This window comes from Lissotriton vulgaris, chromosome 6 (genome assembly GCF_964263255.1).
Source record: "Lissotriton vulgaris chromosome 6, aLisVul1.2, whole genome shotgun sequence".
NCBI lineage: Eukaryota > Metazoa > Chordata > Amphibia > Caudata > Salamandridae > Lissotriton > Lissotriton vulgaris.
The window spans coordinates 1,310,020,973-1,310,093,061 of record NC_141694.1 but is presented as its reverse complement, the minus strand read 5'-3'; positions in this window follow the sequence as shown (position 1 = coordinate 1,310,093,061).

Genomic DNA, 72,089 nt, shown 5'->3' with positions numbered 1-72,089 from the left:
CTGCAGGAGGGCGTCAGGTGTAAGGAGGTATGCCACTTTCCTGATCCTGCGCAGTTGGTAAATACAGGACGAGACCACGGTCCCCACCTGCGGCCCTAGGGATAGAGCGGAGTCAATAGTGACCCCCAGGCTCTTCACCGAAGCCACGGGAGTGGGAGAGGGGCCCAGTTCCACCGGCCAGAATTGAGGCCCCCAGAAGGTGGCGCTCCTACCGGGAAGGAGGAGCTCCGTCTTACCGGGGTTCAGCTTTAACTAGTTGTGGCCCATCCACTGGAGAATGTGGGACATGACTGCCTGAAAATTAGGGATAGCAGAGGGGGAATTGAGAGAAAAGATGAGCTGCAGGTCGTCCGCGTAATTGAACACGGTAACGTCCCACTGCCTCAGGGAAAATAGAAGGGGGCGAAGATAAAGATTGAAGAGAAGAGGGGACAAGGAAGAACCCTGGGGGACCCCACAGAGCGAGTGCTCTCTAGGAGCCCTGAAAGCGCCCAGGCTAAGGGTCTGAGACCTGCCAGTCAGAAAGGATCTGACCCAGGCCAGCGCCAGGCCCTGGATGCCAGCCTGCTCGACACGGCGGAGAAGGATGTTATGATCCACCGTGTCGAAGGCGGCTGACAGATCTAGTAATACCAGGGCCTGAGGGGTACCCTTGTCAACACCGTCTCTCAGGGCGTCCAGCACGGCCAAGATCACTGTCTCCGTAGAGTGGCCGGGTCTGAAGCCTGCTTGGTTGGCCTCGAGAAAGTTGGAACTCTCGATAAACTGTGAGAGACAGGTGGTGACGTGGGCTTCCAGGATTTTTGAAAAGAAAGGTAAGAGAGAGATAGGGCGGTAGTTTGCCGGGACGGCGGGGTCAGCCCCCGGCTTCTTCAGAAGGGGCACCAGCACGGCCTCCTTGAAGGAGCCCGGCACCGTACCAGAGGAAAGAGAAGAGTTTAGCAGGGGGAGAATGCAGTCGGGTAAAGAGTGGCAGATGTCCCTGAGTATGGAGGGGGGGCAGCAGTCATCTGGGGATCCCGACTTGATGCGGGTGGCAAGAGTGGCCAGAAAAGTGGAGTCTAGAAGAGGAAATTGTGTGAAAGAGGAAATATTGTGAGGGGGGGAGACAGATCCAGCGCCAGGAGACGTGACGGTGATGGTGTCCTTAATCAATACCATTTTTTCAATGAAAAAAGTGCTGAGGGCATTACATGCTTCCTGTGTAGGGGCCTGAGTAGGGAGCGTCCTGGGGTCGGAGGTAAATTCGTTAAGGACTTTAAAAATTTCCTTAGACTGGCAAGGGGCAGATAAGATTTTACCAGAGGCATAGGTTTTTTTAGCAGCCAAAATGGCAAGTTTGTACCCATTGCGGGCAGCCACGTAGGCGTCTCTGCTTGCAGGGCTGTAGTCTCTCCTCCACTTGCGCTCGAGCTGGCGGAGTTCCAAATGGAAAGCTTTTAGGTGGGGGGTAAACCATTTGTGGGAATTGCTGTGCCGGGATTGGGGGAACTTAGTGAGGGGGGCAAAGATGTCACTGGCTGTAGTGAGCCAGTCTGCCACAAGCCCGTGGAGCTCGTCGGTACCAGTGTCGTTGGGTGGCAGGGGATAAGTTTGGGACAAATGAGTCAAAAGTTTGGAGGGATCGACAGCCTTCCACTTGCGAGCCGTGCCACCCTCCCGTGGGGGGACCTTGATCTGGCCGACCGCCGAGAATGTGGTGTCGATCAGACAGTGGTCCGACCACACACAAGGTGTTATTAATGGGCGAGAAGACGTGACTCCATGGGTCCAAATGTGGTCGAGGATGTGGCCACCCTTATGGGTGGCAGACCTGACTAGTTGGATGAAATTCAGGCTTGAAAGACCCTCGAACAGTTCGGAAGCATGTGGGCCAGCGTCCTCGTGTTGAAACCAGTAATTAAAGTCGCCAATGATGATAATACGGGGGGAGCAGCTAGCAATATTGGTTAGCTGATCGATAAAGGATGAAGGGAAAGACGGCATGGAGTTGGGGGGGCGGTATAGTAGCACAAGAGTGACTGCACCTACCTCGGTCCCCAGGCTAAGGACCAGGGTGTCTACATCCAGTAGAGTCATGGCCGCGGAGGTGATAATCTTAAGATCCTTGCGTATTACCGCCGCCACCCCTCCCCCGGTGCGACCCCCTGATGGGTTGGTGTTCAGCGGAAAGTAGTCAGGGGGTAGCGTGGCCAAGATGTCTGGGAGAGAGTCGTCGGTAAGCCAAGTCTCTGATAACAATAAGACATCGGGGCTTTCAGACATGAGAAGATGCAGGATGTCAACTTGGTGCTTGACCATTGAACGGGTATTTAGGTATAGGACCCGAATAGACGACTCGATAGGAGCCGGAGCGGTAAGTGATAGTGTCGGCGCAAGATTAGGGATTGGAATGCCTGCAATGCCGAGTGAAGTAATGCGGGTCCAGACGTCGGGGGAGAGAGGACTGGCCGAGGCATGTAGGCACTTAAGGGCTGAGGACGTGTAAGATAGAGGAGCGGCAGCACTACTGGCCCCGGGGCCCGTCCGGCCGCGGACAGGCGCAGACGGGCTGGACTTAGGCGCGACTTCGGCGTGCTGACGGCGTGCCCGCTGCGCCCGTCCGCTGCGCTCCCTGTAGGGGGGCGCCATTTTATGGGCTGAGGTCGTGAGTGGCCGAGCGCTGCACCGCTCGCCTCCTCAGCGTCCTCACCCAATATGGCGGCCAAACAGCGCGACCCGGCGGGAATCAATCTCCTGCGAGGGCGGCTGACCAGGATGAAGGTGGTGGCAAACCTGCACAACAAAAGGGAGTTAGTTGGCTGGCGGCGCGATTAAAAATTGGTATTTTAAAATGAAGAATTAAACATGCGCGAGTAGCGCGGAAGGCAGCGCGAGCAGCGCGAGTAAAGCGCGTCCAATGCGAGTCAGGCAAGTGGCTAGGTCCCACTGACCGGCTCGTGGCTTCCAACCAGTCGTGGAGGCAACCCATGGTGTACATCCAATGATCCCTGATGTGTGTCCTGTGATCCGCTTAATTTGTGATGAATGTGGTTTGTGGGATGTTGCTGAACGGTGTGGTGTGATGGGTGTGATTCAGTTTCCTGACCTGTGCTTGTTGTTCTCTCATTATCCCTAGGTCACTCCCACAGATACATGATTCTCAAGAACATTGATACCTGCACCTGGTAATGACAAGTACTAAGACAAACCTGTGATTGAAACATGGAGGTCACACCGCATTGAGTGTTTACGTGGTGTTTATTTACAGGGTGTGGATTACTGTTTGTGCATATTTACAAATAGGTGTTGGTGGGGAAGTGAGAGTTGAAGGTCATGTCAGATGAAAACACTGTGGGGACACCACATTGTGTGATGTACACCTAGTCCAACAGACATGTGCCAATGCTTGGCATTGTGGGGCAAGATAGTTTGCAGAGTGAATGCCAGGCTCAAGGAAGGGTGAAGTCAGTGGCGGCCCCTCTTTGAGCGGGTGGATGGTGCATTGCCACTGCTGTCAGCTGGATCCAGCCTCGGACGGCCCCTCCGTCTTGGAGCCAGAGCGGTGCCAGCTGTGGGGGAAGGTTGTTCTGGGACCACATCCCTGTCAGTGGCCTCAGGTGATGGTGGCAGTGGTGTTGGTGCCCTGTCCCGCTGACCAATTGGGGGAGGGGGAGGTGGTGTGGTGCGGGATAACTTCTCCCTCCAAAGAGCGGTTTGCTGCCCCATGATGTCACCAATCGGGTGTCCACGGACTGCAACAGCTGGCAGGTGTCTAGCGAGTCTTGGTGTGCCCGATCGGCCTGTGCCTGCGACCGCTCGTAGGAGGCTTCCACTCTGGCAAGGGCATCCAGGGTCTCTGTCCCAGGATGGGCTGGGTGTTGTTCCCGACCTCGCCTTGCAGCTGCACTCCTGTTTGTGACCTGTGGCGTCACCTGTGTCCTCACCCGTCCACTCTCCCTGCTAGCCTGAGATGTCGATGGCCCATCATGTGACGATGGGTCAGGCAGGGTGGCACAGGCAGGAGTGGTGGTGGTGGTGGTAGCTGCACAGCTCACAATGGCAGGTGTTGGTGTTGTGACACTGGCCAAGGTGGTGGAAGCAGGGATGTCCTGGGAGTCTGATGGCCCTGGAAGTGTGCTTGGCCCAGCATCGTCCTCTGCACCCGAGGTGTCCATGGATTCTTCTCCTGAGAGTCCTGGCTGTGAGGGGGGCGACTGGTGCTGGCTGTTGCTGGTTTCGCCTGTCAAGTTTCGATCACCTGAGGGACAAGAAATTAACAATCAATGCTGTGGACATGACAGGTTTGTTGTTGTTACATTATACATTACTATACAATCAGGACATGGTTGTTGGTGTCATCATGTTGGTGTGGTAGACAGTAATGGGCATTATGGTGTTGTGGAGGTGGGGAGACAATACTTGTATACGTGTGGTCCGGTCCTGCTATTGAATGGTGCCTGTCACGTCTGAGGCAGGATGACTAACCTTGATATTCAGAAGCAGCAGGAGCGATGACGTTGCCTACTTCCTTCCTCCCTAGGAACAGTCCCCCCGACGAGTCACATATATAAAACTGCTCTAGGGAAACCCCTCCCAGGGAAGGGGAAAAAATGGAGAAAGTAAAGAAAACAGGCTGGCAGCCAGAAACCATCTACAGCTGACGAAGACGTGTGGAAAGTCTGTCTTTGCTTGCTTTGTAAGTATTCTGCAGGGATACACAAAAAGACACGTGTAAATACACACCCCCTCCCTTCTTTAACAAACAATAGAGTTAAGGTTAAAGAGACACCAATTATACTCACTAGTCTAGACTTCCACAATCATCCAAGAAGAGTAATGATGAAAGAAAAGAAAAGAATAAACAAATAGAATCCAGAATGTTTTTTGCTCCAATGAGAAAGCAGAATCCTTAGTCTTAAATTCGTGTTTTCAAAGCTAATGCGCTTTCTCTATGGAAGTCTCAAGTTCAAATAGCCTGTCAATGATCTCCGGGATAAACTACTTGTGCAGGAAGTTCTTGTAGGTCAAATCACCAAAAATGAAAGTCCTGATTTGAATCCACGCTTTCCACAAAATAAGTTGCGTTAAGAAAGTCAATCTCCAACAGTATTAAATAACTTGCGGAAGCGGCCGCTTCCGCGACGGTACCGGTGGACGCTCTAGGCAAAAGCGTTCAAATATTCCTTCTAGCGTTAGAACGCTTTCGCTGCGCTCACATACCCTTGTTCCTTGAAACGCCGACTCGGCTTTCTCTGCCACGGCTTCGATTCTCCAGTGCAGCTCCTCCACACCCTGCAGCGCGGCTCCAGGTCAAAGGGCAGAAACACGCCGTGCAGCGGAACAGACTGCAACACGGCGTCGCTCGATCTTAATTCCTAATAACATCAATAATCCCCAAGGCGAGGCAAGGGGTCTCGGAAGACTTCAGTAATCTTCGGAATACCAAGTAGGCAGGCATCAAAAAGTGATAAGCACCGGAAGTGAGAAGACAGAAAACAGATATAGTAATTCACGCAACACAAACAACAGACTAATCTCCAGGCACTCTGGGAGATGTAGTTCTCAGAATAAGGCTTGAAACGTGACAGAACCCCCTCTCTAAGACCGACGTCTCGGCGGTCCACCAGGCTTTAAAGGGAACTGAGCGTGGAAACGTCTCAAGAGGCCAGGACAGTGGAGGTTGGAACGAGGTTCCCAGGAACGTTCCTCATGCCCATACCCTTTCCAATCAATCAAGTATTGAAGCACACCTCTCCCTTTGCTTGAATCAAGTACAGCTCTCACCTCATACTCCACATCCCCATCGATCTCTACAGGTTGTGGTCTCTTCATTTCTCGAGTGCCTAACACATACGGCTTCAAGAGGGATACATGGAACACCGGGTGTATGTGCCAAGTTGAGGGGAGACGTAATTTCATAGCCACTGGATTGATTACAGCAAGAATGGAATATGGGCCAACATATTTGGGCTGCAATCTTGTATTTCCTTTCAATTTCAGGTACCTTGTACTCAGCCATACCTTGTCCCCTATCGTGTACTCAGGCGCAGGAGATCTTTTTCTATCCGCCTGCTTTTTATCATGGTCCCTGGCTGCCGCCAACTGCTCTCCAGTCTCCTGTGCTATAGCTGTAAGGTGAGCATGGTGCTCCTGTATAGAAGGAAGGGAGGATAGGCCAGGGTGTTCAAAAGGCAGAAAATTGGGATGAAAACCATTAATACAAAAGAAAGGTGAGCATCCAAAAGAAAAATGGGTAGCGCTATTGTAGGCAAACTCTGCCATCCACAACAACGTTCTCCATTCCTCACTGTGCTGCATAGTAAAGCACCTCAGATACTGTTCGAGTATTTGATTTAACCTTTCTGTTTTCCCGTCTGTCTGAGGGTGATAGCTTGTTGACAAACGGGCATCAATATCTAAGATGTCACACAACGCCTTCCAAAACTTAGAGGTGAACTGAGTACCCCTGTCAGTAATAAGAACAGAAGGCACCCCGTGTAACCTAACCACGTTTTGCAGGAAAACTAAGGCCAACTCTGCTGAGGTAGGTAATTTAGTCAATGCTATAAAATGACCCATTTTGGTTAAATGGTCTATGACCACTAAGATGGTGTTGTTGCCGTGACTGAGAGGCATCTCCACAATAAAATCCATAGAGACTGTGTGCCATGGTGCTGGAGGGATCGGTATAGGGCGTACCAGACCACTGCTTCTTTGGTGGAGAGCCTTCGCCTGGGTGCAAACTGGACACTTTGCCACATAGTCTGTAATGTCCTTTTTCATAGATTCCCACCAAAAATACCTAAGGACGGTTTGCAGGGTTTTCTGAACACCCATGTGTCCTCCTAGAGTCGAATCATGAGTCCATTCCAGAACTTGGTTTTGTAATTCTGGTGTAAACACGTACAACAGCTTATCCCTGAAAAGGAGTCCATTTCGAATTGTTCTTTGATGTAGTTCAACATCAATCCATGTTTGCACATCCATTTGTTTGACTTCCTCTTCCACTTGCTTTAGGAAATCCTCGGAACTTGTGATAGCTGAAACAGATGGGGGAAAGAAGACTTCTTGAAGAATCGTAGGGGGTTCCTCAAGAGGAGGAGGTTGATCTCTCACTGCTGATTCAGGTCTTGACAGTGCATCGGCTTTCCCGTTTTGTGGACCAGGACGATATTTGATCACAAAATCAAAATCCGAGAAGAACAACGACCATCTTAATTGGCGTGGTGTTAATGCTCATGCACTTTTCAAGAAAAGGAGGTTCAGATGATCAGTGAATATTTCCACTGTATGTCTAGCCCCCATAAGATGGTGTCTCCATTCCTCACAAGCTCTCTTGATGGCTAGCAACTCTTTATCCGTAATGCTATAGTTTATCTCACAAGGGGATAGCTTACGGGAATAATAAGCCACCGGATGTAGTTGCCCAGTATCCGGATTTCTCTGTGACAAAACACCTCCAATAGCGTAATAGGAGGCATCCGTCTCCATGACAAAGGGTTGACTAGCATCTGGATGTCGGAGGATAGGAGCAGTAACAAAACAGTTCTTTAGAGTCCTGAAGGCTTCTTCCGCTAAATCAGACCACTTGAAGGTAGCTCCTTTTTTCAGCAAATGGGTCAATGGTTGTATGACCCTGGAGAAGTCTTTGATAAACCTTCTGTAAAAGTTTGCAAATCCTAGAAAACTCTGCAAAGCTTTTACATTCGAAGGGGATTCCCACTGGATAATGGCTTGCGTTTTCTTTGTATCCATCTGTATACCATTCGGGCCGATGACATAACCCAGGAACTCCACTTCTCCTGTATGAAAGAAACACTTTTCCAGCTTGGCATACAATTCATGTTGTCGTAGGCGTTCCAATACTTCCATCACATGCTGGACATGTTCTTCTTCCGTGGATGAGTATATCAATATGTCATCTATATAAACAATACATGACACATCCAATAAACCTCGCAAAACATTGTCCATAAAGTATTGGAATGCCGCAGGGGCATTGCAGAGGCCAAACGGCATCACTTGGTATTCGTAAAGCCCATATCTAGTCCGGAAGGCAGTCTTCCACTCATCTCCACTTCGAACACGCACCAAGTGGTAGGCCCCCCTCAAATCCAGCTTGGTGAAGATTCTGGCGTCTTTTAGTTGGTCCAACAAGACTGGTATCAAAGGCAATGGGTATCTGTTCTTCCTGGTCACCCTGATTATAGCTCTATAGTCTATGCAAGTTCTTAAGCCTCCTTCCTTCTTAGGAATAAAGAAGAGAGGCGACGAAGCAGGAGACGTAGATGGACGGATACATCCGGATTCCAACAATTTCTTCAGGTATTGCTGTAGATATATGTTTTCAGCTTCCGTGAGAGCATAAACCCTACTACACGGTATATTAGCGCCAGGTTCTAACTCGATGACGCAATCATAATCCCGATGTGGGGGTAGTTTACTGGCTTCTCTTTCGCTGAAGACTCTTGGTATCTTTGATACACCTCTGGAAGGGTGGTGATGGCGTTAACTCCCAACTCTCTTCCTCCTGAAGCCAACGTCCTAGCAGGGGTTTCCAGTGTAATTTCCTCATGAAAATGCCTTGCCATGCAATGTTCGGCACAATACACAGAATTCAAAGTGATGGAACGAGCCGCCCACTTCACTAGCGGGTCATGTTGGGTTAACCATGGCATACCCAAGATTAATCGAAACTGAGGAGCATCAATTAGATCAAAAGCTATGCGTTCATAATGTTCATGTCCTACTTGCATCAACAATAGACAGGTATGATAACACACTGGTCCTGATGTCAAATCTGATCCGTCAACAGCCTTCACCGCTTCAGGTACTTCTTTTTCGATGCAAGGAACACCCAGCCTTCTAGCATATTGAACATCAATAAAGTTACCCGTTGCTCCGGAATCAAGCATGGCATGTACCATGACTGGTATATTCCCATTCCATGTAAGGGTAACACACAAATTCATATGGGGCACAGCAGGTTGCATGGTATTGGCGATTGCTTGAGAGACCTCTTTAACTCCATCAAAGCTCAAACCAAAGGCCTCTGGTTTGTTTGAGCTTTCTCGTTTCCCGACTCCGAAGTGGGATAGTCAACCCCAGGTATATTCCTGATACTCTTTGTTTTGGCTTTGCAGTCTCTGATGAAATGACCAGGCTTTCCGCAATACATACACAGTTTTTGGTTACGTCGACGCGTTCTTTCTTCGGTACTCAACGGGCCTCTAACTCCCCCAATTTGCATGGGTTCCGTGGTATCCGTTGAAGAAGCTCCCTCCGATGCTGCTCTAGGTTTAGAGACAGGAAACCGCCATTCATAGCGATGCTTATCGCCTTTCCTTTCTTGTAGACGATGTTCCAACTGTATAGTCAAGTCTATCAATTCTTCACAACAGGTGGGCATGGTCACCACCTGAGCCAGCACATCCTACAGTTCCCCTCTCAATCCTTGATAAAACAAGGAAACTCGTTTGGCAGACGGCCAATCAGTCTCAACAACAAGACGATTAAAATGGGTAATGTACGTTAACAAATCCAGTGACCCTTGCTTTAGCGTTATAAGTTCTCTATCCAAGGACAACATATGCGCCTTGCGATCGAACAACTTACGCATTTCTTCACAGAAATCATCAAATCTAGCTAGTACAGGATCGTTTTTCTCTATGAGAGGGAAGGACCAGCTTGCAGCGTTGCCACCTAAATAGGACAACATAAAAGCGGTCTTAGAATGGTCATCCGGAAATACTGTGGGTTTGCACATAAAATGCAACTTACACTGCCCCAGGAAGGTGCTAAATTTCTTAGGATCCCCTAAGAATCTTTCAGGCGGTACCAACGGTAGCTGAACAGGTTGTATAACCTGAATGGTAGAGGGACCCTGCTCTCCAGGAGCTAAGTGAGAAGCTGTTTGAACAGGGGGGGTAAAGTAGCTTCTCTGATATACTGCTTTCCTGCAGTCCTAGCCTGGGCCAATCCTTCAACATCACGTCTGAGAGCCCCCATCTCAGTACGCATATCATGGTTCTCCCCTCTCACTGCGTCTACTTCTACCCGTAAAGCAGTCAGGGATTCTAGCAAGGTTTGTAAGACAGTATTGGTATCCATCGCTCGGGCCGCAAGAAAACGTGGGCTTGTCACTCTGTCACGTCTGAGGCAGGATGACTAACCTTGATATTCAGAAGCAGCAGGAGCGATGACGTTGCCTACTTCCTTCCTCCCTAGGAACAGTCCCCCCGACGAGTCACATATATAAAACTCCTCTAGGGAAACCCCTCCCAGGGAAGGGGAAAAAATGGAGAAAGTAAAGAAAACAGGCTGGCAGCCAGAAACCATCTACAGCTGACGAAGACGTGTGGAAAGTCTGTCTTTGCTTGCTTTGTAAGTATTCTGCAGGGATACACAAAAAGACACGTGTAAATACACACCCCCTCCCTTCTTTAACAAACAATAGAATTAGGGTTAAAGAGACACGAATTATACTCACTAGTCTAGACTGCCACAATCATCCAAGAAGAGTAATGATGAAAGAAAAGAATAAACAAATAGAATCCAGAATGTTTTTTGCTCCAATGAGAAAGCAGAATCCTTAGTCTTAAATTCGTGTTTTCAAAGCTAATGCGCTTTCTCTATGGAAGTCTCAAGTTCAAATAGCCTGTCAATGATCTCCGGGATAAACTACTTGTGCAGGAAGTTCTTGTAGGTCAAATCACCAAAAATGAAAGTCCTGATTTGAATCAACGCTTTCCACAAAATAAGTTGCGTTAAGAAAGTCAATCTCCAACAGTATTAAATAACTCGAGGTAGCGGCCGCTTCCGCGGCGGTACCGGTGGACGCTCTAGGCAAAAGCGTTCAAATATTCCTTCTAGCGTTAGAACGCTTTCGCTGCGCTCACATACCCTTGTTCCTTGAAACGCCGACTCGGCTTTCTCTGCCACGGCTTCGATTCTCCAGCGCAGCTCCTCCACACCCTGCAGCGCGGCTCCAGGTCAAAGGGCAGAAACACGCCGTGCAGCGGAACAGACTGCAACACGGCGTCGCTCGATCTTAATTCCTAAAAACATCAATAATCCGCGAGGCAAGGGGTCTCGGAAGACTTCAGTAATCCTCGGAATACCAAGTAGGCAGGCATCAAAAAGTGACAAGCACCGGAAGTGAGAAGACAGAAAACAGATATAGTAATTCACGCAACACAAACAACAGACTAATCTCCAGGCACTCTGGGAGATGTAGTTCTCAGAATAAGGCTTGAAACGTGACAGTGCCCCTGTGAAGATGGCTACCTACCTGTAGGGTTGAGGGAGGAGATGCACTGGTCAGCAAATGGTGGCCGGACTCCATCTTGCTCTGGGATGGGACATGGGGGCCTGTTGGGAGTTGTAGTGCTGGACCAATCACCCCCCACCCACCCCCACCCTCCCTGTAGACATGGGGGCCTGTTGGGAGTTGTAGTGCTGGACCAACCCCCTCACCCACCCCCACCCTCCCTGTAGACATGGGGGCCTGTTGGGAGTTGTGGTGTTGGTTGCTTTGACAACATGCATGCCTGGGAACGTAGGAGGCAACATTTGTGCTTGGTCAAGGTGGGTGCATTTGAGCCAAGGCCTTCACATTTGTGTGACTGTGTGGTCCACATGCATGGATTGGAGCCTGGGAGATGTGTCTTGGCAGTTGTGCAAGCCAGACCATGACAGTGTGGTAGTGGTCATTGGTTTGTACTTACCAGCCTCTAGTCCCTCTTCTATTCCTTCCAGGCTCTCAGGGTGCAGTATGCCCAGCACCTTCTCCTCCCATTCGGCAAATGGTATCGTCTCCGGGGGAGTGCCGCCGCCAGTGTGGTGTGCCCGCAGGTGGTTCTTGGCCCTGATGCCTTTCACCCTTGCCTTGAGGTTGTGCCACAGTCTCTGGCTGGATCTCGTGTTTGGTGCGTGGCACGGTCCCTGAAGCATTCACTCTGGTCACTATCCTGTTCCACATGTTGGTTTTGGTTGCCAAGGTGGTCTGCGGACTAGGTTGCCAAAGAGATGTGGTTCGACACGGATGATTTCATCCACCATGACCTTCAACTCAGTGTCTGTGAACTTGGGGGTTTTCTTGGGTGCCATGGTGTGTGATGTGCAAGGTATGGGTGCGGTCGGGAGGGGTGTGCAGGTGTGTGGTATGTAGGGATGGTATTGTGGGGGTTTGTGTGGTGGGTATGTTGGTGTGCAGGTTGTATGTGTGTTTGTGTGTGTCTGCTGTTTGTGCTATTCTGACTCTTTCTTCCAGCTGTGCTGTGATGCAAAGGATTGTGGTAATGGGAGGGATTCCTTTTATACTCTGTGTGGTTGTTGTGTCCCAATGGTTGTTGCCAGTCAGGTCTTCTGTGGGTGTGGTGACTTGGGTGCTCTTGTTTGTGCTGGGGGGGACCTTGGGGCGTGTAGTTGTTGGTGGTGGGTGTTTCAGGTGGGTGGGTGTCCTGTTTTGTGTGTTTTCTATTTCCTTCCCTCCGCCATTTTTTAATCGGTTTGACGGCAGGGGTGATGTTCGTTTGGTCCTTCCGCAGTCATGCTCCGTTTTTCGATGATTCCGCGGCGGTCGTGAGAGCTGGTGAGTTCCGTAGGGATTGCGGGGTCATCCTAATCGTGCAGCCGGACCCTCTGCAGGTTGTGCGGCAGTTGGCCCTGTTTCCGCGGTGTATGCATCCGTGGCGGAGGGAATTTATGTGGTACCATCCGCTTGTCCACCGCGGTCGGTGTTTGATGTGATCCGTCCGCCGCGGTCGGTGTTTGCTGTCAGTTATATCCTAATCGCTCCCGCGGATTATCCGCGGAGCGGTCCGGAGTATTTTTCCCGCGACCATGGCGGACGGAACACGTTTCCGTCCGCTATCCTAATCGACCCCTAAGTTTGGAGGTCTTCACCCAAACGTTTCAGTGCGAAATGAAGATGATTCCTGGAAACTTCCATAGAAAGCTATTCCTCTTCTTATCGCATTACATTCATATTCCCTCGCATACCTGTTTCCTACCCTACTGTCCTACCGAGAGTCTGAAAACTGACCTTCAACAATGTTCACAGAAAGGAAGTTGTTTTTTAGGAGATAGTCTATAAAAAATAGAGAACACAGGGGCATATTAGCAAGAACATCGTTAAAATTATCGCAGTATTAGCGGCAGGAAACTGCCGCTAAAACAGCGATAATGGACTTGCTAATATGCATTATAGAATTCCAATAGAAGCCCAGGTTAGATGTCCTGCGCATCTAACCTGGGATTCTATAGGAATTCAATAACGCATATTAGCAAGCCCATTATCGCCGTTTTAGCGGCAGTTTCCTGACGCTAAAACTGCGATTATTTTAATGAGGTTCTTGCTAATATGCCCCACAGAACCTCTAAAGGCCCGACTAACATTTAATAGTAGGCTTTCGATGCAGCATTGCAAATGACACAGGGCCCTCTCCTTTTCAGCTACTGCGTCTGCAGCCACTGTTAATGAGGAAGTTGCAAAGACTGTTCTTCATGGAATGCATCACTTGTCTTTCATCTGACATGTTAATTGCTTCATATATGATGAAAGAGTTGGCTGCTGTGACAGAAACCGGCAAGGTCCATCATATAGTAGGCAAACCGCTGTTTCTCTCTGTGTCATGTCTTACGTATACAAGACATAAAAGAGTCCCAGTCTATACACCGCAAAGAGTCCTCTGTTAACACACCAGCTCTTTCGTGAGGAGGAGCGCAGCCATTGGGCAGCAGTGTGACTTATAATGCGGCAGAATCCCCCCTCCACAGTAAATTCCTAACCTCATTCCTCTCTGAGATGTCCACATCTCTAGAGAACACTAACTGTGATCACTCTCTGGTTTTCCCACTCTTGCTGTGTAAGATCAATTTACAATCCTCAACCAAATATTTACCATCTGAGTTCTCTGTTGTCTGGTCAGTTTGCGTGACAACCTCACCAGTGGTTTCTCTGGTTTCCTCACTCTTGTTGTGTGACAACAATTGACAATCCTACACCAAATCATAGATATCTAAGTTCTCATTGATATGAACAGTCTGCACGACAACCTATCCTGTGGATTCTGTTTTTCAAACATTCAATTAACCGCTGTGGGGCCGATGTCATTGACAGCCCATATCTAGTACATTGCCTGCAAGGTTTTCAGTAGCTGCAACAGAGTAAAACTCAGGAATGAAACACTTTAAACCATGGGGTTGCTACTGCATGTACTTTGTGAAGTCTGAAGTTCCCGAACATTGCGAGGCTGCATAGTCGGAATTTTGCCCACCCACAGAGAGATTTTAGTTACTTAACCCCTTCCAGGCTCATGACGAGCTAGGCTCGTCATGGTGTAGCCTCCTCGCACACTGATGACGAGCCCAGCTCGTCATGAAAGCATTGAATTTAGTAAATCCCAGCATAGAAGGAGAATTCCACTAGCGCGGATGTGGTTAAGAAATGCACTTTTCCCTTGCCTATCGTGCTTGCCTCATTTTTTACCAATCTGCTCCTACCCTTATCAAACAAAATCTAGAAAACTCACTTTGGTTTTGCCACATGTTTTTGCAGAGTGATCAAGGAGGTAAGAAATATAGAAGGTTGGACATCCCAAAATGTTAATTTCCCTAGGAAACCTCAAAAAGGAAATTTCGATTCTGTTGTACTCATTGTTTCTGGGCATGGCTTGGTAGTTCGGGCTGAACTTTTCCTATAAGGAACAGGGTCAAGACTGATTTGCATATGGCTGGGTCCAAAGTGGGGTGGTGTGGTGGGCAAAAGAATGATGGATTAAACCCAGATCCTTGTGACGGGGTGTGAATGTTTGCATCGTTTAGCATTCCGTCCATCAATTGTTTCTTTTCCATATGTTGCCCTAAGTGGGAAGGGTATGCCCAGACGTGGGTCCTGTGCTCACTACACCACTGTATTCAAGCTGATGAAGGGTGATGCCCTGAAACCGGTTCCAGGATGCTTGAGGATGCTTGTTTCCGGTCCAGGGAGGACCTTGCTTGGCAGCTTGGTCTGGACTGTTCCCATAAGGAAAAGGGTCAAGTCTGATATTCATATGGCTGGGTCCAAACTGGGGTGGTGCAGTAAGCAAAAGAATGATGGATTACACCCAGATCCTTGTGACTGGGGGAGAATGTTTGCATTGTCCAGCATTCTGTCCATCAGTTGTTTCTTTTACTCATCAAACAACTCTAGGGTAGTGGGTCATTAGTCAGTGTTTTTTCTCTCTTTACTTTTTTAGTTTGGGAACGTCCAAAAACCTGTTCAAGAACCAACTGATTTGTTTAAAACATGAGCTGGCTTATGACACAATTTCTTTGGCAATGAAACGGATTACCGTTCCTTCTAAGAGGGTCTCTAATTCTCCTGAGGTTGGAAGTTGGGATGTGAGTGTGACCTCCTCACCCGATCTTTGTTAACCGAAAATGTTTTAATAATGTATGTTCAAGAATGGTTTTAAACCTTTTGCACTGCACAATCGTGCCTTGATCTACATTTTCAGTTGAAGAATTGGCTCCCCGCTCAGGAAGCATTCAATTAACTAGAAGAAAAAGGCAGACCCAGGCTATTGCATTTATTTCTCAATCCAAACTTTATTCTTGACTCAAAATGTTCTTAAACTAATCTCAAGCCCACCAGTCAAAATAGTCAAAAGAGTAACTCTTCAAAGTCTACCCAGCACAATATTTAGATACAAATATCTTACTACTATTAAACAGATCTGCACTATTCTACAAAATACACTCCTAGTAAAGTTCAGCCTTTATGCCAAGACCTACACATTCTATCCAGTCTTTGGTGTAATAGTCTTAATGATTTCAAAATCAGGAGAGTGCAAAGTTATGACGTCAGCTAACTCTCACTTTTGAATACTTAAAAAAAAACTTTTTTCTTTGTCAGCATAAAATTTACACTGCTGGAGGGCTCGCAAATTAAACTTCTGCTAAGAATACCCAGATCATTTTTGCTTGGTTTCACAAAATGTGAAGTTTCCTGAATTTTCCCTAATTCACTTGAGACTTTAAAACATCACCAATTCCTCCTTAAAATAGGTTATGCTCCTTTAGACCCTCCCCCGCAAGTAATCTTTTAAGTAGAGCATTTTAGCCGGATGTGTCTCGTGTCTGTCACATGCTGTATCTAATCAATTCAATTCAATTAAATCTTTATTCGGTTAAAAAAACCTTGTAAGATACAATACATACAACTAATAAATACAAGCGGATACAAAGTCACAGTAAAATTTGGGTACAATTAGCAGCACTTTTTCTTGTATCAAATAATACAGAGTATATAATTACATTTCCCTGAGGGTTTTTTTTTTTTTGGTTGCAAGGCAGTTCATCGTAGTCAGCTTGCCTCATCTAACGAGATCACTTAATAAATATGCAGAATAAAACAATAAAATATTTTCTATATAAAAGAGTACCAGGATCACTAAAAACAACAATGTTATGCTAGCCAGTTCTTTATACTTCTGCACCTAACTTATACGTTCAATTCTAGCCAGGAATAGTGCAATACAATAGTAGATAAAGTTAGATTTTAAAACCTTTCCTCTTTCTGATCAAAGCTACACATAAGAGGAAACGGCTCAGGCTGAACACTATCGGTTGAGAGGTGTCTCCCTTAAAAATTCTAAGCCCAACCCCAATGTGGCGAATGCCTAACATTTTGCTTTAACCATTTTTTCCTTGCGTTAAGATATGCAGGACATATAAATAAAACATGAGACTCATCCTCTTTCAACCCCATTTCACAGAGCTCACATAAAACTGAAACAGTATTCCTGTCTGCACCCTTATTACAGTGCCATTTGATTGTCCTGTCCCTCGTTTGCAAAATGCTGTACCGGAATTTTAGATATAGACTTTTAGCCAATGGGGGGTAGATTTCATCCATAAGGGGCTCTAGTTGCATATTCATTTTTACTTCAAAGAATTTTGAAGTCAGAGTCCCTATATTGGGGTTGGCTAACACTGAGTCACTAATAAACTCCCAGTACCTTTGTTTCAGAAGCTTTTTTGAGCTATTAGTGAGGGAATCTGGGTCTGACCAGAAGTTACTCAGGCCCAGTTTTCCAAACCATTTTTCGACGTACACTAACCATGGCAGATACGGGATATTTTTTATAGCCATTATCTCTTTCAGCGCTTCTCTGTAGTCTACCAACTCCTCTGTAGACCACAGGCGGACCCAGTAAAGCAACGGGCGAAGAGAAGCATAATCATCTGTGCGTCGAAAATTGAGGTCCCACAATACAGGGGTCAATGGTGTAGAACCAGGTACACCTAGGAGCTGTCTAATGAAGGTATTCTCTCAAACTAGAAAGGTGTCCTTCAATGCATAACCCCAAAGATCTGCTCCATAGAGGGAGGATGATTGTGCTTTACATTTAAATAATTCAATGGCCGGTGACACTGATTTAAAATGACTATTCTTGTGCTTTTTTTAAATCGGGAACTGGTTTTGAGTCAACCTCAGTTTTGCATTTTCTAATTGAGTTTTCCATGTTATTTTGCTATCTAAAATGATACCAAGGTATTTAAAATTAGGGACTTCTTCAATAATTTCATCATTTATTTTAAAAACTTTGTTAAAACCTTTATGAGGGTTGATGGTCATGACCTTTGTTTTTGAGGAATTAATTTCCAATTTCCTGTCATGACAATACAAACTAAATTTATTTAAAAGGTTCTGAGGTCCTCTAGGTGTCTGAGAGATTAAAATGGTGTCATCTGCAAATAACAATGCCGGAACGGCTTTACCACACAATTTGGGAGAGTCATGCTTGCAGCCCAAAAGGGTGTCGGGAATATCGTTAACATAAAGGGAGAATAGGGTAGGTGCCATTACACACCCTTGCCTAACCCCTTTAGCTATTTTTATTTTCTCACTTAGTTCCCCATTTGGTCCCCATCTGACTCATGCATAATTATTCTCATGCAGTCTGATTAATAACTGTAGAATGTTTCCGGGCACGCCCATATTATTTAGTGTCTTCCATAGGTCTGCCCGGGGAACCATATCAAAAGCTGCTTTCAAGTCGACAAAGCCATATATATATGGGAGCTCCTTATGATAGTGTATTTCCAGACTAAACTTAAAAATCTAAAAACCTGGTCCACTGTGCTTATTTTTGGTCTAAAACCAGCCTGGTGCTTGGTAAAAATAGAATGACCTTCGATCCATAAGGCAAGACGACTAAGAAGTTGGCGGGCAAATCTTTTTTGTAACACGTCAATCAAACTGATAGGGCGATAGTGCGAGGGATTCGACCCATCACCTTTTTTGAATAATGTTATAATCTCCGTCCCCTTCCAAGTTTCGGGGACAGGGGCTCCATTAGCAATTTCATTAGATAATACGTTAATGTAGGGAGCCCAAATGTAATTCGCGTGTTTCCCGAGGTCCCCAGGTATTTTGTCCGGGCCTGGGGCTTTTCCTGGCTTAACAGCTTTAATTGATAGAATTGTTTCATTCAAGGTAAATACAAGAGGGGTTTCATGCAATGCCAAGTCAAGATACATATTAGCCTGGTCTTCATTTTCACCTGGGTCGGCACAAGCATATAGTAAAGAAATCTAATCATGAAACTGTTCAAAGTTATTGGCATGGCAAATCATTTTCCTACAGAAGTCTCAATGCGGAGCTGCTAATGCAGAATTTCTACAAACTGATGTATATTTTCTTAGGTATAAATATTGTAACCAATATTGCTGCTACATTTGCTAAGTATACAGTGTCTGCACTAATATTTAGTAGGATTTTGACAATTTATCAGTGTTTAACTGATTCACTAAACATGCAGGCATTGGCAAGCTACATTTCCCAAAATGTAAGTATGTAACGGAATATTATTCAAAAATATAGCTTACATTTGTCTCTTTCTCTACTAATACAATGTACCTGTTGCCTTAGGTGACACCTAGTAGGGTTAGGTACTATGCGCAATTCAAAACATATGTTTAGAGGTGGACGAAGTAAAAGGTTTACACCAGCGAATCTTCAGCTAGCTTTGCCGGTGGGATCTTTTGACTGACAGCCCGTCTGCCATAGGACTGTCAGTCAATGTACCTCAGAAGGTTTGCTATATAAAGGGCACTCCTTTCACCATAAAAGCCTTGTGGCCATAAAACAACAGATATGGGCCCTACAAGCTGGGAGAAATCACTCAATGCCAGAACCTTTGATGACGAGAGACCACAGCAGGTTAACGGACGGGTTCCATACCAAGACCTAATTCTGACCTCGGATGAGACCCCTCCAGAGCCCCGATCAGCTGCCAAAATCCATACATAGTATTTTTTCAAGTGTCCGTAAGTACGTTGACACTCAGTCCACACACCTTAGCGGGGGAGTAGGTACTTCACTCCTTTTTTCACGTGGCACTTTCCACTTTGCCAGTCACAGTTTCACTATCTGGTCCTGAAGAAAGCCCCCAACATATACCTTTGTGGGCTGAAACATGTAGACCATCCATAGAGTCAACTAAGGATAATAATTTCCCATTTAGTTGCACTACACTGATTTTAACCATATCCTGAGCTGCCACCAATAAAGTTTACAGGCAAGGGTTCTCAGAGGTATTTTTAAGCATAATTCACATCACATCACACACTCACACCACACCAGTTCCGCTGTAATCAGGCGTCGTAGCACAACCTGGGGGATTTTGGCCACCCGGTTGGAACCCCAATGATGAAGCATGACACCAACTAGGTTGGTGAGTGAGGGGTCTTTAAAATAAACCTAATGGGTCCATGTACTAACCATACTAGTGATTGTACCACATCCACATAGTGGGTTCGTCCAATTTTGTTTAGCTTGAGTAGATACATGCCAGCTTCTGGGAGTTGTTTCCACCTTCAGTTTTTGCTGAAAACGACATCACCAAAACCTCTGAGGTTTTGTGAAAAAATGGTTAGTTAGTTGAGTGGGGTATTAACCCTGCTAAAGCAACAGCAACAATACCAGTCAAAGTGACCCACAAAAGTCACTAAATTAACCTGTTCTTAAACCTCTGGCAGTTTTGCACAAAAGCAGTCAGACTTAACTTAGAAGCAATGTGTAAGGTAAATATGCAGCAAACAAACAGTGATAAAGTGAGCACACAGAACAAGAAAATTCCCACACCAATTTAGAAAAGAGTACATTTTAATAAATTATTTGACACCAAATTGATAAAATCCAAAAATTAGAACCAGAGTTATGAATTTTTAAAGTTTAAGGCTAAGTCTAGTGACTAAAAGATCAAATTGTGAACCACAGACATCTAGTCGCAGAAGACTGGGTCAAAGCCGAAAAATAAAGCCGACCGTGATAGAGTGGGAGTCAGTTAGAAGAAATTGATTGGGCATGGTCAGCGTGTTCCTTCAAGCTTAAAAGAAATTTGAAGAAAAATGTTCTAAAAGGGGAAAGTTCAGTGGGTCAATGCAGCAGGCAGTGTCACAGGAGGGAGAGTCGTCATCAGGAACCCGCAGTCGCTGTGAAGATTTCTTCATTCAGACTTATTCGTTTTTGTGGAAGTCAAAAATCTCCAGCAGGACCAGGCAGGAGGCTGTAGCTGACGAGAGTTTCATGAGGCCAGATGCCCCTTTGGTGAAGAACCGCTGAACAGGTTATGCTTCTGCCGAGAAGAACATAGCAGGAGCTGCCAGAAAGTCAGGCCAACCTGTGATGCACCATGGGCAGATAGTTGAGCAGGTGGTCCGGGTCCCCTCTTGGTTCTCAGAACAGTTTTTAGGCAACTATTTTCAAAGTACCAAGTATTTTGGCTATCTGGGCACCCTTAGCACCACCACCAATAGTCGAGGACTGGAAAGGCACCACCTGGGGGGTTAGGATTCACTGAGGCCTGGTCCAGGTGTGGTTTGAAGAAGGTTGAAGCCCTTTCTATCTCTGAGGCAAACCAACTAGCCCTTACTGGCACTCTGATAGTCCTGGGTTCAAGCAGTGGAGCAGAACTCACGCATCAGTGCAGGCCTTTGAGGATCCAAGGCAGGCTCCAGGCAGCCAAGTAGGCCTTCCAGGTGCAGCAAAGCAAAGTTGCAAAGTACACAGCAGGCAGTCCTCTGAGAGACCTTCACCAGGTCCAGAAAGTGAACTGAAGATGGGGTCTAAGGGTCCTATTTTTATACCTGGTACCTTCTTAAAAGTAGGAGAAGTTTCAAGAGAGTTCTCCTTGATGTGATTGAAGTTTCTAGCCTTCCCCACCCTGGTGCTGTGTTGGCTGCTTGAACAATGCACAGGTAACCAGCCCTTTGTGTGAAGGCAGAGCACAGCCAATTCAGTTGCAAGTGTGGCTGTGCCCAGCTATGCCCCCCATCCTGCCAGTGATGGTCCCTCTACTGTGTGGCTCCTGGGAAGAATAAACAAAGTCCAACTTCCAACTAGCAGCAAGGAGCAGGCTGCAGGCACCAAATGGTTAGGGCAGGAAAATGCCAACTTTCTAAAAGGGTCATTTTCTAAATTGTAATTAAAAGTCTGACTAAAGAGGATTACTACAATTTCTCAGTCACCACATATGAAATGTGCACATGTTCTCAATCAAACGTTAGCACTTATAAAATGTAATGTGGCAGCCCAATGTTTTCCTATAGGAGAGATAGTAGTGAAACATGAATTTAGGAGTTTTTCACTTCCAGGATATGTTAAACCTATGAGTACATATCCAACCTTTGAAGTACAATGTGCTCTGCCCTAGGGCCTGCCTCATGGAGGGTTATATGAAATAAAAGGGGAGTTTAAGGCTTGGCAAAAGGGTTATATTGCCAAGTTTGAAGCTGCATTCACTTGAATGGCAGTCCTGGGACATGTTTTAAGGGGCCACTAAAGTGGGTGGCACAGTAAGTGCTGCAGGCCCACTAGTAGCATTTAATTTAGAGGCCATGGGTATATGGTGTACCACTTTTCTAGGAACATATTAGTAAATTAAATATGCCAATCAGGTGTAAGCCAATTGTACCATTGTAGGAAGAGAGCACACGCATTTTAGCACTGGTGAGCATATGTACAGTGCTCAAAGTCCTAATGCCTTCAAAAAAGAATTTAGCAAAATAGGAGGCATGAAGGCAAACAGTTTGGGTGTGACCCTGCAGAGAGGGCCATGTCTAATAGTTTTAAATGCAGAGAACATGTTTTGATTGTGTCTAAACAAAGTGTACGATAATCAAGTTTCCATTTAAAGAAAGTATTGTAACTCTTCTATCTCTGTGTCTTTGCTACTATCAAAGATTTGTTATCCATAAGCGGACCAATGATCATTATAAACCATATTAAAAATTCAACATGTTCAACTCAGGTTTCATCACCTACAACTTTATGCTGGAATCATACTATACTTGTTTTTAAGGGAGGCAGAAGAGGAAAATGTTTATGCATGGGGCAGACACAGAGGGGTCTGTTAGTATGGTGGGCGGATCGCCAACGCTCGTATGGCAGTAGCGACCCGAACGCCATTTCCCACCCCGCCTACCATTTCCCCAGCCATATTACTATGGCGGGGGGACCCCGGCAGACGGAAAGACTGTCCGTCGATTTTCCATCCATCGATGAGTCGACCGGGCAGAAAAGGGGCTTAATATGGTGGCGGTGTCTTCAAGACACCGCCATCCACATTAATATGCAGGCGGAGATATGCCTTTCCATTGCCGCCATGGAAAGGTATGCGGTTTCTACATGTGGGGGCCCATTGTGGGCCCCCGGAGTGTTGGGGGGAGGGCAGTGCACATGGGGTGTACCTATGGTACCCCCCTACATTGGCGTGGACAAGGTGGCAGGCACTGTGTGGTGCCTGTCACCTTGTGGTGCCACTGTATCCTGATTGCAGGTGCGGGACTGCCGCACCCTTGGCGGATGGTCCAGCATACCGTTACAGTGGTGGGCAGACTTTGTCCCCACGCCATCATAATAGATCTCAGAATAGCTGGAAGAAGGCATGAAATGACAAAGACACTCTTGAGCATTTCTGCTTTTCCATCATTTTTCCTTGTGGCCATCACAAAACATTATTCTCAGCAGCGGCGTCACTAGGGTGGTGCGGGGGGTGCGGACCGCACCAGGTGACACCATACATAGGGTGACACCAATCTGACTGGTTACGCTGTGTAACACAGCTCTGCAGCCTCGCCTCTACTCTGCAAGCGCACCTGCCTAGATAATATTGCAGTGTGCCCTGAGCTCGGCTTCCCTGACAGAGTCGGCCCGTGCACTGCCAGAGCCCCCACCCACACAGCTTGGAGACAAAGGATGCAGGGGTCAGGACACACGGGCACACACAGTCAGACACACGCACAGCCACCCCCCCCCCCCCCCCGCCCCTCCAGCTTTAATGCTTTATTTACATTCTGGCTCTTGCAGTTTTTCTTTTCTCGTTATAAGTAGAGACCCAGCTTCTAAAGTATGGATGTTTGACATTTCAGACTGGATTCGGTCGCATTTATTTTTCTCCAATTGGCATTTATCCATATTTTTCAGTGGTGAAGAAATTAAGTTGGAAGTAGTATATTTTCACTTTTATTTGAGTGATAAACGTGTACAGTACTTGCACCGTGGTGTCTTAGTGTGTTAAGGAGACACATACAATAAAGTATATATTCGCCTGAAAATATTAGCATAACCCTGGTTATTTTTAATCCGAGTGGAGGATGGTTTACATAACCTTGTTTGTTGTTTTTTGTGGCCCATTAGGACTGGGAGGATAAACCAACAGTGCACATTCTGGTGGGGAGCAGGAAGTTATGAGGAGCAGTGTGATGCAAGAGAGTGCGGCTGAGAGATTGGAACCTGCACTTGGAGATGGGAGAAAAGTGCACAGCTAGTTGAAGTGAAGGTTCCCTCCTTGCACCATGGCACATATATTCGCCTGAAAATATTAGCATAACCCTAGTTATTTTTAATCCGAGTGCAACAGTGCACATACAGGAAAATTTTAGCATAACAGTACTAACAGATCCCCACACGTGCAGCTATGTAAACTTCATTTGGAAATCTCTCTTTATTCTCCCTTATGCGCAGCTATCGGCCGGCCATCCGTCAAGCGTATCGCAACAATAACATAGTCCAGTATTTTTCAGCGTTTACAAATAAATGGAAACAGGGATCGAACTTTGGGCAGATAAGGGAATTATGCAGTTTTCCCAGAATCACACAATTTGGTGAAATCGGGATTAGGAACTAAGGGGCAGATTTACAAGCCCCTTGCGCCTCTTTTACGCCACTGTTGCGTCACTTTCGTGACGCAGCGGCGGCGCAAAAGATGTGCCATGGTGCGGGGTATTTACAACGTGACGCATCTCCAAGATGCATCACGTTGTAAAGCCCTGCGCCAGAGGGAGGTGTTCCATTGCAGGGGGGGGGGGGGGGGAGGCGAGTTAAATCTACAGGATTTCACTCAGCCACTTTTAAGGCCATGCTGCGTCAAAACCCTGCGCCTGCTTGAAGCAGGTGTAAGGATTGACGCAGTATTTTCAGGGTAGGGCACCCCTGAGCCTTGCTGGAGCTGCGTCCAGCAATGCACCGCCTTACGGCAGCAGATGTGTTACGCATCTGTCCATTTTTGCCCCATGGTGCACCACATTGTAAATGCGCCGCATCCATGGTGGCGGAGCCATGAGGCACAATTACTGGTGCATCCCTGCTGATATACAGGAATGCGCCAGTTATTGTAAATCTGCCCTAAAGTATCCTGTTCCCACATCTTGTCATTTAGCTGCTGGAGCACGCAAAAATGGAAACATTGCATGAAACATGTTAAAGGCCAATTAAAATGTCTTTCCTTTTTAATTCTGCAGGCACAGAAATGTTCTAAAAGTTGTAATGTTTGATTTTGGAGTAATTTATTGCAAGTGGATGACGGGGCACATAGATAGACAGGATGTGAATGTGTAGACATGATGTAAAAATTAGGAGCCGTGAGAGTAAGGGGAGGTGAGGAAAGGTAGAGATGGGAGCTTGCAAGAGGGAAGGAGCAGCAGGAAGTTAATGAGCAGGATTGGGAAAGGAGCAAGAAAAGTTCGGAAGAGAATGCCAAAACAAGAAAGGTGGATGCAAGAGGAAATAGCCTTTAATTTGCTTATGTGTTGGGAACATCTCTACTAGTCAAAAGGTAGTAGGAAGTTGAGGGTGTCATTAGAAGCACTCTGGGTTGAGTAACGTGCATTCTATTCCATAACAATTCAACTCTGTCGGCTCAAACTATTTTGAGAGTTTCATTATTAATTTCTTTACCAATAGTTTTCACATTCAGTTTTGTAGATTTGAGGCAATATTCCGACACGTTGCGATCTGAGCTATGATAAACGAACCAGCTTTATCAAGAAATGTATATTTGCTTATTAACCCCTTCCATGCGGCCGCGATTCCCCTGGTGTGCTGTAAACAACACGAACAGGGGCGGGCCGTGACGAACCCCAGCCGTCATCAGCACACGAGCACCGTAGTGCATGACGGCTGGGGTTCGTCATCAGCATGGAAAGGGTTATTGATGATTGAGAACCAGGCTTCAGCTTTCATGTCCCCCACAGATTATGACATCTAATGCAAAATGTATTTGTATAGGGCTATGCAATGCTTAACGTGAAGTGCTTATGCCAACTCCTCCAATTTCAGGGATTCATACAGACTAGAAGATGGAATAGATTAAATGCCTATATTTCAGAGGTTTTCAAACTAAGGTCTAGGAGATTTCCAGGCTATCCACATAAGGTAAACATCCTTAAAATTAATAGAACTAGAAATTAGTTTCACAGAGTCTGGAGCTGCTAGTCATTACCAAGTAACTCCCCAGTACCTTGACTGCCCTTCACCTTGGCTGGGGCCATTTAGTATCCTAATGCCACTCGTAGCTAGGGCCACTGGAATTATGCCGCAGAGGTGGGCCACATTATGTGGAAGGGTTGACTAAATTATGCAGAAAGAAAAGGCAAATCACCTGGTGTAATGTGGCATACTTTTTGATAGGGTGGCATGGTCCTGTTATTTGCCAACTGTGTCCACTGGCGGACTCGGAGCGGAGGAGTTCGATGCGGTAAGTCGTGAGGGGGTGACACCATGAGTTACCCGCACCGGGTGACACCAACCCTAGTGACGCCACTGATTCTCAGGAAAATTTAAACACATATTACAATACAACAGAAATGTACTGAAAGCAGTTTCAGGTTTGGATATTCATAATCACAGCATTTTAGAACAATGATTGAAAACTTGTCTTCATAATTGGAACCTTAAGGTAGAGGCCTTGCTTGCATTGATCGCGTACAGGTGGAAATATACCATTTTGTCTATTCCTGCTGTTGCTGTAAGTGCTATAGTGCTTAAAGATTTTTCCTTAGACTTTCTTTTCTCTAACATGAGATGGATATTGGCACTCTAAACAACACCAAAATAAGTAAACTATATATAATAGGTTACTGGTTGACTGGGGTGTGAACCCTGGTCAAGCAGCAATCACAATCTTTGTCAGGGTAAGGCACAAGCAAACCGCAAATTAACCTGTGCTCAACCCCCGGTAGCTTGGAACAGAGCAGTCAGGCTTAACTTGGAGACAATGTGTGAAGAGTTTGTGCAACACTTCAAACAGTAACACAGTGAAAACACATAAAAAAAGGAGCCCACAACAGAGGTAGAAAAATAGAGTAGGTTTTTAATAAACGAAACAAGACAAGAACAACAAAAATCCAATTAGTAGAACAGGAGATACTGAGGGGCATATTCACAAGCCCCTATCGCCACCACAATGTCACTTTTTTGGACGTTGTGGTGGTGATAGGGGTTTTGCCTTATTAACGTGGCAGCGTTAAGACACTTAGGGGCCTATTAAGATGGAGGGCGGACATAGCGGTGCTGGGACCAGCCGCCACTGCCTTTCCATGGAAAGGCTGATCTCCGCCTGAATCCTAATATGGATGGCGGTGTCTTGCAGACACCGTCAACATATTGGCGATGTTTTTTACCCGATCAACGGTCTTTTTGTCTGCCGCTGACCCCTCCTACAATCATAATTTGGCGGGGGAAATGGGATGTGGCCGGAGGGAAATATTGAGCGGATTGCCACCACCATGCGGGCGGTGGCGATCCGCCCACATCCTAATAGCTCCTTAATGTGGCTTAACGCTGCCTTGTAAATAAGGCCCCCTTTCAGGCTACACATAGCATGAAAGGGGAGGGCAATGGGTGATACAGTGGGCGTTCCACCGCAACACCCATTGTTTTTGATTCCAATTCCAATTTAAAACATTTATAGAGCGCAGCGTGCACCGTACGGTTTCTTGGCGCTAGTAGAGAGTTCGGCAACTGAGGCAAAAATAAAACCTGTCGTAGAGGAGAAGGGAAGTTACACGGGAAGGCCTGTTTGAAAAGAAACGTTTTTAGGTCTTTACGGAAAGAAAGATAATGAGTGGCAGAACGAAGGTGATCGGGGAGGGAGTTCCAGAAAGTGGGAGCTAAGGTAGAAAAGGTGGTTCCACCCCACTTTTTACGTTTGAAACGTGGGATTTGAAGGAGAGACTTGGAAGAAGAACGAAGCTCTCTGGTGGGGACGTATTCTTTTATTAGTGAGGAAATGAAGGCAGGGGCAGTGCCTTGACGGGCCTGGAAGACCATGCAGCCGGTCTTGAACAGGGAACGTTCCTTAACAGGAAGCCAGTGAAGCTCCCTGAGGAGGGGTGTGGAGTGATGATAACGTGAGAGACCATAGACCAACCGGGCCGCCTGGTTCTGGACCATCTGGAGCCTCCGCAGGCTGTATGCTGGGATGCCATTGTAAAGGGCATTGGCATAGTCCAGCCGCGATATCACCAGTGCGGCCATGATCAACTTGAGTGCCTGGGGGGAAAAGAAACGGGAGACAGTGCGGATGGTTCGGAAGGTGAGGAAGCAGGAGGAAACTACAGAGCTGATTTGTGAATGGAGGGTGAGCTGGTTGTTCATTTTAACACTCAGTGTTTTGACCGTGGTTGAAGGAGTGGGGGAGGGACCAAGAGTGGGGGGCCAGAAGAGAGAGTTCCAGGGACTGGAAGAACCACCGGTGAGAACCAACTCGGTTTTATCCGGGTTCAATTTGAGATGGTTGTGGTTCATCCAGTCCCTGATGAATATCATGGTGGACTGGAAATTAGAGACAGAGAGGGGAGAGGAGGATAGGTCAAAGATGAGCTGGAGGTCATCCGCATAATTGTACACGGTGACCTCCAGCTGCTGAAGAGCGAAAATAAGAGGAAAGATATAAAGGTTGAATAGTAAGGGGGAAAGAGAGGAGCCCTGGGGAACACCACAGGTGACAGGGAGTGGGGTGGTCGTAAAGTCTCCTAGCCGGACCGCCTGGGTGCGGTCCCTCAGGAAGGAGGAAAGCCAAATCAGGGCTGAACCCTCAATTCCAGCCGCCTTGACACGGGACAGTAAGATGGTATGGTCCACCGTGTCATAGGCGGCGGAGAGATCGAGGAGTACCAGCGCCTGGTGTTTGTTATTATCCATACCCTTCCTGAGGTTGTCCAGGACCGAGACCACAACTGATTCGGTCGAGTGCCTGGGGCGGAAGCCGGCCTGGCGGGAGGTCAGTCCCCCATTAACCTCTACGTGGGCGCTGAGTACCGCGGTGACATGGCGTTCCAGCACCTTGCCCAAATAGGGTAGCAGGGAAATGGGGCGGTAATTGGCTGAGATGGACGGGTCAGCGCCAGGCTTGTTTAAAATAGGCACTATGGTGGCTGATTTAAGCGCAGGGGTCACTACTCCCTGCGCAAGAGAGCTGTTGAGGAAAGTAATGGGGGGTTCAGGGCAAGAGGAATAGATTTGTTGCAGGATACGTGCCGGACAGATGTCTGCCGGAGAACCCGACTTTACTTTGGGGAGTATCTCCAGGAATATTGCCTCAGTGAGGGGGGGAATGGAGGTAAGATGACATTGAACAGTGGGAGGGGAGGGATCAACAAAGGCAGACGAGGGGGGGGGATGTTGGCCTTGATGGTAACGATCTTATCCAAGAAGTAAGTGTTGAGTTGGTCGCATAGTGACTGGGATGGAGGGATTTGGGGTGAAGCTCTATCGGAATAGGCAAGGTCCTTCACTATACCGAAGATTTCCCTAGGTTTGTTTTCGGCTAACATTATTTTTGTTGAAAAATAGGTGGTTTTGGCGGAGAGGATTGCAGTTTTGTATTCGGCAAGTGATGTGAGATAAAGGATTTTTAGTGAGGGGCAGTAATTTTTTCTCCACTGCCTCTCTGCCTGTCGGACGGTCAGTTTTAGCTTTTTTAGGTGGTCGTTGAACCATCTGTTGGAGTCCTTGGGTCGCCGGATGGAAATGCGACGCAGGGGAGCCACTGAGTCACAACCTCCAGCCAGCCAGGTATTAATAGCGTTGGCTTGAGAGTCGGATGAGAGACCAGAAAGGGTCGGAGTGGAGTTCCGAAGCAGGGAGGACAAGGAAGGAAAATCAACTCTGTTCCAATTCCGTGCCCAGGTATTTTTGGCGTGTGGGGCTTTGGATACAGGGTTGAGAGAGATGGAGAAAGAGATAAGGGCATGGTCGGACCAGGAACAAGGAGATACAGTCACCGAGGAAACTGGAAGGTTGAGGGACCAAACCTGGTCAAGTATGTGACCGTGAGAATGAGTGGGGACAGTTATGTGTGGGACAAAGTTCAGAGAAAGAAGAGATTCTGTGAACTCTTTCGAAGCAGTGCACTCAGAGGGGTCCGAGGGCCAGTAGTTAAAATCCCCTAGCACCAAGACCGAAGCGTAGTTGACCACCAAGTTGGCCAGCAGGTCTTGAAATGCCGGTAAGAACAGAGACGAAGACTGGGGTGGGCGATACATTAGAAGGCAAGTAATAGGGGGGGAGAAGAAGAGGGAGCGGACTACAAGGAACTCAGTGAGGGGGATGGGGGGAGAGGGAAGGGTTTGAAAGTTCAATTCAGACCGAGCGATTAGCGCCACACCACCGCCAACCCTGCCCGCCGGGCGATCGGCACGTAAGGCAACGTAGGAAGGGGGGAGGGTAGCCAAGAGAACGGGGAGGGAAGAATCACAGAACCAGGTCTCGGTCAAGAGCAGTAAGTCAGGCTTCTCAGTATCGAGTAGGACAAACAGCTCGTGATGGTGCTTGACCGCTGACCTGGTGTTGAGTAAAAGAACAGATAATGACGGAGTAGGGGGGGGGATCAGGCGGGGAAAAGCAATGTGGCGGAGAGGCCGACCGGGAAGGCGGCGATGTTGGAGTAGACAGAGGGACAAGCCCTAATGAGGCGATGTGCCTACGGACGGTTTCTGAGAGTGGCCAATGGCCTTGGAGGGTGGTAAGCTCCTCAGAAGAGTATGATGTAAATTTGGCATGGAGTCGTGCCCCTGGCCCCGTCCGGCCGCGGACGGGCGCAGACGGGCGCAGACGGGCTTGCCTCAGGCGCGCCTTCAGCGCGCAAACAGCGCGCCCGCTGCGCACGTCCGCTGCGCGTTCTGAAGTTGCACATTGTTATAGATGGCCTCAAGGGCGGGAAGGGGGCGTGGCCTCGAGGTGGGTGTGGCCAGCGGCGATGGCAGCCGGTGCAAGGGGGTCACGTGAGCGCTAGGTCCGCTCTACCGTGCCCTTAAAGTGCGAGGTGCTTGAGAAATGGCTAGTAAAGTTTTAAAATGCAAGTAAAGTTTTAAAATGACAAACAATTCAATATAGCTTCTGCTCCCGGCTTTTCGCCTCAGGAGACTGAACCCAACCGAGCGCTAGCGTATCAGCGCTTATGAAGGGCGGGAAGGGGGCGTGGCCTCGAGGTGGGCGTGGCCAGCGGCGATGGCAGCCGGTGCAAGGGGGTCACGTGAGCGCTAGGTCCGCTCTACCGTGCCCTTAAAGTGCGAGGTGCTTGAGAAATGGCAAGTAAAGTTTTAAAATGCAAGTAAAGTTTTAAAATGACAAACAATTCAATATAGCTTCTGCTCCCGGCTTTTCGCCTCAGGAGACTGAACCCAACCGAGCGCTAGCGTATCAGCGCTTATGAAGGGCGGGAAGGGGGCGTGGCCTCGAGGTGGGCGTGGATTCTGCCCCTTATTTACAAGGGTGGCGTAAATATAGTATAGCACCAAACTTAAGACCATGGAAAACCTGGTCTTACCCTGGAAAAATTAGGAGAAATGTTTAATTTCTTCTTGTTTTTGCTGTTTCCATTTGTGCTCCATTGTGCAGCAGACATGGAAACAGCAAAACGCCACTGATTGTTTATGTGCAGGAAGGTGTACCTACTTGCACAAAAAATGACGTTTTGCAACTTATTTGTGTGCTGCATTAAGCAGTACACAAAGAAGCTACAAAACACTGTTTAAAAATTGTTTATGTGCAAGAAGGAACACCTTCCTGCACATAAACGATCTTCCCCTTCAACGCAGACCCCCCTGCCCCAGGCGCAAGGATCCCTGCATTGGCACTAGGCAGCTAAATCTGGTGCCAGTGCAGGGGAAAACGCAGGACGGCACTATATTGTTGTCAATATGGTGCAGCACTGCATTTCAGAAGTGGCAGAGTGATGCATTAGGCCAAGAAGGGTAACGCCATGCTCCGTCACTTCCATTGTAAATATTCCAATGAAATTTAAAGTTTTAAGGAAAATTAGCACCAAAAGGCATAATGCGCCAACTGTGGATTTTTGGTTGTGTTGAAATGGGACAAAGTCACAAGTTCAGGCTGACTGCGATGGAGCATGGACCAGCTACAGGTACCCAGTCAGGCCCGGTCATCAAAGTACCTTAAATCTTGGTATGCAGAGCGTTGCGTGGATCCATATCAAAGATGAGTCCCGCATCCGAAGCAAGGCATCTATTCTGAGATGTGGAGAAACTGCGGTGCAATGTCCTGTTCCATTGATGTTGAGCATCCCATCAATAAGGGCTTGCAATGGGGAGGACGGAGTAAGGGACGTGTTGTGCTGGGGGGTGATGCCTTGGTTCTGAGGAGCTGCAGGATTGCGATGACGAGTCTGATGTCATCGAGGCTGCCTTCGACAAGAGATGTAAGGCCCTGTGCCGAGGATGCATCACGCAGCAGCAGTACTAAAGGCAATACAGGCTGATGCAGCAATATGGGTCTTTGCAACAGGTCCAATCCACACAGCAGTGGAGATGTGTCGGTTCTGCTCGGGGTTGCGCCGCATAGCAGAGTAGATGCATCAGTTCTGCTGAATTGACAGAGGCTGGCACAGCACCTTAAGCCCACTCCCTAAGGTCCAGGCCAGAGGTGGCACCACTTGGCAGAGTTGACTCCCAGATGGCAGAACCCAGGTGCAGATGCTAAGTGGTTGGAAGCCTGTAATGTCCTTTTGATCATGAGGCCAGCCAACTAACTCTTGGAGTCACTCTGGGTTCCAGATGCAGGTCCAGTCCTTCTCACATAGACAAGAAGGCAGCAGGTCAGCCCAGCAAATCTGAAGTCTAGAAGTGTACTGAAGTGGTGGTGTCTGAGGTCCAGTATTTATACCCACTTGTGCCTGTGAAGTGGGGAAGAAGAAGCTTCTAGAGGTTACCATTTTAAGTCCCCAGGCATCTTGCCTTCCCTGTCCTGGCTCCAGACTAACTACAGGGGGTATGCAGTCCTTTGTGTGAAGGCAGGACACAGCCTATTCAGGTGTAAGTGAGGTTCCTCCTCCCACCCACCCTGGCAATGATTGCCCATCAAAAGCACACCTAAGCTCCCTATTATGTGTGGCTCTCTAGGAGGAATACACAACGCCCAACTGTCAGCTACATTGTGATGTGACCAGCAGCATGGGCGGATTTCACGGATCCACGATCCGCGAATTTGCGGATTTGCGGATTTGCGGATCCGCAAAATCCGCGAATTTGTGGATTCGCGGATTTTGCAGATTTTTTTAATGGAGGGGGTCTTCTATGCGAGTTCAAGTGCCTCTTGTGTGTATAAATGGTCAGAGACCGATCAGAGCAGCAGATCAAGAGAAAGAAGCTCCTGGTCACAGGAACAGCACGAGGATTGCGCTCGTGAAAGTCAAGGATACAAAGGCCTCTATCCAGCATCACAGCTGAATTTCGACGGTAGATTTGGGAAGAAGGCACACCTGCCCAGCCTCGACGACGCTCACGATTGCTTTTGGGCTGATGAGTGAGTCACTGAATTTGAGCTTCAACTAGTTCCAGCGACCATGTGTGTGTTACTATGTAATCGCCCCGAAGGGCGCAGGGGTCCCTTGAGTGAGCTGTTCATCATAGCGGGTAAATGGTGGGAAGACGGTGCACACCGCGAGTGTGTGAGCGGGGCCAAACGGGCAGGGCTTCCATGCGAGTTCACATGCCTCTTGTGTGTATAAAAGGTCGGAGACCGATCAGAGCAGCAGATCCAGAGAAAGAAGCTCCTGGTCACAGGAACAGCACGAGGATTGCGCTCGTGAAAGTCAAGGATGCAAAGGCCTCTATCCAGCATCACAGCTGATTTTCGACGGTAGATTTGGGAAGAAGGCACACCTGCCGAGCCTCGACGACGCTCACGATAGTTTTTGGGCTGATGAATGAGTCACTGGATTTGAGCTTCAACTAGTTCCAGCAACCATGTGTGTGTGTTACTATGCAATCGCACTGATGTGCGCAGGGGTCCCTTGAGTGAGCTGTCCATCCATCATCCTGTAACTATTTTAGGATGGCGCCGGCAAGCTGCCAGTGCCATCCTAAAATAGTTACTAAATTAGCTTCACTAATAGATAAAATAAAGCAGGTACTCGAGCACCTGCGGTATTTTATCTATTAGTGCTTCCTGTTGAAGCTAACTTAGTAACTATTTTAGGATGGCGCTGGCAGCTTGCCGGCGCCTTCCTAAAATAGTTACAACAGCAACTTCAAGCTTGATGGCTTGAACTTTTGCCCCCCTGAATCCGCCGCTCGCGGATTTGCGGATTTTCGGTAAATTTGCGGGAGTTCGCGGATTGCGGGTTTACCGAAAATCTGCGAAATCGCGATCGGAATGGATTTTGCGCTCACGCTTACCAGCAACAGGCTACAGCCACTAAATGGATAGGTCGTAAACATAGAACGTAGACCAGGCTGGGCCAAATGGAGCAGAAACATGTCGACTTTGTCAATAAGTGATATAAAGAAATCTAGTAACACGATCTATGTTTATACCCACCATCTTTTAATACAAAACCTCACCATTCTTAAATTAAAATTCGTTTCTGGTGAAGTCTTGCTTTTTAGACACAGCCTTCCAATTACCCTTCAATTCTTTTTGGGGGTGCCCTCCTATGTCTGGACACTACTACTCATACCAGAGGTTGTCTCAGGTTTGAGGCTGGCATACAGCACAAATTTGGACACCCAATGATAATGCCGTAACGCGTATGTAGGGCGGAAAAACGATATACACCGCACAATCAACATAGCGTTTATGAGGGTGATTCAATTTAACCTACGGTTACGTAGTTACAAGTGTCCATTCTCTCACTTGGTTATGTGGTATATTGAATTGGGGAACTGAATGGACTATAATCCCTCCTCCCTACCTGTTGATTACTAGGTCGAGATAATGCCAACTTTCTAAATGTGCAAAAAGAACAATTGATGGACAGAATGCAGAACAATGTCATACATTCACCCCAGTACAGAGATCTAGGCCTAAATCCATTGTTTTTTTGCTCATCATGCCATTCCAGTTTAGACCCAACCATATGCAAATCACTCTTGACCATGCACCCAATGGGAACAGTCCAGTTGAACTGCCAGGCCAGGTCCTCCCTGGACTGGAAACAAGCATCCTAGGCCCGGTTTTGGGCTTTCAGCCCTCATCAGCCAGGATAGCTTGACTCCAGTGGCATGGAGAGCACAGGACCCACGTCTGGGCATACCCGTTCCACTCAGGGTAACAAATGCAAAAAGAACAATTGATGGACAGAATGCAGAACAAGGTCTTACATTCACTCTAGTACAGAGATCTGGACCTAAATCCATTGTTTCTTTCTCACCATTCAAGTTTGGATCCAGCCATATGCAAATCTGTCTTGACCCTGAACCCAATGGGAACAGTCCAGCTGGACTGCCAGTCCAGGTCCTCTCTGGACTGGAAAGAAGCATCCTAGTACCGGGCTTACAGCCCTCATCAGCCAGGATAGCTTGACTCCAGTGGCATATAGCGCACGGGACCCACGTCTAGGAATACCCACCCTACTCGGGGTGACAAATGCAAAAAGAACAATTGATGGACAGAATGCAGAACAATGTCATACATTCACCCCAGTACAGAGATCTGTGTCTAAATCCATTGTTGCATTTACACAAATATCGAGTCGTAAATATCGTGACACAGAAATATTGACAGTAAGAATATTGTGGTCAAGAATAATGATTTTATGGTAAGAAATATATATTTTTTTTAATTTAGAAGTCATTAATATTGTTTCCAAAAATTAAGGGCCAGATGCAGGTAATTCAGAAATACAGAGTCCTTAATAGCGAATTTTACCGATTCGCTATTAAGAACTTTGTATTTCCGATGTAGGTAAAAATTCGGCAAAAATTACTGAATCGATAATAATTGGTAATAATTAGCGATTCGGAAATAATTGGTCAAAATATTTTCCGATTCCCCATTACCAAATCGATATCACCGATTCTTTAATACTGATTTGGTAATTAGCGATTCGGTATTTCAAAAAATCGGTAATTGTTGAATCAGCCAATCCTGTGCTTCCTCATATCATTACAACCAGGAAGTGGCCACACCCATGCAGCTGCACTGATCCTGAAGCTGTTTGAGAGGCAGGGAGCACAGCAAACAACCCAGGAGAAACTCTTCCAAGTTTTTGCTGAGAACAGAGAGCAGATATGGACAACCAGGAGAGGGAAAAGAAGGCAACTGAACGCAAGAGGAAACATAAATTTAATGAGAGGGAACTGGAGGTCACAATGGACCATGACAAAATTTTTGGGAAACATTCTCTGCACGTGCCTGAACCCCAGAAGAGGCAGATATTGCTGATCATCCAGGAAAGGATTCATGTCATTGGAGTAACCCAGCGCTCCATTGAGGTACTTCAAAATGCTGGTATGACCTCAGAAAGCGTGCAAAGGAGAGGCTGGCAGAGAGAAAGCAGCAAGCCAACCTGACAGGTGGATGGAGAAACAAAGCACCTGCACCAACTGCCCTGGGTCTCCTGATGGAGTCCACCCTCCAGCCAAAGAGTGTGTGTGGGATTGGGGATGCAGACAGCTCAGCCAGAGCTGGTAACAGACAAGCTAAGATGCATGCACTGCATGCTGTGCCCCCCACTCCCTAACCCCAATCCCCAATCTCCAATGAGGCATTATGAATACCACTCCAGTACTTGTTTTACTAAAAACCAGCAATGTATTATGGGAGATGTAGTCAAAACTAAAACATACCATAACGGTCAGTCCACTGAACCCAAAGACACGTGACACACATCAGCAATTAGCAAGCAGAGGACAGTCACTTTGATTGGCAGTCATGAAATGTATTATTACGCAAATGTTGCCAGACATGTGAATAAATGTACATTCTGTCCCCATAGGTGAGCCATCGTGCAGGGCTGCAGAGGGGAGCACAGGAAAGGCACCCATGAGAGAGAAAACCCAGGAGGAGGAGGACCTGTCGCCAGCCGAGCACACCACCCCACCACCATCACCACCACCTCCACCACCACCATCGCCACCACCACAACTGTCACCATCACCAGCATCACCACCGCCACCATCACCGCCACCAGCACCGAGAGCCAGGAGGCATGCAGTGGCTAGCCTCCAGCAGATGGAGGTGTCCGAGGAGGACAGCATGGGAGGCCAACAGTCCACGGTGGCAGAGGATGCCAACGGTGCAGGCACACAGTCCCCCACCGAGCGCGCCCACACAGGTGCCAGACACCACAGGGCAAGGGCAGCCAATCCAGCTTCACAGGGCGAGGATCAGAGTGTATTTGCCGGTCTTGAGGGGATCATGCTCAAGGTGCAGCACCTGCAAGGCAAAGCAATAAGGTCAGTCCAGCGGCAGATGGTACAAATGAATGGGCACATGCTGCGAATCGAGAAGGGCATCAGTAGTATGAACAATACTGTGGCTGAGGGCATGAGGGACAAGTCTGAGGCAGTGAGGCTGCTGTGCAACAAAATGGATAAGTACTGTTTGACGAGGCACAGGGAAAGGCAGAAACTGGACAACTACACTAAGGCGGTGAACCACCTCTCCACTGCCACTCTCTGCTCTGCAGGTGCTCGGTGGCCATGCAGGAGGAGATGGCCCACTGCAGCTGTAACGTGGCAAGGGGGGCTTGTCACAGTGACCATTGCACTGGAAGTGCTACAGACAAACTAGGTAGCCACTACAGGTGCAGGTGATGGGGGGATAGTGAAGAGGCAACTAGCCGCAGTAGCATGACGCCCCCTATAACAGAGTCCAGGAGGCGCAGCAAACGGCACAGCATTGGCACTGGACAGATTGCCAGTGAGGACAGTGTGCCCAGGGAACACAGCAGTGCTGCACGTGGGTGCAGGAAGTAATGCCAGCCATCACATGGTATTGCAAAATGGATGATGTAACTTTCTAATCTCCATTTTATTTTGGCCTGGCATGTTAAGCCCTTCATGTTGTGGCGGTGTGCTATGCTAATTAAACACCGTCTCTCACTTACAGTAACTGGCTGTGTCTCCTTACTTACTCGGAAATAGTTGAGTGTGATCTCAGCCCGTCTGTGTCTCCTATCTGGTGCGGCTGCCACACCTGCTGTGCTGTGCTCTGCCTGTGGACAATCTTCTCCCTTGTCCTCAGAGTCAGTTAGTTCCACTGCTGTTCCTTTCTTTGTGGCAAGGTTATGCAGCATGGCACATGTTGCTATTATTTTACAGCAGATGATGGGGCGGTACTGACACGCACCTCCACTTTTGTGGAGGCAGCGGAACCTGCTTTTTAAGAGTCCGAAGGTGCGCTCCACAACATTGCGCGTGGATTTATTTGTGCCACATTGTATCTTCTCTCACTTAGGGTGGATGGGTTGAGGTATGGAGTCAGGATAAATGCCCGCGTGGCATACGCACTGTCACCTAAGTGAGAAAGGAAGTGCCATTAAAAACAGTCACAAACACATTCATCCTAGGTATACATCAGGGTGTGTCACATTGATTTACCTAGCAGGTATTCTTCTCCAAATTCACCCCCAGTCAGACGTGTGTAGATCCCACTATGTCCCAATATGTAAGATTGATGGGTACTACCTGGAAATTTGGCCACAATGTCAGTGATGATGTGGTCTGCATCGCATATCACCTGCATGTTGATGGAATGTGTAGATTTGCGGTTCCGGTATATGTACTCTGTAGCTGCCGGAGGGCAGATTGGTATGTGCGTCTCATCAATGCACCCTAGTACATGTGGGAACTGTGCCTTTTGGTAAAAATCCATCTTTGTCTTCTGCAGTTCCGCCTGTGTGCTGGGGACGCGTATGTAGTGATGCATTCTTTGCATCATGGCATCCAGGATATAGTTGAAAAACGGGACAGGCAACTCTGTGACACACCATTTGCCACAGCTATCACCCCCTGGTAACTTCCTGATGCAAGTAGGTGCAGGCTACAGAGCACCTGAACATGTGTTAGTATAGCGTGGACCCTTGGTGTCTGATGCTCCAGGAGTGGGTGCAGGTCCCGTATCAGGTCAAAGATGGTTTGGGGGTCCAGCCTGTACCTCTCACGGATTTCAGCCTCAGTCAGTTGGAACAGTGTAATGCACAGTCTGTAAACGCGCTCCTCCTGTTTCCAGATCCTCAGTCCTGCTGCTTGCAAACGTAGCCGCATTGCAATTACGTAGAGGGCTGCCATTGTGTTCACACTGTTGCATTTTGGGGTTGTTTAAATGCAGTGCACCTGATTACCACCTGCTTTGAGTCAGTGGTTATTAGCGACTCCTAAATACCGAAAATTCGGATTACCGATTTTTGGTACATCGATTTGCGATTTTTTAAGGATTTCTTATTGAGCGATTCGGTATTTGGGGGGTTCGGTGTCTGCCAATCGCAAATTAAGGAATCGGTAACTGGTTTCCCTTATTTTTACCGATTCCTTGTTGGTGTTTGGTGTTACTTACATTGCATATGGCTAAATACCGGTCGGTAACGCAGAAATTCAGTGAATTTTGGTGTTACCGCGCGGTATTTAGTCACCTACATCTGACCCATAGTTGTTTAGCCCCTTTGCTGCTGGCCCGTTTCCGCCGCTGTGCGGTAAACAAACGAACAGGGGCGGGCCATGACGAACCCCAGCCGTCATCAGCACACGAGCACCGTAGTGCATGACGGCTGGGGTTCGTCATCAGCATACAATGGGTTAAAATATCGATTTTTTTTTATTAGTGTCATGTATTTTAGCATATATATATATATAAAATGTATGTGATGTATTTTTTTGAATAAGTATTGATTATGTTTTTTAATTTATGTGTTCAGTTTTTAGTAGTTATGTTATGTTATGTTATTTATTCTTTTGTATAGCGCAACGGTTACTCAAAAAGAGTGTCCCGGCGCTTTAGGTAAGGAGAACTGATTCGCAATAACATAACACAATAAAAAGAGAGTTATCAAGTTTATTTTAAATACATTTTGCATTTTTTAGTTCCGTAGTGTGTTGTGGGTTTATAGGGGAATAGAGTGGGAAACATTTTAATTATCATAAATTAATGATTGTTTTTTAATTTATTAACATTTATTTAATTGCGATTTTATAGTGTTAATTGAGGGAAGTAATTTATTTTTAATTATTTATTAATTGATTAATATATCAATATCTTAATTAATTCATTGGTAATTCATGATGGTAATTATGTCATGTTTTTTATGTTCGGTTGTGGGGTTTATAGGGGTAAAGGGTGGGAAGTGATTTATTTTATATTAATAATACGTTGTTCATTAATATTAATTAATTAATTGAAATTTAAATATGGATTTCTTTTTTTTAGTTTTTTTTTCTGTCCTCATTTGCCGAACTCTTGTTCCATAGAAAGCGCCAACCACCTTGAGTAACAATTGGCACAGGGCAAAAAACATGAAAACATGAAACGATTGACGAGAGAAGCTTTTAGGAATCTTTACTCCACAGGGTGAATGGTATTGATGTTTTAAGGATCGAATCCAAACTGCCCTTTACTTTGTCCCAGAAGACTTTGATGAGGGGACAATCCAGAAACATGTCAATGTCGGAGGCTGCAGGCTGGAGACACTTGTTACAACACTTCCCTGATTGAAATTTGGATAACCTAAGGGGGGAAAGGTATGCGCGATGTACCGTAAACAAATGGTTGCGCCTCAACCAAGCAGGCTTACCTGTTTTAAACAAGAGAGTGAACGATCTTGTCCATATCTCCTCACACTGGACACCCAGGACCTCTCCCCACAGTTTGTCCAGGAGAGTGAGCCCCCGTCTACCTCCTCTAAAATAGTCCAGTACCAAAAGGCTACCTCTTTACCCCCACTTGCCTCTCTACCAGTTGTTGTTCCAAAATATGGAAATTGTGAAATTTATTTTAGGTGCAGGTTGTCAGGTTTATAGGGGTAAAGTATGGGAAGTCATTTATTTTTAATTAATTAATAATTAGATGTGAATTATTATTAATTAATTGAAAATTAAATATGGAAATTGTGTAAAATTGTGTAATTAATGTTAGGTGCAGGTTGTGGGGTTTATAGGGGTAAAGGGTGGGAAGTAATTTGTGTTTAATTAATTATGAATTCGTTTTTAAGTAATAATGAATTAATTGAAAATTAAATATGGAAGTTGTGTAATTAATTTTAGGTGAGGGTTATGAGGTTTATTGGGGTAAAGGGTGGGAAGTAATTTATGTTTAATTAATGAATAATTAGTTGAGCATTAATATTTATTAATTGATAATTAATTAGGGTAATTGTTTAAATGTTTTTGTGTGTGAGTTTGGGTTTTATAGGGTAAAAGGTGGGGAGTAAATTAAATGTACTTACTTTTTAATAAGTTGCTAAATATCATTAGTTTTTTAATTGAAAAAACAATTTTAATTGTGTAATTAAAGGACCGGTTCTGATTTGGTAAATTCATCTACGAATAGCTGTACGGAGCATTTTTCCCGTACGAATTGTACAGCTTCAATGTCCCCGTACGACTCACAAATACTTACAAATCGCATTCGGAACACGCAGTACGCAACGTTCGTAGGGATCGAAGCAGCTTTTTCTGACCCAGCAAGTACGATTTGTTACGACAGCACTCCGTATGACTCTTTTCTACGGGAGTTTAAAACGTCCGTAAAAGCAGATTTCGACTCGAACCGCGTGCAAAACGGACCCCCTGGTACGCGAGTACACCCCATGTGTGCAGGGGTACGGTGCGAACCCCCATGTGTGCAGGGGTACGGTGCATACCCCCCATGTGTGCAGGTGTATGGTGCATGGGGGTATGGTGCGTACCCCCACGTGCGTAGGGGTACGGTGCATATCCCCATGTGTGCAGGGGTACGGTGTGTACCCCAATGTGTGCAGGGGTACGGTGCGTATGTGAATGTGTGCCTCTCCGTACAAATTGCTTATACAGCGTTTTCTGTACGAATCGCGTTCTCGGTCCCCGGTCCGGATCGAACCATGACAAATACAGACCCATTACAAATGGGCCTTTCCTGTGCAAACTGATAGAAGGAGTAGTGGTCCCCCAGATGTCACAATTCATTGAAGACAATGCCATACTTTCAATCTTCCGAACAGGATTCCGTCCAGGAACTCTGCCCTCCTTGCTGCATTACTCCTCTTGGACCTCTCGGCTGCCTTTGACACAGTTGACTATGAGACTCTGGTACAAAGACTCTATGAAGCTGCATAGAGGGGACTGCTTCAGACTAGATAACGTCCTACCTTCGAAACAGAACTAATGTTATCCATACCCCACCTTTCTTGTCCAAACTGCACTCCACAAATCTGGGGTCCCTCAAGGCTCTATCATCTCGCCCATGATTTTTATCATCTACATGAACTCATTACCGGTACTGATCAATCAAATTCAACTCACATGCTATACCTATGTAGATGACACACAAATACTCCTTCAACTGGAATGCCCCAAAGACATTGGAAAAACACACATTTTCAGGTGTCTAGGAGCCGTGGATTAATGGATGACTTAGAGCCATCTCAAATTGAATGCTTTCAAAACAGAAATAAATGGAAACATTATGACCTGCTTGCCACCTGGCTTGATGACCTGGGATCACTGCCTAAAGTATCAAAGGGAGAAAGAAACCTCGGACTGACCATGGACTCCAAGCTATTGAAGAATGCCCAAGTGGACAAACTAGCAATGTCAAGCGTTGTTACTATAAAAACTCAGCAACAAATCTTTCCCCATTTGGTATTTCCACACAAGGTCCAAGCTACCATCTCCCTTGTTCTGTCCAAACTCGATTACGCCAATAGCCTCTACCACGGATCACCTTTAATGACTATGAAAGGACTACAGCGGATTCAGAACTCGGCTGCCAGACTACTCTTGCATATCAAGCCACAAGACCACATCTCCCCTGCCTTGAACACCCTGCATTGGTTCTCGGTTTCCTGAAACTCCACTTTCAAGCTGCTTTTATATCACCCACAAAGCGATACATGGAATGGGACCGTTCTTCATCAAGAATAAAATCACCAAAGACATTCATCATAGGAACCTCGCCTCAAAATCCCAAGACACACGAAAAAAACATGGGTGGCAAATCCTTCTCTGTTCAAGCAGCCAAAATATGGAATTCTTTACCCCCCAACATAAGATCCACCGACAGCCACCTTATCTTCAGAAAACTTCTCAAGAATTGGCTCTTCCCCACATAAGCACCTTACACAAACAGAAATATACAGCATATCGCTCTGTATATAAGCATTTATTTGTACTATAGAAATGTTCCGATATATGTGTATTGCCTTGTATATACATGAAGAATAATTATGTTTTAAAAATAAATACATTTTTAAATGCAACACTTGAAAACCGGAGTTTATCGAATGCATCTTTAACCTACTTATACTTACTTCTTTTACACTTATTTTATGCATCTATATACCTTCCACGTACTAATGGATCTATATATTTATTACTTTCTTCTAATTTAGCATATCCAATGCACTACCCTATTTCCCACCCTATACCACTCTCAATATATCTTCTACCTCAACTCTATGACTCATCTCAAACCTTTCTACTACTCTTTCCAATGCACTACCCTGAATCTCATCCTATACCTCTATCAATATATCATCTACATCCACTTTCTCATTCTTCTCAAACCCCACACCACTACTATGATCCCCAAAATATCCCTTACTCTACCCATCCTTGCACCATCTGATACCTCTTTTACTATACTGATCCCCCAAAACAAACCTTTCTAAACTCTTCCCTCTGACTCTTTCCCTCCACATCCCTTTTTACTCACCCCAAGCCTCCCACTATTGCAATGACCTCCAAAAAAAGTCTAAATCCTTTACTTTTCTATCCCTCAAATATCACTTTCAATCAAAATAACAGACTAGCATGTCCACTTCTCAAATTTCATAGCGTACTACTCGCCGAAAAAAGTGCTTCAACACCTCATCAGGGGTACAAAAGGGAGTGGTAATGGATGGAGCATCTGAACTAATCCAACACTCACACCCATTCAAAAGATCTGGGTTTAATCCATCACCGTTCTTTAGCCCACTCTGCCACCCCAGTTCAGACATGGCTATATGCAAATCAATCTGACCCTGTGCCTCATGGGAACAGACAAGCCCGAACTGCCAAGCCATGCCTTCCATGGACCGGAAACAAGCTTCCGAGGACCAGTTTCTGGCATTCCAGCCATCTTCAGCCCGGCTTGCTTGAATCCAGTGGCAAAGTGAGCAAGGGACTCACGTCTGAGCATACCCTGCCACACTAACGGCGGCCAAAAGCGGTACAAAAGGGGGTGGTAATGGACAGAGCTTCTGAACCAATCAAACACTCACACCCAGTCAAAAGATCTGGGTTTAATCCATCACCGTTCTTTAGCCCACTATGCCACCCCAGATCAGACATGGCTATATGCAAATCAGTTTGACCCTGCGCCTCATGGGAACAGTCCAGCCCGAACTGCCAAGCCACGCCTTCCCTGGACTGGAAACAAGCTTCCGAGGACCGGTTTCTGGCATTCCAGCCGTCTTCAGCCCGGCTTGCTTGAATCCCGTGGCAAAGTGAGCAAGGGACTCAAGTCTGAGCATACCCTGCCACACTTATGGCGGCCAACAGCGGTACAAAAGGGGGTGGTAATGGATGGAGCATCTGAACCAATCAAACACTCACACCCAGTCAAAAGATCTGGGTTTAATCCATCACCGTTCTTTAGCCCACTCTGCCACCCCAGTTCAGACATGGCTATATGCAAATCAGTCTGACCCTGTGCCTCATGGGAACAGTCCAGCCCGAACTGCCAAGCCATGCCTTCCCTGGACCAGAAACAAGCTTCCGAGGACCGGTTTCTGGCATTCCAGCCGTCTTCAGCCCAACTTGCTTGAATCCAGTGGCAAAGTTAGCAAGGGACTAACATCTGAGCATACCCTGCCACACTTATGTCGGCAAAAAGCGGTACTAAAGGGGGTGGTAATGGACAGAGCATCTGAACCAATCAAACACTCACATCCAGTCAAAAGATCTGGGTTTAATCCATCACCGTTCTTTAGCCCACTCTGCCACCTCAATTCAGACATGGCTACATGCAAATCAGTCTGACCCTGTGCCTCATGGGAACAGCCCAGCCCGAACTGCCAAGCCATGCCTTCCCTGGACCGGAAACAAGCTTCCGAGGACCGGTTTCTGGCATTCCAGCCGTCTTCAGCCCGGCTTGCTTGAATCCAGTGGCAAAGTGAGCAAGGGACTCACGTCTGAGCACACCCTACCACACTTATGGCGGCCAAAAGCGGTACAAAAGGGGGTGGTAATGGACAGAGCATCTGAACCAATCAAACACTCACATCCAGTCAAAAGATCTGGGTTTAATCCATCACCGTTCTTTAGCCCACTCTGCCACCCCAGTTCAGACATGGCTATATGCAAATCAGTCTGACCCTGTGCCTCATGGGAACAGTCCAGCCCGAACTGCCAAGCCATGCCTTCCCGGGACCGGAAACAAGCTTCCGAGGACCGGTTTCTGGCATTCCAGCCGTCTTCAGCCCGGCTTGCTTGAATCCAGTGGCAAAGTGAGCAAGGGACTCACGTCTGAGCACACCCTACCACACTTATGGCGGCCAAAAGCGGTACAAAAGGGGGTGGTAATGGACAGAGCATCTGAACCAATCAAACACTCACACCCAGTCAAAAGATCTGGGTTTAATCCATCACCGTTCTTTAGCCCACTCTGCCACCCCAGTTCAGACATGGCTATATGCAAATCAGTTTGACCCTGTGCCTCATGGGAACAGTCCAGCCTGAACTGCCAAGCCACGCCTTCCCTGGACTGGAAACAAGCTTCCGAGGACCGGTTTCTGGCATTCCAGCCGTTTTCAGCCCGGCTTGCTTGAATCCCGTGGCAAAGTGAGCAAGGGACTCAAGTCTGAGCATACCCTAACACACTTATGGCGGCCAAAAGCGGTACAAAAGGGGGTGGTAATGGACGGAGCATCTGAACCAATCAAACACTCACACCCAGTCAAAAGATCTGGGTTTAATCCATCACCGTTCTTTAGCCCACTCTGCCACCCCAGTTCAGACATAGCTATATGCAAATCAGTCTGACCCTGTGCCTCGTGGGAACAGTCCAGCCCGAACTGCCAAGCCATGCCTTCCCTGGACCGGAAACAAGCTTCCGAGGACCGGTTTCTGGCATTCCAGCCGTCTTCAGCCCAGCTTGCTTGAATCCAGTGGCAAAGTGAGCAAGGGACTAACGTCTGAGCATACCCTGCCACACTTATGTCGGCCAAAAGCGGTACAAAAGGGGGTGGTAATAGACAGAGCATCTGAACCAATCAAACACTCACATCCAGTCAAAAGATCTGGGTTTAATCCATCACCTTTCTTTAGCCCACTCTGCCACCCCAGTTCAGACATGGCTATATGCAAATCAGTCTAACCCTGTGCCTCATGGGAACAGTCTAGCCCGAACTGCCAAGCCATGCCTTCCCTGGACCGGAAACAAGCTTCCGAGGACCAGTTTCTGGCATTCCAGTCGTCTTCAGCCCGGCTTGCTTGAATCCAGTGGCAAAGTGAGCAAATGACTCACGTCTGAGCACACCCTACCACACTTATGGCGGCCAAAAGCGGTACAAAAGGGGGTGGTAATGGACAGAGCATCTGAACCAATCAAACACTCACACCCAGTCAAAAGATCTGGGTTTAATCCATCACCGTTCTTTAGCCCACTCTGCCACCCCAGTTCAGACATGGCTATATGCAAATCAGTTTGACCCTGTGCCTCATGGGAACAGTCCAGCCCGAACTGCCAAGCCACGCCTTCCCTGGACTGGAAACAAGCTTCCGAGGACCGGTTTCTGGCATTCCAGCCATCTTCAGCCCGGCTTGCTTGAATCCCGTGGCAAAGTGAGCAAGGGACTCAAGTCTGAGCATACCTTGCCACACTTATGGCGGCCAAAAGAGGTACAAAAGGGGGTGGTAATGGACGGAGCATCTGAACCAATCAAACACTCACACCCAGTCAAAAGATCTGGGTTTAATCCATCCCCGTTCTTTAGCCCACTCTGCCACCCCAGTTCAGACATGGCTATATGCAAATCAGTCTGACCCTGTGCTTCATGGGAACAGTCCAGCCCGAACTGCCAAGCCATGCCTTTCCTGGACCGGAAACAAGCTTCCGAGGACCGGTTTCTGGCATTCCAGCCGTCTTCAGCCCAGCTTGCTTGAATCCAGTGGCAAAGTGAGCAAGGGACTAACGTCTGAGCATACCCTGCCACACTTATGTCGGCCAAAAGCGGTACAAAAGGGGGTGGTAATGGACAGAGCATCTGAACCAATCAAACACTCACATCCAGTCAAAAGATCTGGGTTTAATCCATCCCCGTTCTTTAGCCCACTCTGCCACCCCAGTTCAGACATGGCTATATGCAAATCAGTCTGACCCTGTGCCTCATGGGAACAGTCCAGCCCGAACTGCCAAGCTATGCCTTCCCTGGACCGGAAACAAGCTTCCAAGGACCGGTTTCTGGCATTCCAGCCGTCTTCAGCCCGGCTTGCTTGAATCCAGTGGCAAAGTGAGCAAGGGACTCACGTCTGAGCACACCTTACCACACTTATGGCGGGCAAAAGCGGTACAAAAAGGGGTGGTAATGGACAGAGCATCTGAACCAATCAAACACTCACACCCAGTCAAAAGATCTGGGTTTAATCCATCACCGTTCTTTAGCCCACTCTGCCACCCCAGTTCAGACATGGCTGTATGCAAATCAGTCTGACCCTGTGCCTCATGGGAACAGTCCAGCCCAAACTGCCAAGCCATGCCTTCCCTGGACCGGAAACAAGCTTCCGAGGACCGGTTTCTGGCATTCCAGCTGTCTTCAGCCCGGCTTGCTTGAATCCAGTGGCAAAGTGAGCAAGGGACTCACATCTGAGCATACCCTGCCACACTTATGGCTGCCAAAAGCGGTACAAAAGGGGGTGGTAATGGACGGAGCATCTGAACCAATTAAACACAAACACCCAGTCAAAAGATCTGGGTTTAATCCATCACCGTTCTTTAGCCCACTCTGCTACCCCAGTTCAGACATGGCTTTATGCAAATCAGTCTGACCCTGTGCCAATGGGAACAGTCCTGCCCGAACTGCCAAGCCATGCCTTCCCTGGACCGGAAACAAGCTTCCTAGGAACGGTTTCTGGCATTCCAGCTGTCTTCAGCCCGGCTTGCTTGAATCCAGTGGCAAAGTGAGCAAGGGACTCACGTCTGAGCATACCCTGCCACACTTATGGCGGCCAAAAGCGGTACAAAAGGGGGTGGTAATGGACGGAGCATCTGAACCAATCAAACACTCACACCCAGTCAAAAGATCTGGGTTTAATTCATCACCGTTCTTTAGCCCACTCTGCCACCCCAGTTCAGAAATGGCTATATGCAAATCAGTCTGACCCTGTGGGGTTGCATCAGGGGCAACAAGCACTATATACATATAGGCAAACCTTTGTCCCTCTACTATCCCTCTGCTACCCTTCTCAATCCAAATAAGTGACTAACATATCCACCACTCAAATTACTTTCATATTTCACTGTACTAATTCAACACTAATCCTTTAATGGGTTCCTTAGTAGTGTGCTACTCGCCAAAAAAGTGCTTCAACACCCCATCGGGTTAACAATCCTCACCAACGTCAGCAACTCAAAGAACTCTTCACATCATCCAGCAGTTCAACCAAACCTCCTAGCAAAGCTATGGACATCACACCATCCCAGACAAACAAACTCAGCTTCTACTTCCACCTAAAGATCAAGGCCCTCTACGACAACTTCAACGAACAGACTACAGAAACCACCCTTCCTGCCAGCAATGACAGTCAGCCACCATCAACACCTGGACACCGGTCACCACAGAAGAAGCCACTACGACAATGAAAAACACCCACTGAGGAGCCCCCACAGACCCTTGCCTGTCTAACATTTTCCACAGAGTCGCCACAGCCATCAGGCCCGAACACCGCGTCACCATCAATGCTACCTTCAAAGCCGGCACCTTCTCTGACGACTGGAAGCTGGCTGACGTCAAGCCCCTCCTCAAGAAACCCTCGGCCTACCCTACAGACCTGAAAAACTACCGGCCCATCTCTCTCCTTCCCTTCGCAGTCAAAGTCTCTGAAAAATTAATCAACACACAATTAACCACCTTCATCGAAGAGAACAGCATACTCAACTCTTCCCAATCCGGATTCCGCAGCAACTGAGACCACCCTCCTCGCTGCCACCAATGACATCTGCATGCTAATCGACCAGGGACACACCAAGGCCCTCATCCTGCTAGACCGCTCTGCTGCCTTTGACAGTGTCTTCCACCGCACTCTTGCAACCAGACCCCACAACGCTGGCATACAAGGACGCGCCCTCGACTGGATCCGCTCCTTCTTCACTAGCAGAGTCCAACGGATCAGACTCCCACCCTTCCTTTCTGAGCCCACAGAGATCAGCTGCAGTGTACCCAAGGGATATTCACTCAGCCCCAGGGTCTTCAACATCTACATGGCCCCCCTCGCCGCCATCATCAGACAGTATGGGCTCAGCATAGTATCCAATGCCGACGACACCCAGCTCATCCTCTCCCTCATGAAGAATCCCGATGATACCAGACTCAGCTTCCAAGAAGGAATGAAAGACATCACAGCCTGGATGTGCAACAGCTGCCTAAAACTGAACTCGGAGAAGACAGAGGTCCTCGTCCTTGGAGCCTTTCCCTCCGCGTGAGACAGCTTCTGGTGGCCCCTGCTCTCGGAAACCCACCCACCCTGACAAGCCATGCCCGGAGCCTCAGCATCATTCTAGACTCCTCCCTCACCATGATTCGCCAAGTCAACGCCGTCACCTCTACCTGTTTCAACTCCCTCCACATCCTCCGCAAGATATTCAAGTGGATCCCACCCGAAGCCAGAAAGACCATCACCCATGTCCTCATCACCAGCAGACTGGACTACGGAAACGCCCTCTAGGCGGGAATCAACAAATCCCTGCTACAGAAACTCCAGACCATGCAAAACACCGCTGCCAGACTCGTCCTCGCACCTCATGACGTGAGCACACGACCCAACACCTGCAAGACCTCCACAGACTCACTGTCAAAAAGAGAGTAATGCCAACAAATCCCTCCGCAACATCGGACCCAGATACCTCAACAAAAGAATCTCTTTCCACACACCCAAAAGAAACCTCTGCTCCACCAACCTCACCCTAGCAACGACCCCATTCATCCACAGAACCAGAGCAGGGGGAAAAGCCTTCTCCCACATTGCAGCGCGCTTATAATCCCCGGATTGATTGATTCTATCCCTCCTCTATCCTTCTCAATCCAAATACCTGATTAATATCCGCCACTCAAATTACTTTCATATTTCACTATACTAATTCACCACTAATCCTTATGGGTTCCAGAGTTGCATGTTACTCGCCAAGAAAGTGATTCAACACCCCATTAGGGGTAATAAGCACTATGTAAATGCAAACCTTTTTTTGTCCTCTTCTATCCCTCCATTATCCTCCTCAATCCAAATAAATGACTAATATCCACCATTCAAATTACTTTCATATTTCACTATACTACTTCACCACTAATCCTTATTGGGTTCCAGAGTAGCGTGCTACTTGCCGAAAAAGCACTTCAACACCTCGTAAGGGGTAGTAAGCGCTATATAAATGCAATTACAATACAATACAATTAATGAAAATATTTCACTCTTCATTAGTATTAAAGAGTGCAGTCAATGTAGAATAAGAAATCTACTCATAAGTATGTGTTTAACATGCTGATTGAGATGTTTTAATGAAGTTTGATTAACATAAAACCATCCTCATTAAATAAATAAAATTCTCTGAAGAAGAAACCCAGCTTTTCTAAATGTGTGCTATAATGTGTGATTGAACACATAATGACTTGAAACAGTGATTTAAACTGTCCTCATGTATGTAGAATGTTATCTTAATTGAAACAATAAATATATGTAATGTGTCCACAAATGTGACACGCATATGCAGTTAAATGGTAGTTCTTAGTCATGCTTACACTTGATATATTTTCAGACTTACTGTATGTGGCACATAGTATGAATTCAATAACATATTAGAAACATATTCATTTATGTTTAAATGTACAATGTACACCATCGAATTAATGTTTAACTAGTCCTAACAGTGTAGGCCTGGATTTGAACATGATGCATGACATAAAATGCTGTTTTCCATTTTCCGGTAACACTACATTTCTTGCAGGTATTCACAAGCATTGTTACTTTAGAACAGATACATTACTGTAGTAGAGATAGGGGAAAGGACCTAAGAAGAAGACCGTAACGCAGGGTCATGGAGAAACAGGCCCATTAAGTAGTTGTTATAATCTACATGTGCCTGAGAAAGAGATGTAATTCCCATGTCTAGTGTAGGACAATCCATCAATGTTGGAGTCTACAACTTGGGGATTTGACAAGGACAATAGACCCCTGATGGGAAGATCAAGGGGGTGCTTCCTAGTGGACTTTGCACGTTATAATATACTGTTTACCCTGGACTAATTTCAGATCCTTCCTGAGTCCCTTGGAGAGTCCTTCTTAACTCTTGCCGGACTGCTTCACCGAACCCCTTTTCTACAGACTCTATTGAGTGGTGAACAAACTTTTTTGACCCATGGCTCCCTTGACCTATTGGCCATTGGCCACACCTCCCTATTATGCTATTTGTTTTGGCAGGTGGGAGGATGTGAGCGTGGCCTCGGGAGCACTCCCATTTTTCTCTGAAAATAATTGGGATGGAGCTGGTGAAGGTATTGTAATCAAAGAGACATAAGCAAACCAAACACTCATCTTTGGATAGCAGTACCTTTCGAGTGGATGATCAAAGTTTCCACGTTGCGAATTCAAAACAAAATTATGTTTTATGATAATGTAAAGAAAATTTGTGTTTAGTTCCTTCGAGCACATACCAACTATGCCAATGTGTGGGGTAGTGGCATGGGACTTTTAGTTTACAGGAATGAAGGAATTGATTTTTGAAGTGTGCCAAGATTCATGAGAATTTGCTATTATCAAAAATTGGAACGAGTCTGGCTGTACTGACTAAATGAGTGCTGATAATGGTTTAAGGTAAAATCCTTCATTGGTGTGAAATGACAGAGCTTCGCTATGAATCTTCCTGATGGCCTGATGGCATCACCTTTCGCAGCAGACATGCTTATTTTACAAAATGACAATATACACTTTAAGATCAAATTCATCCATTCACCAACATGTATCCTTCCACCTTTTCAGTTCCACTCCAGTCTCCTTATTGTGCAGTGTAAAGCTAAGCAAACTGTGCCGAAGACCAGCAGCTGCCACAGACTGCTTCACGCCTGCCAATTCAAATGCAAAAGGACATGAAGTCTACAATGCACAGGCTCCTTGTGGAGCAATGAAAACACAGTCTCTGCAACACAGACATCCTCTCCCCATGCATCTGCCTCTGAACTGCCACAGCCTGGCCTTTGGATGTACAGGCAGCCTCCGCTCGCTATAGCGAGAAGAGAAGCAGGATCCCTGCTTATTGATGCAATGTATGCACCCCTACCAAGTGGGCTAGACATCCAGGATTTACTGGGACAGTGCCAGTTTTTGGCCATCTGTCCTGGCAGCCAGGCACTGTTCTTATTAACCCCTTCGATGCTCATGACGGAACGGTTCCCATTTTCACTAGGGCCCAGCACCGGCGGTAAATCTGCACCGCACGGATGAGGTTAAAAAAACATGCATGTCCCTTTTTTAGAGTAAGTCCGGCTTGCATATTGGAGTAAAAATACTGGGCATGCACTCTTTTCTACTGTCTTTCTCATGACGTCATGGAGCAGAACAATTACTTTAAAAACTAGCCTTGCAGGAAACAATATTACAAGCAGTAGGGACTCGCCCACTACAGGATCTTCAGACACTGGAGGATCGCTTTCCAGCAGGTTAGCCCAGTCTGGCACCACAGCTGGAGGGTGGCCTGTCGAGGGCAGCAGGTTCCACCTCATTAACAGAGGTCGATTTTGTTGGCCCTTACTGGCAGCACGCCCCACCTTTCATCCATTGACAGGTTCCGCAGCAATTCATTGGAGGGCTCTTCCTGTGCTGCCTCTGACTGAGCCGGCCTCCAGACCTGAGGTAGCTGGTAGACATCAGTAGGGGTGGGCGGAATTTGCGTAGTCGTGCTACGAAAAGCTCCATGAAACAGTAATACATTTCTGCGAGCACGCAAAAGTTCAGCGAGCACGGGGAATTGCTTGTTTCGCCCGTTCGCGATGCTTTTGTCCTTTTTGCGAACGCTGTTTGCGGGCTCGGGGAGAAGTATCTTGCGAATACGCATTTTGAAAGCACGAACAAGCAAATAATTCAGCAAAGCCGCGGATCGCGGAAAGTTTGGCAATTCCGCATTCTCGCGGAACGCGAAATTACCCAAATCTTGCAAATTCTGTGAGCGGGACGGAATTTACCGCCCAGGCCTAGACATCAATGCTCCATACCAAAGTGCCTTCCACCACCGAGAGCCATCTGGTCTGTACAGTGAGTCACGAGCGCCTATTGCACCCCTCCATGCCCTTTAGTGTAGCAGCACTAGCACCTGTATGCTGCCATCTCTGAGTGTCACTTGTGGGCACATGAACAGGGCTTCTGTACTTAAATCCTGCGCTTTTTACAAAAGTCCATGAAAAATTGACACTCTAAATAAATTGAGGCTGAGCCTCCTTTTATTGGCTTTGCTCTGTGCTGAGCCAATAATATGAGTGTGAGCAGCAAGTTCGCAGGTGCAGAGGTGTTAAGTAACTCTGTCAGCGGCTATTAAAATGCACAGGGTCCTTATCCTGTGCTGACAGGCCCGCCCTTTGTTTCCGGGGACCTGCTGACCCATGGTCATCACCTGTTGTTGTTTTTGTTGCTGTATATAGCTTGGAGTGCTTTTCATGAGCTCCAGTTACATTAAATAAGTCGTTTTTTGGATCTGCTGAGGTTTCCAAATTTGCCCAGAATCACAGGCTGTTGAACCGGCACAGGGACTCAAATCTGGTTCCCAAGTTGCAAAGTCTGTAGCTTTGACCCTAACACCACATCCTCCCCTCTAAAATGTCCACTTTGTGCCTCCTCTCCCACCCCATGATAAACACCCCTCTCCAACAATCCCAGGAGACTCATGCCCCACCTCTCCTCACCCCCATTGTGCTACCATTCTCGAGTCACCAATATACCTGACTCTCCATTTTCCCCCTGCTGCTCTGTGCATGCACCTTAGTAATAGCAGCTACCTGATTCCAGAGAGCGCAGACTTTTCAAATGTAGATATGCACTTTCTGGCAGCAGATACTCTACTCTTTTGTTCACTGAAAGTGACTTGACAGTCTCTCCAGCAATGGGCAAGTGGTACTTTTGTGACAACCACATGTTTTGCATGCTGCAAAAATACCACAAATGTTCCGGTTTCCGATAGCAAAATGTGTTTTTTTTTCACCACAGGTTGCAAAAGCCTAGCGGGTATGTTAAATGTAGCTTAGGCTAGCCCTTATTCCTGACCCATAGAAGACTCTTGACTGAGCTTCTGAGATGTTAATATTTACTTGTTTTCTTTTTGTCCTGCTCTGACTTGCTTCATGGAAATTCCCTGATTGTGAGGCTTTTCTTCCTAACCATCCTCTGGACTTTGGAATCCTGGATCATTGACGTATAGGCAAGAAAATCTTAGGCTATTCTCTGAACATCAGATATAAATTTTACTTTTTTGCATTGCATTTACAGAACTTCTTGTTCTTCAGGTGACTGGGAATTCCAGTTGTTATTCTATATATTTATAGCATGGTGTTAAGAGTGGTGTATTTGAATTTAATTAGAATTTTTAATAAATGTTCTTAACTCAAGCTACCTATTCCTGGTCCTCATTGTGTAGCCAAATGGGAATGCACTGTTAACTGAATGTTGATTAAATGCAAATACTAACTCCCATCACCTCTCAGTTGCATCTGAAAGGTCCATCAGAGGATCAATGGTAAGCAGGTGGGTCCAGACAACGCTGCAGCAAGAAGGCCTCCTGGTTCAACGATGATCTTAAGAAATCCAAGAAACTCTGTCGCTCCCTTGAGAAGGCCTGGAAAAAAGACCCAACCACCAGCACCAAGGACGCCTTCAAAAACGCCACCCGCATACACCACCAAACTGATCCGGAATGCCCACTCCACCATGGTCTTTATTTCTGGGTGGATGGGCGCCAACCACCTCAAGCTCAATCCAGATAAGACTGAGCTTGTCCTGACTGGCGGCTCATCCAGCCCTTGGTCCCCTGTCTTCTGGCCCCCCATCCTTGGCCCCCCTCCCACTCCTGTTTCCTCCGTCAAAACACTGGGCATCAAGGTCAGTCAGGACCTGTCCATGCACGGCCAGGTCAGTGCCGTGGTGTCCTCCTGTTTCCTCTCCCTCCGGATGATCCGGAAAATCTCCCGCTTCTTTTCTCTTGACTCCCTCAAAATCATTATTTCCGCCCTTATCACCTCCCGCCTTGATTATGGCAATAGCTTGTTCGCAGGCATTCCTGCCTACGAAACCCGCCGCCTTCAAGCTATCCAGAATCAGGCTGCCCGTCTCATCTTTCACTTGCCCAAAACCCATCACATCACTCCCGTCCTCAAATCCCTCCACTGGTTACCCATCCTGCAGAGATCTTTGTTCAAACTAGGGTGCCTTGTCTATCGGTCCCTTGATCACTCTGCACCGGCTTTCATCAATTGTCTGATTTCCCTTCACACCCCTGCCCGCACTCTCCGTTCATCTTCTTCTGCCCTCCTCACTGTTCCCCGTTTCCACAAATCTCGCACTGGTGGAACCCGATTCTCTGTTCTTGCACCCCGGTTCTGGAACTCTCTTCCTCTTTCTATGCGTTCGATCCCTATTTTTTCACACTTCCGTAAAGCGCTTAAAACTTTCTTGTTTGCCCTGGCCTACCCCCGCTAATCCTCCTGGCCCTGTCTGTTCTGTTCTTTAGAGCTCTCAGCGCCAGGAAGCCGTTTGGCCATCGTGCGCTCTACAAATAATTTCATTCATTCATTCATTCATTCATTCATTCATTCATTCATTCATTCATTCATTCAAGAAAGCCGCTTTCAAGGACCGACTAGATAACAACGCCCACAACAGCAAGGAATTATTCAACATCGTCAAGGAATTTACCAACCCCTCAGCCAACTCCAACGACATCACCCCCTCTCAAGCCCTCTGCGACTCCCTAGCCTCATCCTTCCACAACAAAATTGCAGACATCCACAACAGCTTCGACAACCGACCCAAAGACCAACCCACCCAACCCCCTGCAGGACCCCCACCCCCCCTGAACATCCTCAATGACTGGAAGCCAATCTCCACTGAGGACACCACCCGTCTGATGAACTCTATCCACTCAGGATCCCCCACAGACCCATGCCCTCACCACATCTTTAACAAAGCAGACTCCATTATAGCACCGCACCTCCAAGACGTCATCAACTGCTCCCTCAACTCCGCAACCTTCCTGGAAAGCTGGAAACATGCCGAACTCAGCGCCCTCCTGAAGAAACCCACAGCTGACCCCAATGAACTCAAAAATTACCGCCCTATCTCACTCCTTCCATTCCCGGCCAAAGTCATCGAGAAAGCGGTCAACAACCAGCTCGTCGCATTCCTCGAAACCAACAAATCCCTCGACTCCTCACACTCCGGCTTCCGAGCCAAGCACAGCACTGAAACCGCCCTCATCGCAGCAACAGACGACATTCGAACTCTACTGGACAATGGAGACACAGTCGCCCTCATCCTCCTCGACCTCTCCGCAGCCTTCGACACGGTCTGTCATAGCACCCTTTTACAACACCTCAGAAACGTCGGAATCCAAGGAAAAGCACTGGAATGGATCACCTCGTTCCTCACCGGAAGAACCCAGAGAGTCCGCCTTCCACCATTCAAGTCAGAGGCCACTGAAGTCATCTGCGGCGTACCACAAGGATCTTCACTCAGCCCCACCCTCTTCAACGTATACATGAGCCCCCTCGCGGTCATCGCACGCCAACACAACCTCAACATCATCTCCTACGCCGACGACACCCAGCTGATCCTATCACTCACCAGAGACCCTAACACTGCCAAAACCAACCTGCATGAAGGAATGAAAGAAGTAGCCGAATGGATGAAGCACAGCCGTCTGAAACTGAACTCAGACAAAACAGAAGTCCTCATCCTAGGCACCTCCCCCTCCGCCTGGGATGACTCTTGGTGGCCAGAGGCCCTTGGAAAAGCACCCATCCCGACGGACCACGCACGGAACCTGGGCGTCATCCTGGATTCCTCACTCTCGATGAACAGACAAGTCAACGCCGTTTCTTCATCTTGCTTCAACATTCTTCGCATGCTCAAAAAAACATTTCGCTGGATCCCCACCGAAACTAGGAAAACAGTCACCCATGCTCTGGTCACGAGCCGACTGGACTACCGAAACACCCTCTACGCCGGTACCACCGCAAAACTCCAGAAAAAACTCCAACGCATCCAGAACGCTTCAGCCAGGCTCATATTAGACATCCCGCGTAAAGAACACATCTCTGGTCACCTGAAAAACCTCCACTGGCTCCCCGTCAATAAGAGGATTACTTTTCGGCTCCTTACCCACGCACACAAAGCACTCTACGAAATCGGACCCGAATGCCTCAACACACGACTGTCCTTCTACACCCCCTCCCGCCAGCTACGATCCTCCAACCAGGCCCTTGCCACTGTACCTCGCATCAACAAAACCACCATGGGAGGTAGATCCTTCTCCTACCTGGCAGCTAAAACCTGGAACTCACTTCCCACTCACCTCCGCCTTACTCAGAACCACCTAGCATTCAGAAAGCATCTTAAAACGTGGATATTTGACAAGTAATTCCCCACCCTTCCTCAAGCGCCTTGAGACCCTCTGGGTATGTAGCGCGCTATATAAATCTATTGACTTGACTTGACTTGACTTGGCTTGCTTTTTCAAGTGTCTATCTAGGCTGTTCCGAAGACACAGTATTTGTGCAGAATGATGCACCTCACAGCAGGGTAGTCCGGAGCCTGGAGCACTCACAACAGAGGCACAAAGGGATGTGAACTCTCTGCTCCTAGTTAAGAACAGCCAAGAAGACAATGAGGCAAAGGCTGATCTCACCTGAATGGTCCATTTCACTCCGAACAACAGAGTCTGCATCCCCCCCTTAGCTCCCCCTTCACCCATCTACCAACTGGCAGTGCTACAGAAAGATTATTCAAGAAATGCTTCCAACAAATGGGACTAACAGAATTTCTATAGCAGCCCTGACTCCTTTCACCCTATTTCAGGTACTAGGTCGCCTCCCCCCTTTAGGGTTGTCAGAAATACGCTTCTACTGTCTGGATAAACAAAACCATCTCCACCTTGTGCACATGAACAGGCGAGGGGCTTTCAAAATGGAACCTGCAGGATTCATTTTTCTGCTTCCCTTATCCATGCAATGTGTAAACTACACTATCCCCATACACACACATGTACAAGGTACGCTTGGGATGTTAGCTGTAAATCCCTTCCATATCAGTGGTTACTGTGTCTAGAATAGGAATAGGTAACAAAACAAGTGCAATATCTGATGAGATGCTCTTAATCAATGCCAAATAAATCTTACAGTGAGTTTGAAAAAAACCTTACTACAGAATAGTGAGCGAAGATCATTAGATGGGACCTTTTTGTTTTTTCAGCGACAAACCCTCTTGTGCAGCGTACAGACCCCGTATCATGGTTAGTATACTCCACACTATGTTTAAAAGGGCTGTCCTAGGGGTGGCACACAGCAGGCTAGACTCTTAGGGGGTGATTAGGATTTTTAAGTCCGCCCGCCATTCCCACGGCTGCCAGACATGCGGCGGTCCCACACTGCAAATTAGGATGCGACCTCCACCCCGGCGGTCGCATTCCGCAGTTTAACATTGCGGCGGGTTCTGCTTGCAGCAGCACCCTCCACAATGCCAAATTGCTATGTTGTGCATTTCCAAGCACAACGTGGCAGGCACCGCGCAGTGCCTGCCACCTTTTGCATGGGAATGGAGGGGGGGGTACCATGGGTATCCTCCAAGTGCACCGCCACCACCCTGGGGGCCCGCCTCGGGCCCCCACAGCAAATACCCCCCCCCAGCCTTTCCATGGCGGCGATGCCGCCATGGAAAGGCCATTACATCCCAGCATCCAAGTATGGTTGGCGGTGTCTGCTAGGCACCACCACCATATTGTGGCCCAAGTCTGCCCGGCCGGCAATCGAGACAATTGCCGACTGGTGGAAAAGTGGCAGACGCACTTTGCATCCGCCGCGATCCCCCCGCCATTATAACATGGCCGGGGTAAATCAGGTTTCGACTGGGGGCGGATCTCCACCGCTGGGCCGGCGGTGGTGATCCACCCACCATCGTAATCAGCTCCTTCATTTTTAACGGATGTGTACACTCGAACTAACATGTATTAAACTGTCTGCTCCAATATACATACCGTATTTTCCGGCGTATAAGACGACCCGGCGTATAAGACGACCCCCTACTTTTCTTAATAAAATGTAGGTTTCGTGCTATGCTCGCCGTATAAGACTACCCCCACTTCCAGTGCAGCCCAACGCAGTCCTGCATAGCCATTTTGAAAATGTATTTTATTTTATTTTGGCTCGTACTTTGTATGCTTTGTATGCTTTTTATGCTTTTGTAACCTGCACACATCACTTTTTCTCCAGGAATGTACCGATTGCTACCTCATGTATTTTGGTTGCTCTCTATTGTCACTTTTGATCCATGTAACTTAATGTTTGCTTTTGTAATTTGTCCATTGTTATTGTTGCTCACATCAGCCCATTTTCATATAATGCAGAAGCAGTCTGACACCTTCGGGTGTAGTCCGCGCTATGTAAAAACGCATGAAAACATTCCTTCAAATTTAGCATCCGGCGTATAAGACGACCCCCGACTTTCCAGAACATTTTAAGGGGTTAAAAAGTCGTCTTATACGCCGGAAAATACGGTAATTTTTTTTCCTTTTATAGCTTGCATCCTCAGATCGCTTTCTACAGCTTGCATCTTTAGATTGCTTGCTATCTCAGCAAGCTGCCTCCCACTATACTCCTAAAACCCTGCATGAATAAACGGAACTTGACACACTTCCGCTTGATTCCTTTTGGCTTGATTCCTTTGCTTTTTTTCTTCAGAGTGATCCTTTTCTTGCCTTCCATTCTCTGCATGCTTTCTATTTCTGAGCATAGCCTTCTCTCAGTCTCTCATTTTTTTTATTTTTTTATTTTTTTTTATTCCTCATATACCAATTTGGGTGCTCTAGACGGAGATCCTCTCCCCTCCCCCTGGCATCACGATGTTACGCCCACAGAATTTGACGCCAGAGAGAGCCGGAAAAAGACACTCCCCTCTAGTGTTTACTGTTTGCTTTATCCACCTCAGCCTCTGTGACTTGGCGACCCTCGGATTGGTTGAGGACTAAGCACCAACAGTACCCAGGTGAAATCATCGGAATACTCTCATCTGTTCCGCCATGCCACAAGGAGCTCCCAGATCTTAGACTCTGAGGAATTATCACATGCTATATCAGACTCACTAATATAAATAATATACCTTAAGCAATCAGAGAAAATGGGAGCATCTTCAGATTTCCATACTTTACATATTTCTCGCCTAGCCAATAACATCACATAGAAAATAAATTTAGTCTGCTGATTTGCAAGCTGGTAACCCGTCCCCAGACCGAACAGAATCATTGCCGGTGAAACCACAATCCGTGTTCCTAGTACCTCCATCAAAAAACCCTCAATTTTTTTCCAAAACAAGTTAAGGCTAGGACATTCTACGAACATATGCATATCATCTGCCTCTAAAAATTTACACCTTGGGCAGCTATATTGTAGGTTTGTGATCCTTGTCAGTCTTTTTGGGGAGAAATACACCCTGTACAGTGTGAACAGATGGTTTCGTTTAAGAGGAGCGGATTTTACTATTCCGTTCACCAGACTAAAAGAGTCCCCCCACAAGTCTACCAGTTTGTTGCTATCCAGCCCCCCAACATTTCCCCAGAGATTTTGAAGTTCCAAATCAGTAACTCCCTCTTTTTCCATCAAAGTCTCATACCAAAAAGCGAGTTCTTTATCCCAACGCCCCTTTCTATTTATAAAATCAAATTTCGGGTTAGATGTACATTCCCATATTTCCGTAGACCACCAGCTTGACAGCTGGTAATATTTAAATCTTGTAAGGGTTCCTCCCGTCAACATAGAGAGGGAGTCCCACCCCAATAGCTGTTGATCATTTTGTAAATCTTTCCACTGCATTAACCCTGCTAATTTGAGAGGGGTTGACAGTTGGTCTCCAAGGCATTCTGGGGTCCCTGGAGAGTCCCATATTGGGGCCTGAGAGGCGTAGTATGGAATTTGTAATTTTCTCCTGAAGAAAACCCAATTCTTCAGAGCCGTAACTAAAACCTTTAGCCTAACCTTTTTGTAAAATCTGGGGTCTCCAAACTTAAATAAAAAGTATTCGTGGCCTTGGGGGATACCATGCAATATTGCTTGAAACAAACGTCCCAAAAAAGATGTATCTGCCTTACCTGCCATAACTCTGAAATTTTTAAAGTGGAAGGAATGGGCATAATGCAAGATGTCAGGTAGCGCCAGACCTCCCATTTTTAATTGTCTTCTTAACTTTTTAGCAGAGATTCTGGGCATTTTGGAATTCCAAATGAATGAACCTATTTTTCCTTGTAGTTTTCCCACCGCCTTTATGTCGAAAGATAAGGGTATTGAATTAAACAAGAAAGTTACCTTTGGTAGTATAATCATCTTTATAAGATTAACCCTCCCGAAGATGTTTAATGGGAGCCCGGACCAACGCTGTAATTGACCACAGATTTCCTTATACACCTTGTCCAGATTAACTCTCAGTCTCTCATTGTAATTCTGCAAAAGGCTGGCCCCTCGTTTCATAAATTACAACCTCTCCTCCTTTAAACCTTGTCCCTTAAACCTAACACTACCTAATTCTCATCAAGCCTATCTATCACACTAACAATTTTCCTTAAACCGCATAGTCCTCACTAATGATCACACCTAACTGGTATTAATGTAATCTACCAAAAAGTAACTGGATTGAATGCATGCGATGTTTTTTTCTTGAGAGGACATGACTAATCGCAATAACTAACTTTTAGCCACTGGATTAACCACTAATCTTGGGTTCCGAAGTAGTCTACTACTCATTGTAAGGCCCTTCAACGCCTCGTCAGTGTTAGTGAGCATGATATAAATACAAATACAATAAGATTCAACAGAATGGCCCATCCACTCATAGTTGGGGGACAGCTGTAAATCAGCTTTTTGTGAATGCCATTCACTTAACCCTGTGTGTTTTTTCAAATATATATATGGAACTTATGCACTTCAAAGAACATTTTATGAACAAGCCTAATGGGGTTGACTTAGACTTTTGAGAGCCTGTGTTATACCTATTGTAATTTACAACTGTTATCTTAAATTTAAAGATAGTGTAAATGACTCTGGAGCCTATGTATCTACCCAAAACACTCTCCCCCTCAAAATATATATGTAAATAGTCATATTGAATACATATACTGCACACATCTTTCAGAATGTGAAAGTCACTGATTGTCAAGAGAGATTTGTGTTGCATAGTCTTTTTACATATCACAGAAGACCCTCAAGTTCCTCAGGATATTTCTCCAACTCCTGCATGCACAATCTTACATGTATTTAAATGTAGAAGTAGACCACCTTGAATCAATCAGTTTCAAAATTAAGGATCTTTAATTTGTACTATAAAATAGTATTCCATCATCCACACATTCATACAGTAGCCTATGGAAGACAAGGCAAACTTTTACTTGAAGATAATTCTGCACCAATCAGACACCAAAGACCAATATTTTCTTAAAATCACAGTCTCAGTTGGGGTCGTTTAGGACAAGCGAGTGCTTCCCTTTATTCAATACTTCAGTCCCCCAGGTACCTGCGGTCTCTAATAAAGACACAGGTAATGGAAATACATTTTTACTAATTCATAAAACTTTTTCTATGAATAGTTGTGTCTTACTCCTGTCCTAGAAGCGAATTACATGTTGATATCCAACCCTGGTTCCCAATGCACTTCTGAGCTCAGATTTTTTTGGCCTTTTGAGGATCTTAAGGAAGGTGTTGATCCTTCTTCCTTTCGAGGCGAGACGGTTTCTTGTCCAGTCCCTGATTCTTTTGCGGTTTGATTACGCGAATGCGGTTTATCTGGGTGCACCTCTGGGCACTATTAAGATACTTCAGTCCGTCCAGAATTGTGCAGCCCACATGCTCCTGGAGGTACCAAGACATGGCTCGGCGAAGGCTGCCGTCCGAGCTCTGCATTGGTTACCGGTGCAGGAAAGGATCCAGTTTAAAGCCTTGTGTATGGCCCACAAGGCAACGGCCAACAACGGTCCGGCCATCCTGCGCCCTCTTTTCAGCCATCATCAAGCGCCCAGAGCTTTAAGATCCAATTATCGTAATCTGCTCTCTGTTCCGAGGGTTAAGCACTCTCGTACAGGGGGTCGACGGTTTGCAGTGCAGGCAGCAAAAAGTTGGAATCAACTGCCCGATTACCTACGTCATGAACCCAATCACCTACTGTTTAGAAAGCAGCTGAAGACCTTCCTGTTCTGCTGAGGGATGTTGGTTTGTTATGGGTCAAAAGCGCTGGGATGCCTCCGGGTAGCCAGCGCTACACAAATCCGTACTCATTCATTCATTTATTTCTCACACCTTAGATGTGATTTACTCATAAATATCAGGGTGTGAGATATCCAGTCACACGGACTATTAAAAACGCAGCTGCAAGGACTATTCTATTATTCGGGCTCTCTCATAATGAGACACAGGTTCCATTTAGGTGACTGGATCGAGTGGTTCCCACTGTTCATTCATTTGGCTTCTGGTCATTCATTCAATTGGTCCGAATGTCTGTTCAATCATACTTCTTCAGATGTGTTCAATTACTTCTTTTTAGTCTATGTCTGCCAACCATCCACCATCCCAAGTATCTCCGGGGGGTAGCGTGCAGGGACGGCTCTGCCATTATAGTCTAGAATACTCTTCCTACATCCTCCTTTGCCAAACAAATTTCAATAATTTCTATTACTGCTAAAGGAAATGTCTGTTTTCTACCCCTATTTCAAGTTAGTGTTATCATTGTACGGTCTTCTTGTGGTCCCCTGGATAACGTTTAAGGTCGCTGTTACACTTTATAAATGCTTCAGTCATTCAATCGAGTCCCAAAGTTTTTCGTCTTGAGTGGGTTTGTCTTAGTCCTGGAGATACATGAGTATATCAAACTACTGATATATACCCATGTGATTTTGGCAAGGGTTTCCAATTGCTCCCTAGAACACTTCCACAGGGCTCACTCTCAACCTGAATACATTCAAGAGAAGACGTACACTATGTGGTGTAGTAGACAGACCTCCTCCATTTCCTACTCCATAGTACTGATTAGCTATCAATACATAGATTATTGGCAAGTGGCAGCAATACCTAGCATGCCAAATGTCATCTTTTCCGAGGTCTTTATCTAAATTTGACATCATAATTGCATGCACACTTTGTGGAACTACAGCACCGCACCACTCACTATTTATTAATTTATTTATTTATGTATGAGTTTTGAAAGAGCTATGTGTTACATTATAATTGCTTCAAAATTAACTGGTGTCAAAGAATCAAAAATACTTACGCCCAAATTTACTGATATTTTGCATCTGGGTTGTGTCACATTTTTGATGCAGCCTGAAGCAAAATCTATTTTAGTATTTAGTAAGCCGTGCAAAGACAGATTTGCATGGCTTTGCGTGAGTTTCTGAAAAAAAGTAATGCAAGGCAGTGGATAGCGCTTTTGCGTTCGAGAGGTGTTACATGGGTGGAACATGGACATTGGCAAGCATACACCCAGATATTCTGATGCCAACCCATATTTACTACAGTCAGTTATCATGTAAATGTAAATTGATACTTGTATAGCGCACTACTCACTCGCAAGGGTCTCAATGTGCTTGCACTAATACCGCTGTGGAACCCATCCTGGCTTTCCCTGTGAGGCGTCCACTCCTGGGCACCCCCAAGGTGGAGGCCAGGCATCCTTAGCGTTGTGGGGGCCGTTGTGGAGATTAAGCAAGCTATTGCCCAGAGTTGCAGAGTGGGACTCCATGATTGGAATAGGCACCGAGGCGAGAATTATCAGGTCCTTGGAATTTTGAGCCCAAGACCCGCCGAGGCGGGGAATTGAACCCTGGTCCCGGGCTAGACCTCTGCATCAGGGTCTGCCGCTCTAATCATTGAGCCACACTTCTCCACGTGGGTTTTTACCAGAATGATGTGCCTTCTCCAAGCTGGTGGAACAAGGAGAAATATCATTATTTCTGCTTGTTACTTCCTCCTTGCATCTGTGCATTCATACAAAGAATTTGAAGGTGGAGGAGGGTATCCTCTGGAGCTAATCGTGTCCCGCAACCCGATTAGCTCCAGAGGATTCCCTCCTCCACCTTCAATTACCTCCGCGATCTATGCGCCTGCTCCATTCCGGCCTTTCAGCAATCCGGTTGTCCAAGAATTGTACATCCTTGACCCGGCCCCTGGGGATCTACAGACCCTGCCAAGACACACCTCGACTACCTTGGCTCCCACGCGGGACGTTAAGCTTATTTTCTATAATTACGCCTCGCCCTGGCCTAATGTCGTACCCCAGTGACTGGGCCTGAACCTTTGTTTGTGCTCCTCCTTGGCTGGACTTCAGCCACCATCCCTGACACATTTGTACCTTTCCAAGCACTATTGTTGCAACTTGTGGCCATTGTCCTGATGATGGCCTTAATTCAATCAGGTCGAAACGCAGTCTACGACCCAGCAGAGAACTTTGGCGCTGTTGAGGTCAATTCATTTATCCAAAGAATTAAAAAAACATTTGTACATAATTTTATGTTTTCATTGACCACTTTATTAATAGCTCTTAATTTCTTCACCGTGCACGCTGTTCCTGTCACACTCTTGTGTCACTGCGTCGTCACCGCAAAGTGCTCACTTGTGTGTTATGGTCACCATACAATTAAATGTACTGTAGTGTTGATTCAACTACTGAACAATAATAATTGCTTCACTTCACCTTCTTCTGTTGTGGTCCCTTCCTTCTTTCCCTTCGTCCTCCATGATGTATATTATTGTATTTAACGACCCTTGTTAAATGACCTCCAGTTGAGACATTGTTGTCTTGTTATAAGCTCTACCCGGTCTCTCCTTGGATTAACGGGTCTACTCCTGTAACTATTTCCCCGTAGCTGATTGGTACGGCACATTCCTGCCCTTTTCTTTTGCCGTAGGGCAGCGCAGCAGGTAGGCACACGGCGCTACCCTCAGGCAAAACCTCATAAATTAGGCCCAATGTTTGTGACTTTACAATAAAATATGCCACGGTTTCTTTCTTTATTTTTGAATTGCTTACCATAATTTATTACGCACCTAACCAAAGTAAAACATGAGGAAATAAGTTTCTTGAATGTAGCTATACTTCCAGATATTAAAGCTTAAAAAGAGTGTTTGTGTTGCAGTTAATTCAGTTGTTCAGCACCTCAGAATGAGCTGAGCTGAAGAGGTTTTAAGATAAGTGGTATGGCAACACTGGTATCTGGAAAATTGTTATATAAAGCAAAGTAAAATTAGCATGTCTTTCAACTTAAAGAAACACACGTCTACATTTGCAGATTTGTTTCCATATTTGAGCTCTCACTACAGATAGCTTCATCTGTCTGTCGCAGACAACACTGCATACAATAACACACAGAGTGGGCTTTGGGTTAGCTCTGGCTCATAATTAGGTGGCTTTCATGTGAATCTCAGCTTCCGAAGGAAAGTATTCTTGCCTATCCTGTGCTTGTCCCACCATTGGACCATAGCTTGGTTACCCTTACCTAGGGTGTATTCTTCCACTGAAGACAACATGGAATGGCTTTTTTTTTCTTTCCATTATTATCTAGCACTCCATAAGAGAACGTCTTTCAGCAGAGTCTGGTGAAAGTAAGATCGGTAGGGTAGCGGGTGGGAGGGTGAGGTGAGGTGGGGGGTTGGGGGTAGGGTGGAGGTTGGAGGGGTAGAGGGGTGGAGGGGGAGTCAATAGCCGACGAGGTAAAATATATATATGTTTTAACTACTTAACTTGCACGTGCCGGATCACCCCGCCCCACTTATTTTATCTGCACCGGCCGCGGCTGATGTATTTTCCTTTTCTTTCCTTTTCTTTATGGTGTGCTCGAGCTTTCCCTCTGTCTTCATTTACTCACCCAATCTCTGTCCTTCCACCTTCCACTCTCCCTCTAGTGCTGCTGGCTTTGTCAATGCCAGTGATCGTGATTTTGGGATATGTGATGTGATGACACAACACACATTATGTCACTGCAGCACTTTTATACTTAAAACTGTGGAAAACATATCTAGTCTTTCAAAATGGCTGGCGGATTGTATGACACGACACGAGGATACAACGCAAGTTGTGTGTCAGACAATGTGCTATCCAATTGCAAAGTATCCACAAAAAATGTTTTCTTTTATTTAAAGATGGTTACAGTGTTGCGGGGCACAATTTCATGATGCAGTGCACATTGCACCTCATAGCGTTGCAGCTATCTTGGAAGTATAGAAACCAATGTTTTCAATCATTTTAAGATAGCCAGTTGCCACTATTGGCTTTACCATTGCTGCGCATTTTAACAGCCTTTGACATTGGCAAAGCCAGTAGATCGTCTTCACAGCATGGGAATCCTAGACCAATTGGAATTACCAACGCTTGTTTATTGAGCCTCGTGAACATTTAAGGCAAGTCTCAGCGTAAATATCATCATTGTGACTCAAAAAATAAACTAAAGAATAAAATGTAAGTTGTTAGAGTTTAAATATCCTTATGCAGAGATGATGCCATCCAGATCAACAAGAAAGCCTGTACTACCCTTCCCTCATTGCTCCCAATATTATCCGACTTTGGAGTATGATGTATAAAGTATAAGGATGCAGCATAAACATCCCTACGTAAAATTACTGCCCAACGTTAAATAGCTGCCACTGCAGTGGCGGCTACTCCACAATGGCAGAGAAGCGTCGACTGCCTGGCTGAGGGACAGCAAATGTAAATTAAAACAATGTTTTTGCATAATTTTAATTTACATTTCCGGGCTCTTAGCCAATGGTGTTGGGAGGGGTGGGCCAAGGCATCGGAGGAGGAGTGCTACTTGCACTCCATTCCCTAAGTGCTCATGTGTGTTTGGCCGGCCATCTCAGACCGACCAAAACACACATGCGTTCTTCGGTTTTCTCCAGCCCAACTGCATTGAGCAACTTGGCAGGAGAAACCCCATAGACTCCCTGGTCTGAGCAGGGCATCTTTCCTGCTTGCTCAGACCATTCCCTGCGCTGCTCTGCAGTGTGGGGATTGGACAGGGAGTCTGTCCCAGGGGCTGCTGGGACCAGCAGGCATGAAGAGGAGCGGCGGTGTGATGTGACGCTGGAGACGGACGGCGGCAAAAGGTATGTGTTTTTTTCATATTTGTATTCCCCCCGCCTCCACGGGATGCCTCCTGAGTGACCCCACCTAACCCACCACCCTGAAAAGGCGAAGCACTAGAATAGTGCGCGCCGCCCTTATGGCCGTCGAGCCCGTCCCCAGGAGAAGGGAGGAGGGGGGGAGTACCCCCTCCCTCATTTGCCTACAGTGGGCGGCTACGGCGGGGTGAACCGGAAGCACTTCAGTGCTTCCGGTTCACACAGGTACTGACAGGTGCCCCTGTTAAAAAGAGGTGTGGGGAGAGGAACCTTCTCTTGTTCATACGCTCCCCACGGATGCAGCACCTGGGCCCCCAGCGGCCCGTGATTTCTTTTCCCCACCCACCATCCCCTAAGGCAGGTAATTTAAACAGGTTGGTCAGGGAGGTATTGTGACGTTTCTCTAAAGACGTTTTATTACAGATATATAGGGTGATAGCATTAATGTAAGATTGATGATTAGGTACCTGCTAATGATGTCGGTCAGTAACCGGTTCACTAGGTTCACTTAGAGTTTATTGCAGGTATCTCAGGAGACGGAAGTAATATAAATGTGATATGTTTACTTTGTTCTTTTACTTCATTACAGGTATCCCAGGAGTTATTCAATATCAATGCAATTTTTTGGTGAATGTATAATAAAAGTGTCAATATGTGTGAACTTGTCAAGAACAGAATCAGTTAGGACGAAGTTATCCAATTGACGTATGTAATGTTGAATAAAAGTCAGTACATGTTATTTGATATCAGTTAAAAATGTCGTATTTAGTTTTGTGTCTCCGGTGAGGTGGTAAGGTCATGATTGGAAAGCATAGTCTTCGGTTCTTAGCGGTCAAACATGTAACTCCAGGGGCAGTGACAGCCGGTAGGTAGGCTGTCGGGGTGTGGGGGCCGGGGGAGTCTTTCTTCCCAGTGGGCCTGGGGCCACCCCCGCATGAGCATGCGCATCAGGGCGCAAGTATGCAGAGTTTCTGCAGCCCCCGTTATGGAGTTTAGGGTACTGGGCACAGGGGGGGCCCGGTGGAATATATCTGTCCGATAAGCTGAACCCCCAGCGCAAGCCATGCAGAGTTTCTGCAGCCCCCGTTATGGAGTTTAAGGCACAGGGCATAGGGGGGGCCCGGTGGAAAAAGATCTCTCCGATAAGCTGTACCCCCTGCGCAAGCCGACTCCGGCATAGTAATTTCTCGTAGTTTGCGGGGATCCGGAGGCTGCCAGTCATTGACCTTGCCGTAGGCTCTAGAGGGGACACGCAGAAAGTGTATATATGCATTGTTAGATTTACAGTAGGAGTGTCATGTGTATTAGAGTTGAGGATCGCCATGTGACATCATCGGCCTAACAATGTATCTGGCCTTTCTGCATAATTGTAAACAATGTTAATAAATAATGTTTTTTAATTTTGTAATAAATACGGCCGGGGGGTTACTCCCCCCTACTCCAAAAATTTCCCAAATCGGTGTGGTCTCAATACTTGACTTGAAAGAGAGAGGGAGACTTCATCCGGGCAAGGGATGGCCGTAGGTAAAACAAGTAAAAGAGGGGACTTGGGGGAGTACCAGGCCATATTTATTTATGGTAGCCGCCACTGGATGTCAGCCATTTCTCATTAAAACAGCATTTATAAAGCGAAAAACCTACTGCAGATGTTCACATAATAAAAACATAATTAATTTGTGTGGCAGTTAATCATGCGGTTGAGGTTTCTGTGCAAGGGTAGGTAATCAGCTGAGGTGTTGAGAATGTTGTTATTCTGTGAATTCATAGTTATAAGTTTCCGTGTTCAAAGTCACTAAGCGTGCAATACAAGTTTTACACTCGAAACGCAACGTCCATCAGGAGCATTTTCCAAAAGCAACACCTTGTGATGTGCATTCCTCCTCTATTATTTTTGTAGAACTACCAAACAAATGAAGTTAAAGGGCTTCTTGTCGCTCTGTCACCTTTCCATGGCAGTCTTTCTCTCAGGTACCTGCGGGGTCAGGGTAGACAAACAACCACTCTAAATTGGGGGATTGCCTGTCACTGTTTTTAGTAGTGAATGACTGCACTTTGGTGGCGGAAGAGCCAAAGGCATTTCTACCAGTAGTAGGTTGGCCATCGCCCTCACCCTCACTGTAAATAGGGCATTCTGACCAGGGCAGGCCCTATATCAGACTGACTGGAACAGCGCCCTGGGCAGGAAGAAAATGTGGTGTTTTTTTGTGGGGGTGGGGTGGGACATTGTGGTGTGATGGCAGGAGGTGTGAGGAAGATGGGAGGAGGACAAGGGGTTGATGGGGTGCAAACAACTACGCTGGGATACATGAAGGAATGATTACAAAATGTTTAATGGGACTCGATTGATACCAAGGGGGATGGGCGAGCTGCTGTTTGCATGACATTAACTCAGGCATCTCCATTCTGCTCACCCCCCCCCCCCCCCCCCCGAATATTGGAACCCCAGGCCTGGTCCCAGCCCGCCCATGCCCAAGGACGACCCTGATCATGACACCAGAAGCACCAAAGATAAATCTGCTCATACCGCTCTGCTCTAAATCAGACTCCAAATTCTGCTCCTACTCAATGCCACAAACTGGTTTATAGACTCACGGGAAATAAAGATGAACATTTGTGTATATTGTTCCTCCATATTCTTCTTGCTAATTTTTATGCGCCTGGAAACACAAACCAAAGCCAGAAAGAAGAAAGACAACCACAGGTACCAAACTGTCTTTGTTGAATTTGTACAAGATAGTACCAGTGATAGTACCCATCATGCAATTGCCGAAATATCATGCCTCTCTGCACCATCTCCATGACCACGGCACTTCACTACTTAGCAACTAATGCGGCCTCGAAACTGCAAATAGGCGTTGCTTCATAATTTCAGATAAAGCTATATCAAAAAAGTCGAACTGACAGTCTTCAAACAAAATAGTGTACATAGCCCCAAGAAGGAGTCGGAGAGTGTGACATAAAGAGCAGTCTAACTGACCATAAAGCAATTTTTGAGACAACATCAGTAAATGACTTTGGTCAAAGCCATATGTTACTAAGTTATAGCACGTCACATTTCCAACTGTTTTTTAAAGAGCACGTATTACCTTATAATCAGTGTAATATCGATAGCAGCTAGGCAGATCTCCCATGGAGTAATACTGATGCCTTTACCATGATATCTGATTCTGTAGGTATTTTGTCAGCAACTAGGAGAGAGGTTTCTGTGACTGCTGAGCTGGATCAATTTCAAATAGTGTCACTCTTCTATTATAAAGGTAACAACAAGCCCTAGCAATCAATCTTACTTTGTGGTCACAGCACGCCAATTCCTGCTGAGTAAATACTGCATTGAATCTGTCTAAAGTAATCCAACTTAAGCTATTTTAAAAGCAGATCAGGCCAGCAGTCTGAAAGAAATGTACTGTATATTTTCCCCAATAATGTTTTTATTTAGTTGTTGTATAGTGCCAGTTAAACAAGGGTGTATGTGTGCGAGTTTTGGGTGGGTGGTTGAGAGAAAGAGGGCTGAGTCACAATGCCTCATGGCAGTGTTTCTGTTGTGACCCACTGGTTTCTCGCTTGCAGATTTTTGGTGGGGGGTGGCGGGGGGGAGAGGGGTTGGGGGGGGCTAGTCCGAGCAATCACTAAAGATGGCTTTAAATTCTGTGTTTGTTTTGTCACATTTCTGTTGCTCCAACTACAGTGGTCTGGATAGCTCTTCTGACAAGTTGCTGCTTATTTGTTGCTGCTTATACTTTGAACAGGAAATTGGTGTATACCTTTCTTTCTCTGACTGCAAAGCGAGAGGAGTTTTTAATGTGAATTATG